Source organism: Centroberyx affinis, unplaced genomic scaffold, assembly GCF_046629955.1.
Source record: "Centroberyx affinis isolate AG114_WGS23_722 - 3 ecotype Tasmania unplaced genomic scaffold, CSIRO-AGI_Caff_v1 ptg000600l_1, whole genome shotgun sequence".
Classification (NCBI taxonomy): Eukaryota; Metazoa; Chordata; class Actinopteri; order Beryciformes; family Berycidae; genus Centroberyx; species Centroberyx affinis.
Window position 1 is genome coordinate 22,832 of NW_027279237.1, and position 69,669 is coordinate 92,500.

A 69,669-nucleotide genomic window follows, 5' to 3' on the forward strand; every position below is an offset into this window, starting at 1 on the left:
GGTGTATTAGATGATAAGCTGCTGCTGTATTGTGTCTTGTTCTCTTCATCAGATGCCTGTGAACTCACACTGGACCCAAACACAGCAAACAGAAAGCTCTTCCTGTCTGAAGACAACAGAAAGGTGACAGTGGTGGGAGAGGAGCAGCCATATCCTGATCACCCAGTGAGATTTGATTGCTGGCCTCAGATGCTCGGTAGAAATGGTCTGACTGGTCGCTGTTACTGGGAGGTCAAGAGGGAAGGAGCGGTTGATATAGGAGTGACTTACAGAGGAATCAGAAGGAGAGGAGAGGGTGAAGACTGTCTGCTTAGAGGGAATGAAAAGTCCTGGAGTCTGTTCTGCTCTGATGAGAATTACTCTGTCACAAAAACAGAAGAACAGCAATACCTTCCCTCTCTTCCTCTGACTCTAACAGAGTAGCAGTGTATCTGGACTGGCCTGCTGGCTCTCTGTCCTTCTACAGAGTTTCCTCTGACACACTGATCCACATCCACACCTTCCACTCCACATTCACTGAACCACTCCATCCTGGGTTTGAGTTCTGGTCTGGGTCGTTTGGTTCCTCAGTGTCTCTTGTCAGATAGAGGAGGGAGAGAGAAACACTCACACTGCTGACCAAAGACAGCTGCTGAGATGATAGTTCACTCTATACAGGATCACACACACACACACACACAGACACACACACACACACACACACACACACACACTTCCATCTTAATGTAAGAATATTACAGTTTGTATTTTCATGTAGATTTATGAGTTGCTTTACTGTAAAGAACACATTAATCAATCACTGTCAGCAGAATGTTTTCTATATTCAGGGAAACTGAACAGGGTTTTAACACGACTCAGGAACTGGAACATGAATATTTTACTTAGAAAATGAAATGAATGAAACCAGACAGAATCAAGTTGTTGTTTATGATGACAGGTTAAAATATCTTTCTTTTTAATCTTTTTAATTTGGTATTTTATTAATCTTATCATTCCAAGCTTAACATTTTTATGTTTTCTATAATTGTTTCCCAGAATTAAAGGTTAAACACTGTTTTAGCTTCTTTTCAAATGTGTTTTGTTATAAATTTGTTGTTTAAAAAGTATTGTCTAAAATAAACCAATATATGACTCTGTTGTTGTCTATGTTATGAATCTCATGATCAAGGAAAATATAATCTTTGTCATCGCTGATTTACTTTGCTAAACTGAAGCAAGATGTCAGAGACAACTATGACGGCTGTCCTGCTCTGTCTGTCTGTTGTCTGAGTCTCTCCTCAGGTCCCTGGTAGGCGGGGTGACCTGGCCAGTCTCCCAGGGGTATTTAAGGCCAGACCGTCCTCTCCCCAGGCAACATGTTTTGTTTTGGGTTGCCTCTGCCGTTGCGTTAACTTTTAGGTTACACCTTTTCACACTACACCTCTCACACACCCACTCACTGACGCTACTGACTGTACTGATTCACACGTCTCATGAGTTTGGTCTGGGTTTGTTGTTATTTTGTTAATAAATTTGTTAACTTTCTTCGTTAAAGCCGTGCATCTCCCTTTCTTGTCATGGCTTATGAGCTGGGTCATGACATAATCAGCTTCACATAAGCATGTCGAATTATGAAGGAAAATAATCTATAGATTCGTCATCTCGCCTACTCTGCTCACATTGTGTGTGTGTGTGTGTGTGTGTGTGTGTGTGTGTGTGTGTGTGTGACATTGACAGGAGTATGTACACTATCACCCAGCGCTTTACCCCGAGAGTAAATCAAGTGTATTTTGAGTGAGGACAGGTGGAGAAAGATCAAAAACAAGGTGACATGAGGTTTAAAGGGGGAACCATATGAAAACTATATGAAACTCACTTAAAAAATTAGAAACCCTTCCCTGTCTTGTGTGAATCCAGGATGGCTGCTCCTGGAGCTCTGTAGCGGCTGTTTAATGAAATGCTGCCCACTGCTGGTCAAAGGAGAAAATACACATTACATTTCTACTGGGACAGAGTAGGTAGTATGGGCAGAAATTAGTGCCAGCAGAGACTGAATTTGAATTGCATTAATTTGAATTTGTGATGCTTAAATTGAATCATGGTATGCAAAAAATGAATCTGAATTGCAGAAGTTGAATTTCTATCATCAAAACTGAAACTGAATGTCATGGTTTGAATTTGGTCACTGTCGCTTTCAACTCTAAACTTTTATTTCTAACTAGTTTGAGCTAAAAAATTCAACCCTCAATACAATGGCCCTCATTTACGAAACGAACGTACGACAGAAAACTGGGCGTACGGTCATTTCCACGCAAAGCTCGGCATTTATCAATTTGGACGTGAGCGGAGGCTACGATCAAATCTCACGTCAAGTCTCAACTCGTGTACGCAAGTTTTAGAGTCAGCGTGGACTTTCGGTGCAGCATAGTAAATCTGGCTGAGTCGGAGAACTGTTATTAGACCATATATTCTGACTGGCATCCAAGCATATGCAGCCACATATGCATCACTTAAAAATATGTAGCCTATGGCAAAATATTCTATTTTGTAAAGGCCTACATCGACTATGTGTCATATAGCCTATCCCTAACATAAATAGGTATTTTCAAATTGTTTGTAATTAACGGGGTTAAGAGTTTTCTGGTGTAAGATTAATTTCTCTTTCATTTTGAGATAGCCTACTTGTTTGAGGTCTGACCATTTTTTCTTCACCTAAATGTAAAGAATTGCGATACAAGCTATTATATTAGGCTACTATTATTTATATATATATGCTATATCACAGATGTATAAATTAAATATTCAAACCTCAGCTGGAGTTCAATTGTCGACGGCAACGCTGTTGACCGCAGCAGAGATTTCTTTCCATACTGCATTTTTCCGACTTCCTTTGATGCCACTTTTCAGGCTGCCAGATAGAACTAATTGGACTTGTGACGTTAGAGTTTCTATTTCGAGGTCAGAGAAGTTTCTCTTCTTGGACGTATTACGCATCTCCATGTCGTAAACTCTGGGGACGAGGCCTCTAAACCGAGAATATTTAGGGGCGTGATATTTAAATGACGATTGTTTTCAGTCGCCACATTTATCAACACCCGATCATTCTTATGCTGTGATTGGCGAGATATGAACATTTCATGAATCACACGTGAACCCTGTCGTAAGATGATTTCTGTGCTCGGATCTGCGCTGGTTTCTACGTTAGATTGATAAATGAGGGCCAATGTGTGTACCTTTGTTTCAATTGTTTTACTCATTTAAGTGTAATAAATAAAAACATGATTTGAAAACATGAAAACATGGTTTGTCAGTGCAGAACAGGAGTAAACAGGACAGGCCCTGATATCCGGACAGGACGGATCTCAGTTTCAGAGTAAAAGCCTTAGTGTTTCCGGTCTGAACCAAGTTGTTCAACAGTAAGTGAATCTTTCTTCTGCCCAAACAGAGCATGGCAGAGACGAGGGGGCGATGAAACTCGTCAGCCTGTAGGTTTGAATAAGAAACACTATGAAGGTTTTTAAGCTTCACAGCTCGCTCTCTCATGTAAACTAGCTAACGTTATCCTAGAAAGGAAACAAGCTAGTGGCCGTTACATTACGACCAGACATCAAGGCAGCAAGCCAAGAACAACAAGCTGGAATAGATTAAGATGAAGACAACAATGGCTTTGATTTGAATCATATTAACCAACACTGAATAAATTACACTGAAGCTCCATATAGTGATGTCATCATTTATAGGACATTTCAGATTAATTCCATTGTGTTGATGGTAGAGTCAATAAAAATATTTATCTTGTTTTCACTTTTCTCAGAGGAGGATGACATGAGGATGACGTGGCAAGTCACTGAGTGGAAACTACAACTGAGCAAGTCAAAGTCAGCAGGATGTTAGTTGTTTCAACAGTATTCTTGAAGCATGGATTTTACTCACAATTAAACTGATAAAATGTTTTTTTGACATATAAGTGTAGAGCTGGAGCGTATGCAGATTCAATAAATTAAAAGTCTCCGGCAAATGTACAGCATGGGATCCACATGACCTGGAAGTCTCTAATATTTCCTGTTTCCTGTTGTTGTTTTATTCATACTTCATACTTTTTATATGGCCTAGCCTGTTTGTTTTAATTTGGCTATTTGTAGCATTTCTACACGGTTCTCATTAGTTGAAAGACACTCTGTTGTCCACTTTCAGGAGAGTAGGCTGCCCTCTAGTGGTACTGGGTAAACATTACATCATATACAACTCCTAAGTGTATACAGAGTGAACGAGAATCATGTGGAGCCAACTCACTCAACTCTCGTTCATCCTTCACCAGAAGTCTTCCCTCTCTCACTCGTGCATAATGAACAAATGAATCCAAAAGAATGAGTTACTCATAAAGAACTAAATCTCATTAAAGAGCTGAACTTTGCATCACTAGTTAAGACTGGCAAACACTAAGGCTTTTACTCTGAAACTGAGGTCCTTCCTGTCTGGAAGTCAGAGCCGTCCTGTCCGCCTCCACAATGCTTCCTCCTTTTCTGTACTGAGAAACTAAAAGGAAAAAGAATTATGCTGCTCATTGATTGGTTATTACAGACTCTTACACTAATTGGCTATAGGAAACTTCAGTGTGTGGATTTCCCCCCACTTCCTACAGAAAAATCGTGCAAAAAAGATTTGTGTCTCCTTATCAGTTTGTATCCTCAGGATGAGACAAATGCACAGATGCAGCTCTGTGACTCAGTACAGGTTTTGTACTTGTGAGACACAACAGTGTGCATTTGTGGATAAACATTTACACAGGTGAATTTTGTTTGCAGTTGACAAAGCTTCAATCACAATTGTATGATTTTTTTTTTCATTTCACTTTTATTTTACTTTATTCACATTTGTGACTCTTAGAAAACAAGCCTAAATAGTATTTGCACTATTCACCGTAGACGGCTCAGCGCATGAAAGGTAGAATTTATGAAAGTAAAGTTGGCCGGGGGGACTCATGAGATATGATGAACTTATGACCCCCTTGCGACACACATATACACACACACACACACACACACACACACACACACACACACACGCATATCTCACATACACAATGTCACATGACTTGACACAACGTGGTTGGCTAAGTGAAGTCAGTCAGCACAGTTGGCCACTGGATGCTTATTGGATGAGATCAATGTGGGTAATACTGGCTCTATTGATAAGTTCTAGTAGCAGCAGCAGTATATTGCTGTAACATGATTGGCCAGCAGAGGTCGCTGTTTGTCATGTTGTGTAGTGTTGTTGATGTCCTACATCTTTATTTTTATTTTATTTATTTATTTGTTTATTTTGTCAGGGACCATGTACAAAAACATTAATCTCAGTTAATGAAAAGAGATGCTTTGCAACAGATTTAGGTTTTAACACACACACTATTACTACACACTATTATTGCAGACATGCTTTATTAAAATCTGTATTTCTTTACCCTCCATCTCTCGGCCCTGCATCTCTCTCTTCGAATGAGATTATGATTGGAATGAGCTTTCATAGTTTTTCAACTCTTTCTGCTGAACAGTGAGTATTCAGTTGCTGAGGAAGGCAAACACCATCCTCAGCTGTCATGACCATCCTCTCCTGGCTGAGTTTGAGCTCTTTCCCTCCCTTCCCTACCTGAAACTTAACAGGTCAAAGAACTCCCTTGTGCCTTATTCCATTTCCCTGCTTAACCGGCTTACAAGGCGATAAAATGTACTTCACTCACTCACTGGACTGTTTTATGAATGATAAATGATCTTATTTTAGGGATTCTGATGCTTATATGTTTTTATGTGTTTTTTATGTGTTGGCTTGTTATTTACAGTGTCCATTGCATGTTGTTCTCATCCTGGCGTGTACCTGACAGCATAACCAATTTCCCTTTGGGACAATAAAGGGAAAGTGGTTTGCTCTCTTTGGATTTGGTTTACAGAACCCAAGTCTGTGTTGTCGTTCCAGTTGGATTTGTTTTTCTCCTCTGTGGGGATTTTAAGTTGTTTCTGCATGTACTTCCTCACCATTGGAGTTCAAGTAATGCCAATTTGAGTTTAGTATTTTCATGGGTCACTGGGAAGTAGACTTTCAGATGTAGTAACATGTCACATAAACACTGAGTGTAGAAAATACCAGGACCGCCTTTCATCAAACAGACTGACGGTCCATCCAAAAAGAAGGATTTTAAGTCTAAGGAACAAATGAGACATGGACTTTGTAAAAGGAGGTTGTGTGACATGGAGAGTATCGTAGTGTTCATAAAGTGTTGTTTTGTTCACATCAAACTTCAGTCAAACTTATCCAAGCTGTCAGACCAGTTCTGAGACTTCCTCATATCTTTCCAATAACATGAGGTCTGACAACATTCTAACTTGAGGCCTGCAGTTGATTTTATCCAGCAGCACTAAAAGTAAAACATGTAAAACATTCTTAGAGCAAGCTTGGAAACCGTACAAGCAAGCTTGTCTTTATTGTGTCACACAGCACACCACAACACTTGCATGCAGCGACCACACACACACACACACACACACACATGCTGACGGTGGTCAGTGAAATTCAGTCTCTGCATTTGACCCATCCAAAGCATGTCCTTCCTCCGGGGGGCAGCCAGGAGCGGTGGGCAGCTTAGCTTAGCGCCCCGGGACCAACTTCAGTCTTCGTCATCGCTGGTCAGGCGATGACCAGGCGATGAGTGATGATGAAGGTTCAGTTTGGCCCCAAAGTCAGATAGAAATGTTGGAAATCTCAGTACAGTTAACTAATGAATATTCACACCTGTAAGCATCAAATACATAGATACAAGCATCTTGAATGATTTAATCACCATCATCATATACACAGTCATACAGTTTAACAATACAATGCAATTCCACATAGTCCTTAATCACAAGCATGTGTCAAAGGACTTTCCTGATCATCAATTAATCATTCATGAGTTAAGGACCACACCATCAATTGACTGTGAATGAGGATGATTATTTAACAGACATGAATAATGAAAGAGAAAACTGCGCTGAATGGAGGATGGAGAGGTGAAGGCAAATCATCTGCGGCGTGGGGAAGGTTTCAGCAATGGATCCGTCCTTGCTCCCAGGCACGGTTGCAGACCCCCAGGGGGCCCTGTAATGGAGGGGAGGAATAGAGAGAGAGAGAGAAAGAGAGAGAGAGAGAGAGACTGGGGCACGTAAAACAAGAATGAACAGGTATGCTGGGCAGGTAGGCATTTAAAGGGAAATGACAGGAAAGGGAGTGACTGAGGTGCTCCTGAGCCTCAGCTAATATAGCTCCAAGGAATGTTGTAACACAAACACAAGGAAGCAAAACAAACACACACAAAATCGAGTTTAATCAAAGCATAGCAAGCCGACCTATCCAAGATAGCCCAGCCTACCCAGCACCACTCTAGAAGAATGATGTGTGAATATATAATAAGCTTTTTACCATGTTTGACCCCACATTTGCCTAAAATAGCTACCATTTTTAATTTGATAAAAGTCTATTTGGTAGTGAAATGTGGTCATATTTGCCCAGCCCCATGCATTATCTTTCTGTGCTAGGACTACTCTTTATTTCACTGTAGATGATGCTGTTGGACACATTGAAGCCACACCTCCTGATCTGTGATTTCTCCTCCTCAGACTTGGTTTCTGGCTAAAGGTTAGACTGGTTTAGTGTCATACTGAGGTTTCTAGACTTTGGTAGTGAAGTTATGAGGGTGTGACAGCAGCCTCAGATCAAATGAACACAGACACCAGGACTGAAGTCTGTCAGTGTTTCCTCTACAGATGAAGGCAGAAAGTCTGTTTGACTTGATCTGGATTTGAATTCACCAGGTAAGGATCCTACCAAACTGAAAAAAAAGATTTTTTGGCCCTGTAATTATAACCTTGGGCACGTTCCATCTGAAAACGATTTGCTACGGTTTCCGGGTTGAACATCATGTTTCCTCGAAACGGTGTGAAACGGTGTGCAACGGGCTTTGAGGTACGTTGTCTCTCGTTTGGTGAGTGTGTCAGAGGTGTTAGCCAATCAGCAGCGACGTGTATATAAACCCGGCCGTATTAAAAAGCAAGGCGCACAGACATATTTGACATATAAGATATATTTGTATCTTTTGCTATTGTATGTACAATTGTGGAGTGAGACTTTCATAAACTTTTCTACTCCACTCTACTCCTCTAAATATATAATGGTAAATATTACAATATCATATCACAACAACAGTGATCAGTGATAATGATAGGCCTAATACTCATAATAAAATAATTAGCTCATATAGATGGTAACACAGTCTCGAAGGTAAGAAGTGGATTATCTTTCACCTGAAATGTTTGCCTTGTCATCCTGAAATGCAAATGAGGCAAATGTTGGATCACTATAATTAGGAACCAAAGTTTGCACAAACCCCTTCACTCCATTGGGATGTTTTCTGCTGTTCTGGACGGCAAGGGCAGCGACTGTAACATCGAACGTATTTTGTAGTATTAAACACATATTTAAAGAACGCAAAGAATGGCCTTCTCAGCTGCCGTAGTTGCAACTTGCATAACACAACAGGGTGTTCAACGCACCGCCGTTTCCGTTTAAATAAACGTTTTGCTACGTTTTGTCGGGGCTGAACGCAGGGCTTGATAATTTGTTTAAATTCTACAAGAAATTATTATTTTAGTGCTTTTACTTTAAAATGTCACCTTTTATGTTACTTGGTGTTTGTTTGTAATTATGTATCCTCATTTCAATATGTAAATTTGATCCATCACACCAAGTATATTAACTAAACTACTGTATTGACTGTACAACCTGACAAAAGCAAGTAAAATGCACTTGGGTAATAGGAGTGAACCTGGCAACCTTGTGCACACTCAACGTGAAGTCAGAAGAGAATTAGCTCAGAGACACACCAACCGCAGGACCGGTTTAAGGACGGCAGACTTTGACTGGAGGATGGTTTGGTCGCTCATTTGATGAGAAAATTCATGGATGTGGAGCCATGGGGGTAGGTTATATGCTTAATTAACTTTGTACATTCCTGTTGGCTCGTCAGCTAAGTCAGTGTTCGAGTATTGAATACTTAACATTAGCGTTAGCTGATCAGTTTAGCCTGCTAGCTAGTTATCGTGCTCTCAGTGTACAATAGCAGCAAGTTACACCAACAAAGCTATACTGGGAGGACTACTGTATTAATTGTTTTAGCAAGGTGGGTCGTCTTGATCATGTTGTTGTGTTTTTATCGTTGTTTGTTTCAGATCAAAGAAAAGGGCGGGGTTGCAGGCACGAAAATAAGAGCCATGCTGGATTCACTCAGCCAGGTAAAGTTTAAAATTCATATAATTGCAGTCATCTTATGTTGGGCTATACACTGAGAATAGAATGATGACACTTCAGTTCATTTGAACAAATTAAATATTTTTGTTGGCTTCCCCCACCATTCTCCCATCTCCTATTGTGAGAACACTTCAGACTTCAAGACACAAAATAAACATTAGTAAATGTGAGGTGTTCTCTGATAATTTGTTGGTAATATGAGCTCTGCTTAAAAGAAATGTATTCCAAAAAAGACGAAAATTCAGTCATCTAGGCTACACATCCACATGCCAGTTAAAACATGGACAGGACGGCTGCTTCAGCTGATCCTGAATTTCTCTGTCTAATATCCTACAATGTCAATTTAGACAAGCGGTTCCAGAGACAGATTCAACTAAATCCAGGGTCTTTCTAGTTCTTGCACATGGGTCAGGTCAGTGTGACCAAAACCCAAAGACAGTAGAGCATCTCTCCATGTTGACAGTGGGTTTCTTGTGGCACATCATTAAGAGATTCAAATTAAGTTACACCTTTCTGAACTCACCCTTTTAGAACACTGTTGCCAGCTTCCATTGCCAATATCTTTTTATATGCAGTTACATATTGTTCTCTGCAATAAATTCACGTCTGTCTGTTTAACAGCAACATGTTGAAGGCAGAAGAGATGTCATCATCTGCTGCTTGATGGAGTTCCTTGGAGAGTCTGGAGAGGAACTCGTCAAAGACTACCAGGTAAATTTGGAAATTTGGGATTTTCTGATGATTATTCTGACCATATTAAACTTGTCTGTTCTCCAACCTAATAATCTAACTCTAACCTTTGTATATTAATATATTTACAGGTAAGTAACTCATGCCAGTATGTGTGGGGAAAAAAAACGTTTTAATTCAGTTTAACAAATATTAGGGCATTAACTTAAATTGGCATTTAAGATACAGTACCAGTCAAAAGTTGAGACACACCTGCTTTCCCTTGAATGAGAAAGTGTGTCCCAAACATTTTACCTTATTCCATTTATTCATTTATGTCTTAATGTATTTCTCAATCATTTTTTTTATTCAGTTTTTGAATTTGTTTTGCAGTTGAATCAAAAACCCACAGCCTATCTCACATTTTCCTCTACACTGAATGCAGTATACTTAACCTGTTTTTATGTCGTGTTTGGAGCAAAGCATATCCTTGATGAACCCAGCTGCCTTCATACTCTGCAGTTGTACTTGGACGTTTGTGCCTCTCCATGTATTAGCATAATTTCGGGTCACAGAGGTAACAATCAGTTTCTGTAAAACATAATTAACTGGCGTTGTTTGAAAAACCCAGAAGGATATTTAAAAACACTTACTGTTGTTCTGACAGTATTTTCATAGTCCCCAAGACTACCCTAACCACCTGACTGAAAAAATAATACGTCCGGTGAAAATATTTTTAACCCGTTTCCCAAGTTGCACCTCGGTTTCTGAGTCAAAATAAAACAAAGTGCAGCAAAAGGATTTTTTTGTTCTTTAAGAGTCTTTGAGGATTCTGAAAATACTAAAAAAACAGAGTGTTTTTAACAACCTTCTGGGTTTTTCAAACAATGCCAGTTTATTATCTTTGAGAAAAAACGATGGTTACCTCTGTGACCCGGATGTACACTAATACATGTAAGGCACAAACTAGGGTTAACTCGGACCGAGAAATAGAAGTGAAAATAAATTCACTACATAATAACTTACCTTTAGTCTTTATCTATGTAAAAGTAAATTAATTAAAATCAATAGTTACCTAAACACTTACCCAGCATTTAACCAATGTCTTGCTCTGAGCATCTTATTTCTGTTGCATTATTGTATGTGTAGACTGTATTAAATGAGCACTTCAACCCAGTGAATCACCTCTTGCATATTCAGGAACTTTAAAGAAAATATGTGTAGTATATTGACATCTGAGCACTGATTCACATGTTTTTGACAGGATGTCAGCAAAGAAGCCATCAAAGAGGACTATGCTCATCATGTCTTGAGGATCTTTGTCGTCCATGGAAATGCAATAGAGGAAGGCCACACCCCTGCAAAGAGGTTCTTGATGACTTGTAAAAGTGTGGCAATGGCTTGCCTTCTTTATGAGGGCAAGCGTGATGTATGCTGTATCAATGCTTATCATTGAATCAATTTTAAAAATAGTTTTCAGTTTTGTCATGTACTTTGGCCTGAACCCCGTAATTGCTACTTGTAGCTGTATTAAGCTGTTAATCACCTAGCAAACATAATAAAGGTGCTGTTGTTTAAAATCATTTCATGTTTTGTATTTCTTACTGGAAAGTAAACTTTACTTGATAATTTCCAGAGTAAAAATTACAAAGAATTTCTGTGTGGAACTTGTTACCAAGCTTTTTTTTAAGTAAATGTTACTCAAATAATGCAAAAATAAAAACTAGGTCCAGCCAGTTAAAAGCTTAGAAAAACCAAATATTTTTTAAAGCAATTTGTAAGTAAATGCAGTGGTAGTCTGAGTAAAATTTACTGATGAGGAATGAGTAAAATTTACTCATGAAAACAGAAATTTGTTAGTAAACTTTACAAGTATTTCTTGGTTAAACCTAGTGCTTATTGGTATGTAGATTTTACTGAGAATACCCTCTGTTAAATTTACGAGGAATTTCTGTGTGGAAATTGTTACCAAGGTTTTTCTAAGTAAATGTCACTCATTTTTTTCAGTGTGGGGCACGAGGAATCCTGGACACAGGGAAAACACTGTTAGGGAACAGGCACGAGGAAACACAGCATTAACCTTAGGTAAACAAGATACTGAGAGGCCGAGAGAGTAGCTACCACGAACAAGGTGGAACAATCTGGCAATGAGTGGATGGCAAGCTGGGGATGATATACTGTGGGCTGATGTGATGATCGGAAGCAGGTGAACAGACTGGAGACGAGCTGATTGCAGGCAGGTGTGTAGGACGAGCTGGGAGCCAGAAGAACGAGAGGAGACCACGCCCACACACAAACAAGACATAGGGTGCATCCCAAGTCTCTTAAATTGCATCCACGTTTCCCTCACTTGCGTCTTTTCCTTGCGTCTTAGTCCCTCCCACCGAGGATGCATGGAGACAAGGAAGGAAACCATGCGAGGAGAGAGGAAACAAGGAAATATGTTTTTAGAGAAATGAGACATCCTTTCCTCTGAAGCGTCATGTGAAGCGACGTCCGTTTCTGCATGACAAAACGGGTTGTGGATGAAATAAACGTAATTTAGGTTCCCCATGTTCTTTCATTAACATTATATATCAAAAAGCATAAAATAACGGGCATTTACACTCGTACTGTTTCTCTGCCATCTCGTTCAAATTTGCCAGATATAGGGGCGGAGAATTGACGTTATGGTGTTCAGCTGAAAGTCTTCTGGGAAGGCTGCTCTCGTGTCTCCTCGCTCATAGCTCCTCAGAGATCCCTCCTCGCTCCTCGAGCCTCGCTCCTCGGAGCAGAAATAAGAGCTTTGAGACTTGGGATGCACCCAGAGAGACAGACTGTAGCTGAATCCAAATGTCCGGACTTCACCGCACTTGCAGACTCGCGGACTTTGCGGGCGCGTTCCCGGGAAGTCTGCGAGTGCTGAGGGCTCTAAATCCACAATTCATCCAGTCCACAAGGGGCCTCAAGCGGACTTTCTGCAGACTTCCAGAGAGTCCGCTTGGGGTGCAGACTTCAGCAGACTTCAGCAGACTTCACTGATTTAATTGCCCACAATTCATTGCAATACAGACATGATGTTGTAGTTTTTCCAATTGCCGAACAAAAAACAAAAAGAACTTATTATGAATGTGTAAAACAATGACTTTATTAAAACGTTACTTGAATCATGTAGACCAGAAATAATATTCAACCACATCATGACACAGAAATATGTAGAAGTATAGGCTATAGAGGAAATCAAAATGCATTTTATTATTGTAGTCTTTTAGTGATGGTAGCCTATAAAAGCTGTACAGTGTAATGCCAAATATCCAGGCTATGAAAAATGAACAAAAAAACACAAAAGAAGGTCTTCCAATGTAAGAAATACCCAATTTATTTAGCCATTATAGTCCGGTCCATATTTACAAACATTTCTGTATTTGAATGTGTGTAGCCTATATGTTGTATAGAAATGTTTGAGTATCATTTTGTTCACTCACAAAACAAGCCTAGAACAATTAGATACGCAAGTGCCGCAGCGATCACTGTGTACAAGACTGTTGCTTCGAACGTTTCCACAGCGACGAGTGAAACAGACTTGAGGTCTGTCTATCAGCGGCTGTAGCCTTGCAGTGTCGCGCCCTCGCAGACTTGACGTTAACTACTGTTAATATAGTTAAACATTGTAATGTTAATGTTAAACACTGCCTCCTTTGCTCAAGCAGATTCCACTGTAATGGTGGCAAAAAAGTTTTTGGGACATGAAAACCAGCAGGGACCGTCAAAATGCCCCAACTTTTTAAAACCCTGCACTCATGAAGTCACACCGTGAAAAAACACAGCTAGTGAGATGGAGTCCTCCTTTTTTCCTTTTTTTCCCTCATGACTAAACAGCTCAGCTGTTGCCGGCCGCCATTTTGCTGCTAGCAGCGATCATTTTACATTGCTGCTCTGCGTTTTGTTTCTACTGTGAAAGAAGAAAGTGAATGTACATGAATATAATGTTAAATGCATGTATGAGGCATGTGTGTTTACAGATTTTCTATTCCACTTTCTCAGAAAAGAGAACTGATATACTTTTAAACAACAAATGCCAGATTAATGTATTTTGAACTAATTTTGTACCACAAGACAATGTGCAAAAGGTCAAATAAAGAGAATATTTACTTATAGCAACAAGAACATGTGATTTTCAGATCAGGTGGCTCATTCCAGTTACTGGCATCACAGCGCTGGAAAGAGTTACAGCCAGGAAATAAAAGATACAAATATTAACCAGTTCACATAAATAAAAGGAATGTTAAAAAGGAAAAGGGAATCATCCTGCTCTAACCTTGTTGAAGAAATTCATACATATACAAGTACTGTGTGTTTGTACCAAAGGGTTATATATGATCAGACAATAGAACAAATATTACCAATTACATTATCAATTACCTTTTATGATCTGGCTGACAAAGTACTTTTACAAGACTTCCATATCTATAATACTTACTACTACTTAATACTAGTTTTAATGAGATGAGATGAGATTAATTTTAAATCATCATCATCATAATTGTCCTTTGAGTTGAAAATATCCTTTGAATTTACCAGGGAGCAACGATGGCGACGGATAAAGAAAGGCTCTCGAAAACTAAAAGGCTCCTTATCGAAACACTGGAGGATTTGGGAGATGAAGAGCTCAAGAACTTCCAGTGGTTCCTGCAGCAGGATGACATCCTGGAAGGTTTCCCAGCCATCAAAAAGAGCAAAGTGGAGAAGGCAAACAGGCAGGACACAGTGGATCAGATGGTGCAGACCTACCACCATCACTCTCTGGAGGTGACCAAGAAGGTTTTGATGAAGATCAACAGGAATGATCTAGAGCAGAGTTTGTCAAACAGCAGCTCGGGACCCAAAGGTAAGTCATGGGGAGATAAAAATACGAACGTGTGAAAAACAGAAATGACACAGATGACTCATAAACTTGTAATTAAACACTGGTAGCACTTTACTCAAATATCAGGTAACAAAAGGAAGATGAACAAAGTGTCACTTGTCTATTTGGTCTATCTCTACAGATTATGTAACCCTAACCCTATCTCTAACATTAACTCCAACCCTAAGATTAACCAAAGCCTCTATAGAGACTTCACACAATTATCACTTTCTCAGCCTGTTTTATCTGTTTTTTCTTTACTTCTGCTCTGCTGTTATTATGCATTCAGACAGTAGATGTGTGAGGAGAGACAGGCTGCCTTTTGAGTGTCTGTGTTTATTTTGAGTTTTATGTTATGCAGCAAAAAGGCAAGTCTGATTGTGTCGTGATTGTGTCACACTTTATTGATCCCCAGGGGTTCAGGTACAGGGTAATGCTGCTGACTTTAGCTGTTTGTATTATTTAAGAGCATGAATGGGTATAATTTGACCTTTAGAACACATTAAAAGTAGTTACTGCCATTTAGTTTTGTGGAGCAGAATTGACTCCCATTCATTCTGACTGTGACTCTGGTCCCATTTATCGAGTGCTGTAGAGACAGAGAAAAGGTTTTGAGCTCCATCAGACCCACAAGGCCTCAGATGGCAGTCAACCCAGGACCAGGATCAGCAGACCTCAGTCAAGGACGAGACAGAGAGACAGACAGCAGGTCAATGCTTCAGGTTTAATTAAACAGGAACACATGTATGGGTCTGCACAGTGGAAGACAGTTTGTGTCAAAATGAAAACTAGACATGATGAATGTTCAGTTCCTTCAGTCCTTCAGTACTTATGTAAAGAGTTGTGGGATGAATAGGAGCTGTTGGCTGGTTGGCTAGTGTTAAATTCAAGCCCTAGTAACCTCTCTCTCACTCTCTCTCTCTATCTCTCTCCCTCTCTCTTTCTCTCTCTCTCTCTCTCCCTCTCTCTCTCTCTGTCTCTAACTCTCTCTCTCTCTCTCTGGCCCTCTTTACACCTTGTATTAACATGCGTCTTGTATCCAGATTGTATCTAGATATGATTTAACCTGATTACACTTACACCTGGTATTAACATGTGTCTCCAGTGTCCACATTGAGATCTGATTGAGATCCGATCACTTGTCCAGCTCAAACAACCGAACGTCACATCCTCCTCTCGTTTGCATGGGTTACAATTACAATTTCACATTTGGCAGACGCTTTTATCCAAAGCGACTTACACATGAGATTTGCATACAACACAAGCAAGTTTCTAGATAGGAGAGAACAACGAGAGTAAGTGCTATAGAGCTAAGTTCTGGTCCAACAGGACAAAGGTGCTACGAGACAGTGCAACAAGCTAAGTTCTGGTCCAACAGGACATAGGTGCTACGAGGGAGTGCTACAAGGCAGTGCTATGAGGTAATGCATAGAGTGCATCAATTTTTTTATTTTTTTTTTATTTTTTATTTTTTATGAAAGGAGGTATTCGCTAAAGAGCTGGGTCTTTAGCCTTTTCTTAAGGATAGAGAGGGATTCTGCAGATCGAATGGAGTTTGGCAACTCGTTCCACCACCGGGGAACCACAGAAGAGAAGAGTCTGGCTAGAGACTTAGGGCCTTGCTGAGGTGGCAGCACCAGGCGCCGCTCCATGGCAGAGCGTAGTGAGCGGGAGGGAGCGTAGACCTGAATGAGGGAGTTCAGGTAGGTCGGAGCCGTTTTGGTTATTGTTTTGTAGGCGAGCATCAAGGACTTGAACTTGATGCGGGCAGCAACTGGGAGCCAGTGGAGGGATATGAATAGCGGAGTGACATGTGCTCTTTTGGGCTGGTTGAAGACCAGACGCGCCGCCGCGTTCTGGATCATCTGCAGAGGTTTGAAAGTACAGGCCGGGAGCCCTGCCAGTAAGGAGTTGCAGTAGTCAAATCGGCATGACCGAGCAACAGAAGTCACATGCTCCTTGAAGGTTAGCTGGTCATCAATCATGACACCCAAGTTTCTGGCAGACTTTGTGGGTATGAGCTCAGTTGATTCGAGCTGGATACTGATTTGTTGTTGTATAGAGGGACTGGCTGGGATGACAAGGAGCTCAGTCTTTGACAAGTTAAGCTGAAGGTGGCGTTCCTTCATCCAAGCCGAGATGTCGGCGAGGCATGCCGATATCCGCGCCGAGACTGTGGGGTCGTCTGGCGGGAACGACAGGAGGAGCTGGGTATCGTCAGCATATGAATGATAAGAGAAGCCATGTGAGCGGATCACTGCACCCAATGAGGTGGTGTATAATGAAAAGAGAAGGGGTCCAAGCACTGACCCTTGAGGTACCCCTGTGAACAAGTAGTGGGATTTAGACACTTCCCCTCTCCAAGACACTCTGAAGGATCTCCCTGAGAGGTAGGACTCAAACCAGCAGAGGGTAGATCCTGAGAAGCCGAGCTCAGCGAGTGTGGAGAGGAGGATTTGGTGGTTCACCGTGTCAAAGGCGGCCGATAGGTCAAGTAGCAGTAGGACAGAGGACTGACCGGCAGCTCTAGCTGATCGCAGTGTTTCTTCTACAGACAAGAGCGCAGTCTCGGTAGAGTGTCCGCGTTTGAAGCCAGACTGGTTGGGATCATACAGGCGGTTCTCAGAAAGGAATTCAGAGACTTGATTAAAGACCGCCCGCTCAAGTGTTTTGGAAAGAAAGGTGAGTAGTGAAACCGGCCTGTAATTATCAACCTGAGATGGGTTGAGTGTAGGTTTCTTTAGTAGCGGGGTAACCCGGGCTTGCTTAAAAGCAGTGGGGAACACACCCGCTGAGAGTGAGGAGTTGATGATGTGCGTGACTGCAGGGATAGGTGTGGGAGAGATGGCCTGCAGGAGGTTGGAGGGTATGGGGTCCAACGGACAGGTAGTGGGGCGAGAGTCAAGTAGTAGTTTGGAGACTTGCTCTTCAGTGAGATGGGAAAAGGACAGGAGTGAGGTCCTGTTAGCTGGTGGCAGCAGACTGAGTTGGTCAGGCTCAGAGAACTGATTACTGATGGTAGATACCTTATCAGTAAAGAAGGATGCAAAGAGGTCAGCCGTGAGCAAACTTGAGGGTGGAGGTGGTGGAGGTTTGAGGAGTGAGTTAAAAGCTGAAAATAATTTGCGAGCGTCCTTGGCGCTGCTGATTTTATCCTGATAGTAAGTGGTCTTGGCATTTTTTAGATGGGAGGAGAATGCCGATAAGAGAGTTTGATAGTCAGTGAGGTCAGTGGGATCACTGGATTTGCGCCATTTTCTCTCCGCTGCTCTGAGCCCCGCCCGTTGCTCTTTGATGACACCGGTGAGCCATGGGCTAGTGGGGGTTTTACGAGCAGGTTTAGATGAGAGTGGGCAGAGATTGTCTAGAGAGACAGCTAGTGAGGAGCAGAGTGTGTCTGTAGCCTCATTGGCATGGAGTGAGGAGAACTCATTATGAGGGGGCATGGTAGCCGTGACCTCATCGGAGAGCCAAGCCGGTGTGAGGGACCGGAGGTTCCGTCTGAAGGAGACCATTTGCCAAAAAAAAAGATGATACCCATCTGTGAAGCCGCGCTATGGACTATGGTTTCTGCGGTGTGCCTGGTGTTCGCGGTGCAGAGGGTCTGTGCGGTGAGTGCGGAGCTCCGCAGGGGGTCTGTGGAGGGTCCGCACCGAGCTCCGCGCTCCTCTCAAAAAATGAAACTCTGCGGAGGCCTCGCAAACGCCGCAATCAGTTCAGAGGCTATGATTGGTTAATGGTTGCTATGTTAGTTGGTTACCAGGGAAGTAAGTGTAATCGAGTGACAGCCAAGTGACAGCTGACAACCGGCAAAAATTGACAATAGGAGGAGATTCTGCGCTCTCCGTGAACACTGCGCTGCTACCGCATTTACCATGAAATGCTGTGGCTCTGCGGAGAGAGCAGTCTTGCCGTGAACACCGCGAACACCGGGCACAGAAACCATAAATTTGCATGCTTGCTTTTGGAAGTGGGGTAAGAAGCTGTCTTCAACAACTGAAAAGCCGAAGACGAAAGTCGGCGCGATTACGTATTTCCGCCCACGTAGTTGTTGTATGTGGATTGAAAACGCAATTGCATTTACAATTGTGTTCAGTGTGGTCACAATGCGTCCCTGACCACCTCTGGAGGTGGTTTGGCCGATTGGATCACAATCCGTTCTCAATGCGTCTTGGGTGCATTTACACCTGTACTTTCATGTGGTCAAGCACCATACGATTGCAATCCGATCACCCAAAACGCATGTTAATGCAAGGTGTAAAGAGGGCCTTTGTCTCTCCCTCTCTCTCTCCCTCTCTCTCTCTCTCTCTCTCTCTCTCTCTCTCTCTCAGCGGATGTTGGTGATGTCGGGGAGACTTCAGAGCTCTGTTCTCTGATCTTCCTCCATTCAACCACAGTCTGCTCCTCTTCCTCACCTTCCCACTGTCAGCAGTCAGACTGAAGGTAAAGCGATTCTCTGGCTCGTCCTGGCTGCCATGTTGTTAAATTGATGAAGGATTTAGTTAATATGTTTCTTTTACTTGATGTCACAGCTCCTGGAGCCGTATTCACAAACATTGTGAGAATCATCTCAGAGTCTTAACTTTGCCTAAAACTTCCTAGCAAGGAGTTCTAGCTTAGGTGTGATTTAGGAAAGTTCTCAGAGCGACTGTGAGCAAGGAATGGACAAGAACTTTTATCTTAGTGAGGAGGTGTGGTCCACTCTCTTGCTAGGTATGGTGCTCTCTTTTAGACGCTGCCATTGGTCCATCAGGACAAATCTCAACACGCCTCTTTTCGTCATTCAGAATGCACACAAGGAATCACATGTGATAATCACACAATTTAGTCTACAGTAAATAAAAGTGTAGTTTACTTATACTGTCAACAATGAAAATCCCTGTTTAATCAATAATTAGAGTGTCTGTCCCATCAGTGACCCCGACAACACCGGGGTAACACAGCATTCTTGTTAGCCCAGGGCTTACATGTCTGAATATTCTGTGGGAATAAAAACACTTGGCCCTAGGAATGCCATGCAACGTTGCTTAGCAACGTTGTGAAGGTTTGATTTAATTGGACAACACCAAGTGACGCAAAAGTGTTCTAACCCCAGACATCTCACCCTAGAAAAACTGATTTCAGGGAGGTGTGTGACTGACCTGATAATATGCGGTGAGTGCAGGGTTAGTGTTGCCTGGTGTCCAGCCTCCATCAATCGCAGTCTTTAGCACGTTTTGCTATGCCATGCAATTCATGGGGGTTGGATGGGGTCAGTGGTTCAAGGCAGTCTTTCATCTCAAGTCTGTCTAGTTCTTGCTCTTATCTCTATGCTCTGTACAGTCTGCTGCTCTTGTTATCTCTGATAAATGCTTTAGGTGCTTCATTAGGTTCATTTATTTCTGCTCTTCTCATAAAGTATGCTCTGTTTTTCCCTCTGTAAATGGTACAGGATTGTACCTCATTTTAATAATGAACCACTTAAAATTGATAGGCAACAAAGCTGAATAAGTTAGGATATTATCACTTGACACAATCATTTATTTTCTTTATCTCTTCAGGTATGTTAGGCCTTCTTTCATGTTAAAGGAATTTAATCTAACTTGGCCGTACCCCTCCCAATCCACCAGATATTGAAACCCGCAGCCCCGGCGGTGCATGTCCAGAAGCCGCCAGTCGGTGTAGGCAGGGTGGTCGTCGATCAGCCGAGGCAGTGGAGGAGCCGCTGCTGGGGGGGACAAGGGACTGGAACGGACAGGTTTAATCTGGGAGACGTGGAAGGTTGGGTGGATACGGAGGGAAGCAGGGAGTTTCAACCAGACAACAGAGGGGTTAAACACACAGTCAATCACAAAGGGTCCGATGAACCAAGGGGAAAGTTTCCTGGACTCCACCCTCAAAGGGATGTCGTGAGATGAGAGCCATACCTTCTGATCAAGGGCGTAGGCAGGGGCCGGGGCACCGCAACTTCCATCTCCTGGGCGGGGAACGGGGGGCTGATAACCCAGACAACATTTGAAGGGTGACATACCTGATGAGGCATTGGTCAGGGAATTGTGGGCGTAATCCACCCATGGCAACTGGGAACTCCAGTGGGACGGGTTAGCAGTGGTCACACAATGCAGTGCTGCTTCCAACTCCTGGTTGACCCGCTCAGTCTGGCCATTAGACTGTGGGTGGAATCCAAACGAAAGACTGACAGTAGAACCAACAGCAGAGCAGAAAGCTTTCCATACCTGGGATATGAACTGAGGGCCTCGGTCTGACACAATATCCACAGGGATGCCATGTAACCAGAATACGTGAGTTACCAGAAGGTCAGCAGTCTCCCTGGAGGATGGAAGTTTAGGTAGAGGCACAAAATGAACTGATTTTGAAAACCTGTCAACGATAGTAAGGATGACAGTGTTACTGTTGGAAGGAGGGAGTCCAGTGACAAAATCCAACGTGAAGTGAGACCACAGGTGGCTAGATACTGGTAGGGGGCGAAGCAGACTGGAAGAAGGCTTGGTGGACGTCTTGCTTCGGGCACAGACCGAGCAAGCGGTGTCAAAATCCCTGGTATCCTTCTCCATGGTGGGCCACCAGAAGCACTGACAGAGAAAGGCGAGGGTCTGATTCACTCCAGGATGACAGGTAAGTCTGGTCAAGTGGCCCCATTGGAGGACATCGGAGTGGACGGAGTCAGGAACGAACAGAGAGTTAGGCGGACCGTTACCTGGATCAGGCTGTTTCTGCTGGACTTGGCGGACACTGGACTTAATCTCGCAGGTCACGGTAGCAACGATGCAGGATGGAGGCAAAATGGACTAGGGCTCAGAACTGGTATCAGCAGTGAACTGACGGGAGAGGGCGTCAGGCTTGATGTTCCTAGAACCAGGGTGATAAGTTAGGGTGAAATCAAATCTCCCGAAGTACAAGGCCCACCTGACTTGCCGAGAGTTCAACCACTTAGCTGTTTGGATGTAAGCCAGGTTCTTATGGTCAGTCCACATGATGAAGGGATGTTTGGCGCCTTCCAGCCAGTGGCGCCACTCCTCGAGGGCCAGCTTAACTGCCAACAGTTCACGGTTGCCGTATGTCGTAGTTTCTTTCTGCAGGCGAGAGCTTGCTAGAGAAGAAAGCACAAGGATGAAGTTTCTGATCGATAGGAGACCGTTGGGAGAGAACAGCACCTACCCAGGTGTCAGAAGCATCCACCTCCACAATGAACTGAAGCTCTGGATCAGGTTGAGTGAGAACTGGAGCGGAAGTGAAACAGCGCTTAAGTTCCTGGAATGCCGTAGCAGCTTCAGGGGTCCAACGGAACGGGGTGGAGGTAGAAGTGAGGGCAGAGAGAGGAGCTGCCAAGCGACTGTAATTTCGGATGAAACGGCGGTAGAAGTTGGCAAACCCCAAGAAAGACTGCAGCTTCTTCAGGTTGGTGGGTGCTGGCCACTTGGTGATGGCCGTTACCTTGGCGGGGTACATCTGCATCTGACCTTCTGCGATGACATACCCCAAGAAAGACACGGTGGAGACATAGAATTCACACTTCTCAGCCTTAACGAAAAGCTTGTAGGCGTTGAAGTACCTGAAGAACGTGCTGCTGGTGAGCGTCGAGGTCCCGGGAGTAGATCAGGATGTCATCCAGATAAACGAACACAAAACGTCCGATCATATCCCTCAGCACGTCGTTTACAAGAGCCTGGAAGACAGCAGGGGTGTTAGTAAGGCCGAATGGCATGACCAGGTACTCAAAGTGGCTGAGAGAGGTGTTGAAAGCAGTCTTCCACTCATCCCCCTCCCTGATGCGGACAAGGTGGTAGGCATTTCGTAGGTCAAGCTTGGAAAAGACCTTGGCACCATGGAGAGGGGAGAAAGCAGAGCTGATGAGTGGCAGAGGATATTTATTTTTCACTGTAATGTTGTTTACGCCCCAGAAATCAATACATGGTCTGAGGGTGCCATCCTTTTTCCCCACAAAGAAGAACCCCGCACCCAACGGAGAGGACAAGGACCTGATGATGCCTGCAGCCAAGGAGTCCCAGATATAATTCTCCATAGCCTCCTGTTCCGGACGAGAGAGATTGTACAGCCTGCTACTGGGAAGAGTCATTCCAGGCTTGAAGTCGATGGCACAATCATAGGGCCGGTGAGGCGGCAATGACAGGGCTTGATGTTTGCTGAATACAGGGGCTAGGTTGTGATACACCGGGGGCACTGATGACAGATCTGGTGGTTCAGGAACAGACAGAGGCACAGAGGAGGCAGGAGTCAGGGCAGAGTGCAGACAGCATGGCAAAAAGAACTCCAAGAGGTTACCTTCCCAGCGGTCCAGTCAATTTGTGGGTTGTGTAGAGCTAACCAGGGATGGCCAAGAACCAGAGGAGAACCGGGACAGTCAATAACATGGAAACTGATCTTCTCCTGATGATTGCCGGAGATACTCAAGATGACAGGCTTAGTCTTCTCCATGACACGGGCGAGGAGCTGACCATTGAGAGCGTTGGCTTTGCGGGGCAAGGCGAGCACGGTGTCCAGGGCCAACTGAGCGACGACATTGTGGTCCAAAAAGCTCTCGTCAGCCCCCGAGTCAATGAGAGCAGGTAGGGAGATAGACTGGTTCTTCCACAAGAGGGAGGCATCGAACTGTGACCTGGGGGGAGATGAGCAGTCAATCTGGCCCAGTAGTGTCTGGCCCAGTAGTATCTCTCCCACTACTGCTACACTACAACCCTTTTACTGGACGCAGGGGACAGGCAGAGAGGAAATGACCGGCCTGGCCGCAATACAGACAGCTCCTGGTGGTGATCCGCCGTTGTGTCTCCCCCGGGGTGAGTTTGGCTCGGCCGAGCTGCATGGGCTCCGGTTCAAGAAGGGGCTGAGAGACAGAGGCAGATGGAGAAGAAAAACGAGGCAAGGTAGAAGGAGATTTTATGGCGGAGGTTACCTTACCTGCCTTCTCCCTCCGACGCTCACGGAGGCGGTTGTCCAAGTGGATGGCCAAGGCGATGAGCTCATCGAGTCCGTCAGGCTCGTTCCAGGAGACCAGCTCGTCCTTGATTGCTTCACTGAGTGCATTCTAGAACGCTCCCTGGAGGGCTTCATCATTCCACCCACACTCAGCAGCCAGACAGCGAAACTCGATAGCCACTTCGGCTACAGAGCGAGAACCTTGACGGATGGATAGCAATCTTTTAGCGGCGTCCTTACCGCGGACAGGGTGGTCAAAGACCTTCTTCCTCTCCTTTATAAAGTCGGCGTACATGAAACAAATGGGAGATTGACTCTCCCACACCGCCGTAGCCCAGCTGCACGCAGATCCACGGAGACAACCCATCAGGTAAGCGATTTTAGCTCTATCCGTGGAATATGTGCGGGGCTGCTGGTCGAAAACTAACAAACACTGCATTAAAAAGTCTTTGCATACCCCGAGGTTGCCGTCGTATGGCTCAGGAGGCGGAACCTAAGGCTCACGGAGCGGAGGAGAGGGGCTGCGGGCTGGCTGTGCACTCTGGGCGGTAAGTTGGTCTTGTACGCTGGCCAGGGTCTGGGACATCACTGCTACCTGAGCTGACAGATCTTGTAGGACTTGGTTATGCTGTCCAAGCAGGGCGCCATGTCCGACGAGGGCTTGGTGGAAGGGACTTGGATCTGCGTCCGCTGGGTCCATATTAGCTGGCCAGATCGTACTGTCACGTGGCAACTAAAACTGGTGAATCCAAGCGCGGACACAGACAAGTCGGAGACAGGGATCAGGCAAACAGGCAGTTTATTGCTAACTAGTAGAATCAGAGTGAGGTGGTCCAAGGCCAAGGAACTGGGCTGACGAGGCGGAGAGCTGGAGACAAGGCTGGAGCAGAGTAGCTGAGCTGACGGGGCGCAGTGCTGGAGACGGGGCTGGAGCAGAGCAGACGGAACGGCAGGAACAGGAGGAACAGGATCAGGCAGAGAAAACGGGCAACAAGCAAATGTGCAAGAGAGTCGCTAGACATAGATTGACTGAGCAGGTACTACGATCTGGCAAGGTGGATGTGGCAGAGCTGAGTCTTTGTAGAGGTCTTGACTGCAGGATAGGATGCAGCTGGTGGTGCTCCGCTCTGACTCCAGCACACCTGACTCCACTAAACAATCATACAGACACAGGGAGAGAGCAACTGGGGGCGTGGTAGCAGGTTAGGACACAGAATGGGAAGTGGAAGGAGTGTCAGCAGAGGCAGATGTAACACCTGCAGGATTCAGGAGTGAAGCGGCTCTCTGCTGGACTGGAGAGTCCACACTGTAGACTGGAAACTCTCAGGTCAGGATTCCTGAATGTGCAATGTTAAGCACTGAAAGTTTTTCAAGTCAAGTCTGATTTATTTCTACAGGCGTTTCATCACATAGCGTGTCTCAAGAGACTTTACAGAGAACGAGCCTCCATAGATCTAACTACTGAACAATCAATCACAAAACAAAATGATGCAATACAGTATGCAACAAAATAAAACACATGGAAACAAAACAAAGCACAGGACACAAAACAGCATGTTGGAGAAACAGAACAGGTCGAACTAACCTATGTAACAATGGAAGGGCCAATACCAAACAGACAGAGAGTGTAATGATGCAGACAGACCAACAGGCAGCGCTACACTGGGTTCCCAATGTTCGGTTCCTATATTAATGATGTCTGAACTAAAGTAAGAGAATAATACTGTGTCGGTCCTGAACTGGACTGGCTGGGGTTGGCTGAATGGCAGTAAGAACAGAGAGGTTTTGTGTTTGGGTTTGAATACTTCCAAAGAATTAGCTTAGTTGATTCCAGAGATGAGGTGTTCGGTAGGAAAACTCTCTGCTGCCTGCCGATCTCTTCTTGATTCTCAGGACAGTAAGGTAACCAGCGTCTTGCAATCAGAGAGAATGAGGGGAACATGAGGGACGATGAGGTCGGATAAATATGACGGCATAAGTAGGGTTGTCATGATACTAGAATTTCTAACTTCGATAAAATACCCAGGAAAATATCGATATGCGATACCATTTTCGATACCACAGGGGAAAAAAATTATTTTCCATCTTTTTTTTTAAAATATTGTTTTCATGTTAAAATATAATTTTAACATGAAAACAGGCGCTCTGCGGCTGCGGCTCGGCTCATGTAGAGATTTGGTGTGTCGCCTATTTTTTCTGTGTGACACGCGTGCTTCTCAGCAAAAATAGACAGTGAAAATGATCTGTTATTCATATTGACATCATACCAGCAACATTACACTTTTCAGTACAGTTTCAATGTCTATATCTGTAGAATATGTCACAGACAAGGAATATGTCACACACACCTGGAACTCAACACGATTTTCTATCTTCTATAATTTTGCACGCCTGTGGTGTCACACTGACAGCGTTGCTGCTGCGGCACTGCCTTCCAGCCCTATCTTTCTACATTGAGTTTGTTTCTACGTGGTTTTTGTTTACCCTCGTTCAGAGAGAGAGAGAGAGAGAGAGAGAGAGAGAGAGAGAGAGAGAGAGAGAGAGAGAGAGAGAGAGAGAGCAAGCACTGGAAAAATACTGCCCTTCACCTGATGTTCTTTTAACTTATTAACATAATATAATTATAGCCTACATGGGGTTATTTCCTAGTGAACTAATGTACTTTATTGTTAAGTAATTATATATGTTGTGTGACTTCACATAGGTATTTATTTGTGTTGTATTTCTATTTTCTTTATTTGGAACAAGCCACTACTGTTGCCTATAGATATCTAATGTTCAGAGTTCATTAGGTTATTCATAGGAATAAGGAATAATATCTGCTTCCTTATTATTGTCACTGACATTAATTAAGTACAAGAAAAAGGGGAAAATAACTATTCTGTTTTGTTATCACTGTGATTATCTCAAACACTCAAAATCACAGAATTAATGCTGCTCTTGATTGAGTGCAGTCGGGGAATAAAAGACCCACAAAAGAATTTTGCTCTGTGTCCGGTTACATCATTCATTACCAGGCCACATATAGATTAAAGAAATAGTATTTTACACCCGCAAGTGGCTTTGCATGTGCAAAAAGTCTCAGTATATGATAGGCTGATAAAACCTGAGCATTCCTACATAAGAATCTTGCCTAGTGCAGCTTTAAAGTTCCCAAATGCATGCAAGGGAGACATCTGTGAGTGTAACACTTGATGAATCAAAAAGAAGTAAACATTTTATGTAGACATATCAAGGACCTTCCTTATACTCTGAACAGGTCGGCATGTTGCAGACATCATGCCTCTCCCCCCTTACAAAAAAGTGTATTCAAGTTTATTCAAGTGTGCTATTAGTATACTTCTTTTAAACTAAAAAATAAGAGAGTATGCTTTCAGTTTACTTTTTATGTACTTATCAGAGATATACTTAACAAAAGTATACTTGAGTATACTTGGCTTATACTGAAAAGTATACAGAAAAGTTTAAGTATACTTGGCTTATACTGAAAAGTATACAGAAAAGTGTAAGTATATTTGGCTTATACTTGTACTTAATCTTTTGATCAAGATATACTTAAGAAAAGTATAATTAAGTATTCTTGCCTTATACAGAAAGTTTAAGTATACTTGGCTTGTAGGTTGTGCTTACTCTTTTGATAACAGCCTATTAAATACTTTTTTCACACATATTGGCTTCTTTGAGGTAGTACTCCAGCATATCTTTTACATACTATCTTATAAACTTACATGTTCAAGTTTACAAGTCAGCTTTGGGGTGGAATAGCTTAGAGTAAATAGTACATGGGTGGAACTGAACCTGATCTTTTATGTACACAGTGTTATTAACCCACACAGAAACAGATAAACATTTGGCTGATTTTATTGACAATTCTATGAAGGTGTGAGAGTAACAGATTGATTCATACTGGCTGCATTTATAAGCCATTACCAGAATATGTACAGTATATATATATATATATATACACATGAAGTCTGTTACTCTCACACCTTGGAAGAATTGTCTATAAAATCAGCCAAATGTTTATCTGTTTATCTGTTTCAAATTCTAATATCAACCTACCCTAAAGACTGTGTTCATACTGTGTGTTTGTTGTTATGAAAGTATACTTTTAAGTATACTGCAAGTAAACTTATATATATACTGCTAGTTTACTAGTTATGTAATACTAGTCCACTTTTTAGTTTATGAAAGTATACTTTTAAGTACACTTTAAGTGTAAGAGTAATAAACTTAGTAGCAAAACAAGTACACCACTAGTTTATATCTATGTTTTATTTTGTACTGCAGCTGTACTATGAACTATACTACAAGTGAACTTATAGGTACTGTTAGTGTACTAGTTATATACTTACTTCAATACTTCTTGGGACTAAATTGGCCCACTTTTTAGTTTATAAAAATATACTTTTAAGTACACATTAAGTGTAAGAGTAGTTATTTTTTTTTTATTATTTTATAACTATATAACTTATTTTTTTTATATAAACTAACTAAAATACACCCTGGGCTACACCCTCCCCCTTCTATTTTTTTTTTCCTTTTTCTTTTTCTTATTTAGTACTTTTCCCAGGAAGTACGCAATTATATCTGAGTTATTACCAACCTAAAACGGCCACAGCTACACAGTTGAGTTGATGGGTAATAGTGGAGGTTTTTCTTAGTATTTCAGCTGTAGTTTCTCTGTATTTACCTTCTTATTTACAGTGGTAATTACCCAATAATATACTATAATTTACCATATATTTACCAGGTAAATACTTAGTAATTAGGGGACTGTAAAAGGAAGGGTTAGTAGTTTACTAAGTGTATACTTAAAAGTGTACTTTCATAAACTAAAAAGTGGACTAGAAGTATATAACTAGTAACACTAACAGTATACCTATAAGTTCACTTGTAGTATAGTTCACAGTATAGTTGCAGTACAAAATAAAACTTAGATGTAAACTAGTGGTGTACTCAAAGTTTACTACTCTTACACTTAAAGTGTACTTAAAAGTATACTTTCATAAACTAAAAAGTGGGCCAATTTAGTCCCAAGAAGTATTGAATAGTACACTTACAAGTATACTACTAGTACATTGATATTAGTATACTAAGTGGACTAATATTGCATAACAAGTAAACTAGCAGTATGTATATAAGTTTACTTGCAGTATACTTAAAAGTATACTTCCATAAACTAGAAAGTGGGCTAGAAGTATATAACTAGTATGTATATTGAAGTAGTACATTTACAAGTATACTACTAGTACATTGATATTAGTATACTTACTACATAAAGTATACTTGGGAAATATACTTGAACTTATACTTAAGTTTACTTAATAAAATTAACTTGAAGTATACTTCTTTTTTGTAAGGGCCCCTCGAAGTGATTGGGGCTTCGGTTGCAGAGGCAGCAGCTGGAGTCGGTGATGAAGTTGCTCAACTGTTTCCAACACATCGGCAGTGCGCCATTTTGATCACCAATGGTTGTTCTCACCACACCCTGTGTAACCCCAGGTAACTGTATATATTTTTTCCAAGCATTTTCTCTCTTAAATTAAAGTGAATCGTCACCAAATATAAACTGTAACTACCATGCGCAACTCAAACAAAAGTATAAAATTGGAACCTGAGTGCAGGGACAAGTAGATATCCAAAAACTGAAGAGTAGCTCCAGCACTCACAGTAGATCAGTGATGCTGATGATGGCTTACTGCTGAAATGTGTTCCTCCCATGCTGCTGCCGTGTTTCAAGAATAAATAAGACTGATCTACTGTGACTGCTGGTACTACTCTTCTATTTTTGTCCCCAATTATCCTCAGTTCATTAAAGGAATATTTACCTAAAAATGAAAATTCAGTCATTATCTACTCACCCCCATGCCAGCTGAAACTCGGGTAAAGTTTGTCCATATGAGTGCTCACTTATTGAATTTGATGATTAAATATAAAGCAATTGGTTTAAAACAGTATTTCTACCTATTTAAAATCTCACACTTATATTTTGAAGGCTAAACGCCCAAGCCGGAAGTCTTGTTTACTGTTTACTTGTTTAGTCCCCAGCAACTTCAGTTGTTTTGGAGGAGGCCGTTACGCAGTTCCGTTGTGAAGCTCACGCACTGTTGTCTGGACTAACAAACTTTACCCGAGTTTCAGCTGGCATGGGGGCGAGTAGATAATGACTGAATTTTAATTTTTCGGTGAATTATTCTTTTAAGATTCTCCTACTGTTTCTGTGACCAGGATGTTCATCAACAGAGGGCGCTGCTCTGTTCCTCTGTCACCAACTGTTTACCCTTCCACATCTGAGAGTGCGCTCTTCACCAAGACTCCTTACACAGCAAGGGGATCTGTTGGCGTCTTCACTTACAATCTCCTGAATAATCATACGAAGCGGGCTACTGAGAAAATGGCCGTCATGTTCAATGTGCCCTACGACTTTAACCTTTACACAAACTGTTATGCAGTGGGAATCTTTGACATGAGCAAAATCTGTGATTATAATCTTTATCTTGACATGCATAAGAAACATGTGAATGGGTTTGTCAGAGGTGACCCAAAATTTGACTGCAGTCTCACTTATAGAAGCCATGATGTGACCATCAGGGTCACAATGTCAGATACTTACCAACCTGTCATGAAGGTGCAAGTGAGTGACGAGGAGTGAGTCAGAATTGCTGAAATGTAGAGAATCTATCAGTTTGTATTTCCAACATGATTCTGCTTTCTTTTTACAGTATTTGTAGGAGATTGTGGGCTAATAGTCTGGGCTGATAGAATATGCTGTCAGAGCACCACAGTGATCTGTGAAAACCCCAAACATTGTTCTTAAACATGTTCACAAGCTGTGGCTGTCAATACAAATTCTCACAGCTTTTTCTTCTGACCACCAAGAATCAGGCATATACCTTATAGATGTCTGTCTGCTTTACTCTGCTTTATGCTTCGATGAATTCCCACTTTTTGTAGAAACTGTAGCATGAGAGCACAAGAGGATCCTCCACAGAAATTGTAAAATATGTGTTGATGTGACACATGATGATGTACCTTACCAGACATGAGTCTGATACTTGTAATGTGTAATATTACTTGTAATGTAATCTGTGATACTGTATGGTTTTATTTAGATGATGTAAAGTCTCAATGAGAGCGTCAACCTGATTATCTGGGTGATATGGATGCATTTTCTGGTTTGGAAATCCTATCAGTTCTATCCTTTGAACATAATTAGTGTAAAATCTCAAACACTCAATAAATCTGCAAACTCAGTCAATGTGTGTGTGTGTATGTGTGTGTGTGTGTGTGTGTGTTGGGGGTGGTGTAAAGCGTTTTTTTTCTGGAGGGAGGGCCCTTATGGGAACAGGTTCTGCCTCCAGCTGTCAGTGTGCAGTGATGGTATGGCAAGTCTTGTCTCAGGTCCAAATCAAAACATGTTATGTGACATGTTCAGTCCTCAGTGCAGGTGAAAAGTGACAAGGTTTCATGTTTAAGAGGACTGTTTGTCTGTCTGTCTGTTTCTACAATGAAAACAAATGATAATTCAAAAAGTGGTAATAAAAACAAAACAAAAATATAGCCGCAAGCGGCAATGAACGGGGTCCAAGCACAATGTGCTAAATTGTACAACGATGAGAAACCTTAGCTTGCAGAGAATAGTGCCCTCATGTGACCAAGTGTCTCAGGACTTGGCAAGTTACACAGTGACGTTCATTTTACAGAAAAAAACACACTCATTAGCACTAATACAGTCACAATTTAACTATTGGTTATTTGACCACCTCAGGTACAATGGAAATGAATTACATCAGTAGCTTTGTTGCCCACCTGGGGTTTGAACTCACAACTCTTAGCTCTAAAGGCAGTTGATATATACACAGTGAGCCACTGAGTCAATTACAATTACAATTTCACATTTGGCAGACGCTTTTATCCAAAGCGACTTACACATGAGATTTTCATACAACACAAGCAAGGTTCTAGTCAGGAGAGAACAACGAGAGTAAGTGCTATAAAGCTAAGTTCTGGTCCAACAGGACATAGGTGCTACGAGGCAGTGCTACAAGGCAGTGCTATGAGGCAATGCATAGAGTGCATAGAGGCAAAAAGCCTCTAGCCTTTTCTTAAGGATTGAGAAAAGGCTAAAGACCCAGCGGAGTCTTGTGTCTTGTGTCTTTATTAGCATCCCCATTAGCACCAGCATAAGCATTGGCTATTGTTCCTGGGGTCCACCACACATACAGTCATACACACTTATACACACTATAACCACATAAACACAACAAACAAAACAGCTCATCTATGGGTTCAAATCAGGGCCAATATGTTTGAGTTGAAAAAGAAAAAGTTGTAAATGAAACAAAAATTATTGTAACCAAAAAGTAGTTATTGTAAGTTAAAATCAAGAACCAAAACCATGATGAACAAAATAATTATGAGTTGAGAGCAAAACAATCAGTTCTAAACCTGTAAAATATTAAGTTAATTAAAAATACTGTTGACCAAATACATAATGCATAAATATTTTTTTAAAATCAAAACTAAGTTGTGGTTTTAAAAAATAGTCTTTTTGACTTTCAAAATGTTCTAGCTTTAAGTACAATCTTCCTCTTTGCTTTCTCTTTGTTTCAGTCATTCACAAATCTTTTTTTTTGCTTTCTCAAGTTCAGTTTTCTCTCGGGTAATTTTGGCCCTGTCTTGACGTGGAGAGGGGGGTCACAGGGGGGTCTCTGAGGGGGGAGCAGTTCAGGCTTGTCGCTGCTGCCTGTACTGTACAGCTAGTACAGACTGGTCGGCGCGTTGGCTGCAAATTGTGAGCCACAAGTAAGTTATTTTTTCAATTTTTTTGTAAGAGATTGCTGAAGATTTGATGCAGGTGGCAGATAATGTTGTAGAAAAATCCATATGACATGTGGGTAGCTAGTCCTTGCTTCTTGGTCTACTGCTGCTTGTTAGCTAGCATGTTAGATAGGTTGAACAAATCCTTTAAAAAAATCGGAGACAGATTTTGCTATGTCTGACAAGCTTCCAACTACCATAGACGCTACAATCCGAGTCGGTGGTTCCCCAAAAAAAAACATTTTTTACCGTGTTATGTTCTTGTCAGAGTCAAACCGCTGCAACAAAAGCCGTACTTTTGTACTTCTGAGCCAAACTCTCAGTGCGTGTCGGAGGCTCTGTTGGAAGTGTCGGAGCAACATGTCGGAGGAAGTAGACGGACGCTAAGCACGGATTGGTGGATCGGTATGTCAATCATTATTTTGCAAATAGTCATGAGTTGACATGATGAGTGACAGTTAATTATGCTTCTGAAAAGCCTTAGAAAATTGTACTCATGTCACCACCAGTCATGCTTTTCCAGTCTGTGTAAAATGGATGAGACGTGACAGGAAGCACCCAAGTACATTTAATGTGCAGGAATCATTTCTTTTGGTGACACTGGTTCAGGGATGTACCGACAATTACGAATTAACACAAGTGCATGCCGACGCACAACAAGACCTCACATACAGCACAAGGGGATGATGCAAGTCATACCATAAACAGTAGATGCAGCTGTTTTGAGCTGTTTTCTGGTTCCATAACAGTAAGGTCTAGAATATTTTTACATTTTTTATTATTTTCATGGTGTTTTTTGTGGTGTGATCATGTCAATCTCAATCTGCAGTTTGAAAGTTTACCTATACCTTTTTATTAAAACCACTACATCACTGAATAAATGGATCACAGGTATTATTAGCAGTAGTGCAATTGTCGTCAGGCCTTTTAAATCATGGTCTTCTACAGTAAATGCTATTAAAGGACAATTTCAGCTTTAATGTTACTTCTGGATTCATACTGGGACTAACTTGTAATATTTGGACAGCTTTTATTTCAGTTTTTTTCATTTATTGACTTTGAAACAATCCAGACAAGGGGAACATCGCAAATATATCTGTCGATCTACCACCGTCATGAAAAACATTAAGGGAATGCAGGAAATGAGCAAAACTTCTGATCACGATGAAATTGTCCTTTAAAGTAAACATACAGTATATCCTGGTATTAGATCAAACACACAATGGAAAGCTCCCATAAATAGTACACACACACACACATACACACCCAAGCTCCCATAAAGAGTACACACACTTAAAGGATGATATCACAAGGCAAAACTCATTTTATTTAAAATCTGCACAGATTCCATCCTCATATTACTCCGGTAATATTTCAAAATTATATCATTAAATACATGTAGTTGTAGATTTCACTCCTTGTTTGAAGGTTTACATTCCAAAATGCTGTGTATCCATTTAGAAAATAAAATCTTCCCTGAGGTTCATTGTTTAATATTTCAAAACTAGAATTGGGGAGGTGTGGCATTTCTCAGATGGTTGATGTAATTTGGAATTTTGCGAGGAAACTCTTCATTTGACCCGATCAGCCACTTTCCCAGGTCAAGCTTTGCAGCCAGCAGCCAGTCCAAACCCGAGGCAGATCCATTCATTGGTGTACTCAATGAAACCAGGGGCACTGCTGAGCCCACTCCCTGTGGTGGCAGGAAAGAGAAATTAATAATAATAAAGTAATAAAGTAATACTCTGTGTGTGTGGCTGTTTTTGCAAATCAAAGAAGGTATGTGGTCCTGTGTATGCTTAATAGATGGAGTCAAAGAACTGGTATGGATAGAACAGTCATTCCCATTCAAATCAATGTTCCAGGACGGTTGGAGCAGCGGCCATTTTCATGTGAACCGTTGGGCTAGCTTCTGTATAAACTGACTTACAGCAAGTCGAGGTTTTACAGCAAGAACCAAAGCAGCTTCTCTGTCTCCTTGAAGTCAAGTTTAGCACTCGTGCAACAGACACATCTGCACAGTTCTCAAGCAAATAGACATGACAGCCTTAATGCCCAGACTTGTGTCGTTACCATAGAAACTAACCCTTAAAATGCCATAATTGCCATTTTATGCTGTACTAGCCAAATTACCATGGCAAACAGTGGAAGGGCCGTTCCATCCATTCAGGTTTGGTGGAGTATTGCAGAGTCAGGGGTTAGACTCCCACTTGAACCACCCATAGCTTGTATATATTATGTATGTGTGATTTTTTATTTTTTTTTATTTCACTTTACTTTTTTTTTTTTTATTTCAAGACTGCCAGAGAAAGTGCGTCTAGTGTTTCTCAAACTAGGATGTGAGTGAAAACTTACCTTGAACCACGTTGTAGAGGTTGCAGTAGTTGGTGCCGTTGTCCAGCCGACTGAACAAGAATTGAGATGTGGACGATCCCTGAAAAACAGGAAAACAAATACCAAAAGTATTCATCGGATTGTTGAGGGAAGTTATTTACTGACAACAACCCCTGCCATTTTTTTTTTTTTTTGTCAGTGGGCTGCGTCACGATTCAGTGACACCGAAGACAGACCTTTGATTTGCTTTGCTATAGTTCAAGCAGTATTTGTGGTGGCGATTTATTTTGATGGTGAAAGTCACTCTTTCTGGTGGTTCTTTTAAAGAGGCCCCTAAGATTAGGAGGCACTGAATGTCAACAGCTACAGTCAAAGTGCTCTTGAACAAGGCATTTAAAACTAATGCACAACTGCAACAATGTAAGTGCAAAGCAGACCAAGACTTATTACATTGTTTAATTAAAACATGTTTGACTCACACCAACACGGCAACCCGCGGCTTCCACTGTGGCCATCATGGTGAAGTTGAGATTTTCGACCTGAAGGCCATCAAGGGAAGTGTGGTTCCCTTCAATGGAAACTGGGGTAACTGCTCCAAGCTGAGGAGAGGGAAAAGATTAAGCTCCGAGTTTCAAGTTGAGTGGAGTTTGCAGTGCATTTTTCCCAAAAGAGAGTTACCCTGCTGATGCAGGCAACCATCCAAAAACATTCCTCTGGGTGATGTGCCAAGCCATTACCATAACTGCTGATAAGAAGGATGTTATTACTTTACTTTTCTTGATTAATGTTTTTGTTTTCATAGCACTCTGAATTATCTGGCTACTTAATCTGTTAATGCTTCACTAATTTTACTGTTGTAATTGAAAAAAACAAAAACATTATTTAATTCAAAAATGAGATGTCCACCATCTGCTCTTACAAAATGGTTGATAGTGCAAAATTGAAACAAAATATGTTACTTTGTATATGTTACTTTGTATACACTGGAGATTGGAGAGAGATTGGATAAGATTGGAACTAGCTTCAATTGAAATTCAATGATAGACTTCAGACCTTTTTCTCCCCCAAAATGGATAGGCTATGTAGCAATTTGGAAAACAACGACTCTCCACTGAATAATTGCAACTCATCTGTCCTGGAACAAAGAAATCTCCAGGCTGCAAGTGTCATACCTGGTACTGGTCCAGCGCCTTCATCTGTGACACTATGGCCATGCTCACTTCAGTGCAGGGGACTCCCATCAGCCTGGGGACAGAAAGACGGAAACATTTTGTAGTAGAAACTTCTTGTAAAACATTGCCAAAAAGACTGAAGCACAAATGTGAATTCCTCAGGCTGGAAAAGCTATGGATGAGGCCTCACCAGACAACCTTGCAGAAAGCTTTGAACGGAGGCGGCGTTGCGGTGGGTTTTGCAGTTGAAATCACCCACATTCCTGCGAGGAGCGCAGCGGCCAGGAGCAGAGGCTTGACGGACATGATGGTGGCGTTGAAGCGTGGAGCGTGAGAATGAAGACAACCACCGGACACCGAGAGCTTAAATAGGAGACCGCAGTAAGGCAGACAGTGTATCGATCATGTGTTTTGTTAACGACAGCGACACATAATCGATTAGAGTGACTTCCCTCATGTGAATGGGACTGAAGCCGAGCTGAATGCAGGGTGTTAATCAAATCTCGCTTGCTCATTTGACTCCATTCATCAGCGTGTTCAGCGGTCAGTGGTTGGAGAGACCGTCCTTTCAAGTGATGTGTAGCCTAACTTTGGCAGTGGCTTGGGTTGTGTCTCTATGAACCAGTACTAACCCCAATCGTACCCTAACCCTTTAAATAACCTTACATTTACATTAATTCACTCCTTAATTCATGCAAAATCCCCTTAACACTAATTAAGGGAGTTATGGAGGAACCCCCCCCCCCCAAACCATGCACAAAAGGCATTAAAAAAAATCCCTTAATTTCTAGTGTCTCCACAAACCAACCCAAGAATAAATCCCTTAAAAACCCATAATACTAACCTCTGTTTTTGCTATGTTATATTTAATAGATAATTAATGTTTATGTAATGAGAAATTAAGGACATTTCAGGGATAAAATTAAGAAGTTTGGTTTTGTAATGTGTATCTTCCCCCATGATAAAACCCCAAAATCGGTGATTCTCTGTTATCTGTTGCTCCAGTAGAGGAGATTGGAGAATTGTGTTGTATTTCTTTCTCCATTCACTGCCATTGTATGGAGGAACAGTTTGAAAATCACACTACTAGAATGCAAATTTACCAATAATTGTAAATAGGCGAAACAAAGGGAGAGACTCGTTTTTTTTATATATCGGCAGAATCTGCTTTGTCAAAGTCCCGTCTCCCACCTTTTTTTTCCCACCTATTTACAATTATTGATGAACATACAGGTACCTGCTGCTTCAAAAATACAAGGAGGGAGCAACATAACATAAAAGGTTCAACACATTTATCAATAAAGAATCATTAGAATCATTAGAATCATTAGAATTTATGACTAGAGGTCTTGTGTTTTTTTTTTTATCCTGGCTTGCTTCATCAGGATGCTGCTCAGCTACTTGTCATAACAGCACGTCATCACTGTGCTGCGACCAAAACAAAGTGGACAAAATCTGAATTTGAAAGTTCCTTAGAAATCTATTCTAAAAAAGTACTGTCTTTTGAGTACTTTGAAATACAGCACTTACTGACTTTATTGTCCCCGTGGGGAAAATTTCTTTGCAGTGAGAAACACTCGTTGGCGTGGCAACAGGGAAACAGCAGTCTCAAAAGAGCACAGTGAAGTGAAAGCGTGGAAGTGAAGGTGAACGATACACAAAATGTACACTACAGTATCTAAAAACACACACCACAATATCACATAATCGGAGCAGACACAGCCGAGTCTATGATGGTTATAGAGAGCATGTACTAGAAAGTATCTTGACACTGTTATTCTTTTAACTCCGGTCAAATACAAATGACAAAATACACAAAAGTTTAGCAATTAGCTTTTAAAATACATTAATTAAAACACTTCCCATCTCTGTCTGAGACCATTATCCAGCAACTTACAATGAATAACAAGAAGAGTAGAAGACAATAGTAGAACAGTTCTTAATTTAACAACAACACATGCATCCAAAGGTAAGGAGATACAAGATCCCTGTCGTCCTAGAATGATCAGATAAGAGAGACGTGTATGGAAGTGGCAATAACCTGTACGTTTTTTTTTTTAAATCTCTGTCTTTCATTCACATTTCATTATATCTAAATGTCATTCACTTCAATAAATCCCTAGAAGCAGTGATGTTGTGGAAAAAAAAAAAAAAAAAAAGGCGTGATCAGTATAAGGGTAACATTAAGGCTACCAATATCAACAAAATTAAATAATATTTTCAGAAAAGCATGAATTTATGTTTTTTCCCCCCCTATAAAATAGTCTATCCTCAATCTTCCTCAATCCTCTATCCTCTATCCTCTATCCTTACATCAGTTTGATACTACTTACTCTGATGTATTTACATTTTAAAGATTAATAGCCTATGTCGGTAAATTATATTCTAAAATGTATATAAGTTTAGGTGGATTTACCCTCCACTACATCCCTGTGTGTTAATGAAAAAGTTAAAATTCTCTGACTCATTTCCAGCCAGCAGAGATGCAGCTGCTCATGAAATCTGTCAGGCTTTTTGTATCATGTGTGTCTTGGAGGAACACATGCACAACAGATGACCGTTCGGTTAATGAGGCTTAACAATGCAGTTTAGTAGTTCAGTTCCTGACCCCCCTGGTCTGAGACACACACACACACACACACACACACACACACACACACACACACATAGCACTAATCAATAGTTACGGTTGTGTCATTCTTCTGTGTTTCTTTTGTTGTTGGGTTACTGTTCAAAAGGAAAGATAGAAGTTCTGTCTCTTCTGGTCATGAGTCTGCCTGATGGACACTTTTGACAGAAGATGCTGTGAAACCAGACTCGAGTCACATGACTGGGCCATGACTGGGCCTCCAGTCAGACTTGAGTCATAATTTCAACTGCTTGACACTTGACTTGGGTTCTGGTGACTTGGGACTTGACTCTGACTTGTACTCTGATGACTTGAAAAGGTTTCTAAAGTCTCGACATGAGATTTTGTGTTTGTGTAAATGACTTAGATTGAAAGTGATGAGATTTGTTCCAGCAGACGACTGAATTTAAATTCTGTTGTCTGAATTTGTATGGAATGATTTAATTTATTGAAGTTGAAACTGATTATAGAAATCAAACTCATGATGCTCTTACCAAGTTTTTATCCTATTAAAACCATATTGCATTGAAAAGTCCTAGATATTTAGTTTTCTTTAAGATATTAAACTGATACTGCACTCTTGATTTGTTCTGACTTGACTTGATGTTCTACATTTAGACTTGAGACTTGACTTGAGACTTGTGCCTCAACACTTACTAAGTTGACTTGGTCACACCTCTGTGTGAAGCTGACAGATCTTGTGAGTCTCTTATTATTTGTATCCATATTTTCACAGTATTAATGTAGGGTTAGGGTCATATTCTGCTTGTGGATGTGTACAGTGTGTCAGAGACTCATGTAGGAGGAAGCAACTTTCTCAATGTTGTTGGAATTCCCCCTGGTTGCTGATAAGAGGTCTGAACGTCATTCAGCTCTGGGAAAAATGAAAAGGCCACATCAGAAATGTCAGTTTCAGTTTACGGGTATGTGTCTGTGTAAAATCAAATTTCAAAATTTTAAAATTCAAATAAAAAGGTGTATACATTTAATTTAGTTAATTTAGTTACTGAGGTATTGATTAGGATCAATAACTCATTAAGTTCAATCAGGTGTGCTGGTGGTGGAATTTAGCAAATACATGGAATAACTGGGCTTCCTTGAAAGAGAGGTTTGGGAACCATTGCCATAGAAAAATACAGATATTATATATAGTTTTGCATTGTTATTTAATTTGGGAGAGCGTATAGTGGCCATGTGAAGGCCCTCATCATAGACTGGTAGCTTTTGGCACTGTCATTGTTATTATCATAGTTTGGTGAATAGAAAGGTGGGTAATGACCTTCATTTGACTATTATAAACAAAAAATATACTTTCAGCAAATCATTAATGTTTTTCCCCCTCAAAAGACCCTGTATGATTTATTCAGTTTGATAGTACTTTCTAGCCCCCTGCCAAAGACACCCGTTCCCCATAATCTACAGGCTACAGCTCTCTCCTCTGAGCAGCTGAAATATAACATTTTCCCTGCAGTAATTCTGATTTGCAGTTTTTTTTTTTTTACTTTGATTTTATTTTTAAATTGGTGCCCATGTTGTTCAGTGTGTCTTCCCATCACACGACCAGAGTGACGACTCAAATCAAACTGATGTCTAAAATACAGAAGCACCAACCAAAACAAACCAATCTGCCATAAAACCAGGTATCAATAACAGAAATATCGCCTCAGATAACTTTTTTCTGGATGCAGTGTGTCCTGGTGGCTCAGCGGTCAAAGGATCGTACCATGTAACTGTGTCGTCCTGTCTCTCTCAACTTTGAACTATCTAATTAAGGCAAAAATGGCCCAAAAAACAATGTAGGGGGAGAAAATTCAGTTAGACTCCAGCTGGATGTGACAACTAACAGCTCAATAAAATAGCAACTTTTCCAGCTGGTTTACATGTTAGTTTTTAGTTTTGTGGGAATTTTCCAACTTCTAGCACACTGAAAGCAAACGTGCTCATTAGCACCCCGGGGTGGTAACCGATAAACGGCCAAAACCACGGAAACCACGGGTGAATTTTGAAGCCAATACTGAAGTGGCGGCAGGCAGCAGTTCCACCGCCCAACTCCATGCAAGGCAATGGAACCACAACCCAACTTTTCACTCAAAATAGAAAATCAATACATTTCGACAAGAGCCTCAATAGCTAATTTCACTTCTTCTAATATGTGTCCTAATGGCGATTTTCAAAATAATTGTGTCATTAACAGGATAAAACAGATATAAAAAGGGGTTGTTTTCCTAGTGATCGACAAAATCAAATGCAGCTAAAGACGTTACTTAGTGAGTTAGTGGTGGTTGTAATTTAGCTTAGTAGACAGATGTACTCAGTCGAGGGACTGCTTCCATAGATAACTTTTTCTTGGTGCGGAGACCCCAGGAAATCCACAAAATGCTATATGCACGGGCCGCACTCAGGACGATTCAGTTGAAAAACTTCAATATTTATTTACGTCTCAAGATGAGTAACAGGAAATAACAGCCAGACGATTTGGCTCTGCTGCCTTTTTTTCAACTGAATTGTTGTAATTTAGCTAAAATATATAGCCAATGTCAAGATTTTACGCAGTGTGAAGGTTTTACTCATAAATCTTCATGTAGGATTCATGTTTGTCCAGTAAAAGGCCATATAACTTCAGTTACAACGTAAGTTTAAGTTTAAGTTCAAGTTTATTTATTCATAGCACCATTGATACAACTCAAATTGCTTTACATAAAATACATTGATTAAAACAGTAAATGGATTAAAAACAGTTTGCCAAATGGCAATGGGAAACATAACTATGTAACAATTTCACCTCTGATTAGGAACAGTTCAAACAGAAAAGAAAAGAACAAAAAAAGCTTTTGAACAATGGACACCCTCACTGTCAACAATCAGTTATCATCAGGTAAATGCAGTCCAGGTCTCTCTATTACAACACATACTTGTTCTTTCAATCTACCTAAATAAGTGTTTCTTTCTGCTTAGTCCGGCTTCTTTGTGTCTGTTCCACTGACCTGTTTCACCATGGTGACGTTAAAGAGGCCGTGTTGCAACCAGCACTTTGTACTTCTAGAGAAAAGGCAGCAAAATGACACCAAAAGTGGAACTTGGCTTGACCATTCCTATCAATGAAACTTTCTTAATTTCTCTCGGGGACAGCACAAGCCAAAGTGCTTGCTTTTGTGCCCAGGATTAGTCTGGAGTTGTGATGTCAGTGCCAGACCGGGCTGTGATTGGCCCATTTGTGTTTGAGGCGGGTCTTCAGGGCCAGAAGGTCAATATAGAGGATCTGATTGAGGACGGCCGAGGCACACAGCATTCCGCCGTGCAGCGCCCCAGCCATGCCGTTACAGAAGACGTCCTGACCTACACACGCACGCACGCACGCACACACACACACACACACACACACACACACACACACACACACACACACACACACACACACACAAACATTGGGCAAATTACAAATCTGAGCTGTAGGAATCAACTGGATATATTTCTCATGTAACACAAATTTCAGTTTGACTGATGTGGCTTTTTCAAGGCCAATACCAATGCCATTGTTTTTTAGATTTAAAACTGCCAGTGGCAGATCTTTGGTGGCCATACTGTATGTTCTGTATGTTTAAATTTGACAATTGTCATGCCAAAAGAAAAAGTATTCAGTGTTTCCTCCAGAATGTTATTCTTTAATTAAATTCTCAGGTTGGTTAGCAGCTCCTTTAGGCCGAGTGAGGCAGATTTCATTCCAGGTTTTACACACTAACGCCCCTAAAGCTGTTGGGTAAAATCATCAAATCACCTGCATCGTATTGGAGGTGGGCAACACTGACGGGTCGCTTTCCGATTTTTATTGAAAGGTCAGTATAGGGCCAGATATATGGGCAAACAAATATATCAGACTAGCTCAAGTAGCCAGGCGTGTCAGCGCCTGTTGCCATAGCGACCAGACCAGGAGACTGTCAGTCTGTCAGTCAGGTTACCTGTCAGGTAGAGTCCGTCGACGGGCGTCTGCGGCCGTGTCCTAGCAACCGTCTCCGGGGCGAAGCGGTCCAGGTTGTGTTCAGCGCCGTACATCTCACCTCTCGGAGCGCCCAGGTAGTGGACATTCGTTAGAGGGGTGGCAGCATCCACCATCACCACCTGAACACACACACACACACACACACACACACACACACACACACACACACACACACACACACACACACACACACACATTTCATACAGTATATGTATAGACAAAAACATATCCAAGATAGGTTACTGTTGTACGAGTTGTAGCTTGACAAGAGTCAGCTCAGTTAAGCTGACCACAGGACAGTGATGTTAACCAGACTCTGGTTAGCTAGCTAAAAAGCTGAAGTTATCTAAACACAAAATTGATCAGATATAACAATGATGAATTAAGCGGGTCACAGTCAAAAACATAAATGAATTAAAAACTAACCATATCTATTCAATTCTGTTGAGACAGAGAAGTTGTACGTTTAGAAAATCAATCAGCTGTTCAGTCATTTTTGCCCGAGAGCTGAGGACCTCCAATATGGCCGCCAGAGGCCATATTGGAGTGACATCACATGTTATTTGGAGCAGGGCTTTTAACTTTTCTGTTGGTGTCTTGTGATACTGGCAGTCTAGGAGTGTGAGTTTAATCTACTGTTGCACTAATTTGCCTTGGACAGGTGCGCCACCTAAATGGCAAGAATGTAAATGTAACTGTACGCAAACGTCTGTGTACACACACACACACACACACACACACACACACACACACACACACACACACACACCTTGTCTCGCAGCTGGGGGAAGACGGTTAGAGCCCAGTCCAGCAGCTCTTGGGCCATGCTGTTTTTCAGATCCAGGTAGTCCTGTCCCCTCTTGCCCAGCTTCGTCCCCTCCCATTCCTCGAACCACTCATACCGAGCCATGGTTAGCAGCGTCATACAGGATTTACCTAGAGAGAGAGAGAGAGAGAGAGAGAGAGAGAGAGAGAGAGAGAGAGAGAGAGAGAGAAAGGGGTTGTATATTGAAAGAGAAACACACTGAGGTACAAACATGAAAAGTTGTTGTTTTAAGGGTCAGGTGTGTGCGTCCGGTCTGGGTTAGCCTAAATATTATTTCCAATTACATTGTTTGGTTTTGGTCTGCCTAGTTAGCTGCCAGGTGACTGGGCTTCCCAGGGCAAAAGGACAAAACAATACCAGGAGCTTTACACAACTACCGGAAAGTATTTAAAAGTCAGTTGAGCCACCCTGAAACCCCACCCATCTGGCACTCCAAGCTGGTTAAAACAAACGCTAACAAATTTGAACTACTGTTTCTCTTGTGTATGTGTGGTATATACTGTGTGTGTGTATGTGTGTGTGTATGTGTGTGTGTGTGTGTGTGTGTGTGTGTGTTACCAGGTTGTCTGATGGTGGCTGTGGGGTCTTTGGCTGATGGGAAGGTGATAAACATCATGGGAATGTTCCCCAACACCTGCTCTTTGCTCAGAGAAGAGTAGCGCTCCATTCTAACACACACACACACACACACACACACACACACACACACACACACACACACACACACAGTAACACTCAATACTTACTCAGGAAAATGTAGAAGTAAATTCTTAATAAAAAACAACAACAACAATTAGAAGCAAAGTAAGGGTAAGAGGCTTGAGAGAGAAAGAGTGGAGTAGTGCGATCTCACAGGTTAACAACATAGGGAGAGAGAGGGATGCCTGAAAGAGTTAAAGCTCACAATCAGCACTATACTATCAAGGTGTATATACTTTGTTTGTGTATATGCTTTCTATAACTCTTAACCCCTTGTACCCTGAGTTTACGGTTAAATTTCCCCTTAAGTAGCTTCAAAGTTAAGAAAAAAAACATTCCTAACTGTACAACAACATCACATCCATATTCTGTATCTGCTGTTCCAACTCTGTCTTGAAGCTCTGGCTGCTTATATTGAATGAAATATTCAAATAAATGTTTTTGTGGCTGCACCATTACATCAAATGGAAAAAAAAAATCATTGTGCATCATTTTATACACATTTCCCTGTAATTCAGCATGACACATTTGGTGTCTTTGGAAAACGTGTTATCTTGACTAGAACTGAAAATAAAGTCCTGTGTGTTTGAACAAAGCTTGGCTGTGCCAACCTGCGTTTATAATGATGGACCCAGTGGCAGGTCGGCAGGGAAGAACAGGTTTTAATTTATAGAGGTAGGGATTTGACAGCCTGGAAACTCCCAAATCAGATCAAATAAACACATGGCAGTGACAGTCCAAGCCTCTTTTATTGCAGCAGATGGAGGGAGGGACAGAGACATGGAAGGATGAAAAGAAAAGACACAGTGTAATAGGAAAACAAAGCATGAAGCAGCATGACACCCAGCGGCCAAAGTCGGAGGCAGTGGAGAGAGAGAGAGAGGAGTGGGAGGAGAGAGGGAGAGAGGGAGGGAGAGAGGGAGGGAGCAGCTTACAGTGAGTCCAGGTCGCTGTCTTTATACATCCAGAAGTTGGTGGAAACGATGCCCAGCTCCTCTTTGGTTCCATCCAGACCCACAAACACCAGGAAGGAACCCATACCGTGACGCACCATGCCCAGCAGGGACTGGATCTCTGCACACACACACACACGCAAGCGCACACACACACACACACACACACACACACACACACAGTTAGGGAAAAGGTGAAATGACAGAGGGAAGTTAAATATATGAAAAGGACCAAAGGACCAAAAAAAGTACAATAGCTGTACTTGGAGCTAGTTTTTACCTGCTGGTCTATTCCAAAATATTGTAACCCTGGAATTAGGTTCCATCTCTGTCCAGAGAAGTTTTGAGAAAGTCTTCACAAGATAGCCTTTATTTAAATTCGAAATGTTTACGCAATTAAATAACCATTTACCAAGCCATCTACCAAATGAGCCATAAAAATCTAATTTCAACGGGACATTCTGAAAGGTTTAATGTGAAAACAGCTTAACGAGGCAAAAAAAAAATTAATGATGAAAAAAAAAGAATTTCCAGGTATACAGCAACACAAGAACTAGTAATGTTGAAAAGAAAAAGAAAATTTACATTAATTTGATTTTTTTAATTAATTGACATAGTGAAAAAATCCATCATGTATGATGTTGTATTGACTTTTTAAAGTTGATTTTCTTGTTGTAAAGCACTTTGTTACTCGGTTTTGAATAAAGTTTATTATTATCTTATTATCACATTATTATAGTCCATGCTACCTGGCTTGTCCTGTATCTGCTGAGGCAGAAACTTCTGGAAGGTGTTGAAGATTCCAGCGTTCGAGATCACAACAGGGGCGTGGACCTCGATCTCCTCCTGTCCTTTACACACCGTCACACCTGAGACACACACACACACACACACACACACACACACACACACACACACACACACACAGAGATACATTATGCATGTAAACACATTTTCGTGTCACACCTGACACGCACACACACACACACACACACACACACACTTTTCTAGGACTCTAAATCCCTTCTAAAAACACACTTTTACAGGCAGGCTTTTATGTGAATAGCTCCTTATGCTTGGATCTCCATTTCATTACCTCCGCCAAGGAGGTTATGTATTCGGTGCTGTTTGTTTGTTTGTTTGTTTGTCTGTTTGTCTGTTAGCAGGATTACAGAAAAACTACTGGCCCGATTTCCATTAAACTTCGTGGAAGGGTGTAGCATGGGCCAAGGAAGAACCCATTAAAGTGCCCTTCTAGTTTTTCATTTTGTAATTGTGTTTCTCGTATTATTACTTTGTTTTTTTTTTACTTATTTTTTTACTTATTATGTAGTTATTTATTTCTGTCTGTTTAGGGGACAACTTGTATTGTCTGGGCATTCATGTGGTTCGGCACACACTTCTATGTAAAGTTCCATCTGTTTGTTTTCTAGTTGTATCTGTTTATCTCTTGTATTACCTTCTATTCCTATTTTTATTCATTTATTCTTTTTTATTCAACTTTATTTAATTGTTTTACATCTCTCTCTCTCTCTGGGTTTAATTGTGTGTAAGGCACTATGTAAAAACAAATTTGTCTGCTTCCTGCAAGGCATCAGAGTAGATTTTGGCTTTCTGGGTAACAAGTCAGTCACTGGGGGGGTCAAAGGTCATCTCACTGCAGACTTCCATGACTAGAAGCAGCCATGCACACACACACACATGAAAAATCCCCAGCCCTTTCTCACCGTAGGCCTTTCCTTGCTGGTTGAGCAGGATGCGTTGCACCGGCGCCCTGACCAGCACGGCGCCGCCGGCCTGCTGAATGACCGGGGCGATGTGGAAGGCAAACTCACTGGCGCCCCCCCGTGGGTAGTAGGCGCCACGCTTGTAGTGGTGCAGGAGCAGGGCGTTGATGAGGAAGCTGGACTCTTTAGGAGGGACGCCTAAAATAAAAAGACATGATACAGGGCATTGGAAAGGGTATGTGTGTGTGTATTCATGTACACTACCAGTCAAAAGTTTGGACACACATTTTTCTTCAGTTTTACTATTTTACAAATTTTTGATTAATAGTAAATACATCAAAACTATGAAATGACACAAATGGAATTATGCAGTGACTAAAAAAAGTGTTAAATCAAAACTTATTATCTTATATTTTAGATTCTTTAAAGTAGCCGCCCTTTGCCTTGATGGAAAGGCAAAGGCTTTGGAAAGAAATTCAAACATAGGATCAACTTCACTATTATATTTGTCTAAGAAACATATTTCAGGCATTTAAGCAGAAGCCTTTAGATCAAAATGGCTTGAAGAGAATGAAAAACATAGAACATTCAATCAGCTGTGTCCAAACGTTTGACTGGTAGTGCATGTGCTGTTGAGTGTGGTGTTGTGTCAAAATGTGTTTTCCCCTAAAAAAAATGTGTTTACCCTGGCAGTTTGTCTCCACCTTGATTTCACACCATGGAAGAAAATACAATGATTTCAATTGTTGTGCATTGATTTCTTTTCAAAAAGTAAAACAGTATTTCAAAAACATTTCACAGGATTACAAAGAATGAAAGTCATCAACTGAAAGTAACCTAGATTCCTCATAATGAACAGAGATTACGATGTTTTTGATCTTATTTTCTCAAACCACAAGCGTTCATTGATTCTCCAAGGCTACACATTAATCTACTTGTCATTTATTAAGTACATTTTCCCCTACAATAATTTCTTTGTGCAATTGCAAAACAACAACACAGACTGAGGACAAAATTAGGACAAATCACCAGGGGAAACACATTTTTTTATGGATCCACATCTTGGCACAACGTGTGTGTGTGTGTGTGTGTGTGTGTGTGTGCACATGTGTCCCAGGCAGACACTTGCATAAGCCTGACTAAAACCATGAACCTTCTGCTCAGCAGTACCATGTGTTCACTAAATTGAGCATGCACTTTTGTGCAATCCTCCACTGGAATAAAATCCATCTCAACTGTATGTGTGTAAATGCAGATGTGTGTGTGTGTGTGTGTGTGTGTGTGTGTGTGTGTGTGTGTGTCCAGCACCGTAGAACAGGTAGGCAGACAGTGCCTGGAGGTCCTTGTTCTGTGTGAGGCGGGACATCATTTCTGAATGGTTGGTTGTTGCTAGGCGGAACACTGAGGACACACAATTTAATAGGCCAGTCCGAACCAGGACTTTAACTAGCCAATAGGGGATCATCTTCAGGATGGCGATGAGCGGCGTCCGCCGTGCGGCGAGCTGCAGGCAGGAGACACACAAACACATTTACAACCACAATCACACAAACATACAGATAGGAGAAGTAATTCTGGTTGACAATTATTGTGTTATCTTAATTATTCCAAGCTTGTGTTACTTTTAACCAATTTTTTTTTTACATGTAAACAAGACAACTTTGCTCAAGTCCCAAGTCAGTCTCAAACTCAAGTCAAGTCCCAAGTCTAAATGTAGATCACCAAGTCAAGTCCAAGTCATGTCCATGTCATTAATGTTGAGTTTCAAGTCTAAACACCAAGTCAAGTCAGAACAAATCAAGAGTCCAATTTAATATCTTAAAGAAAGCTAAATATCTAGGACATTGCAATGCAATATGTTTTAAATGTCCCATATTTTATCTTTCCAGTGTTTTATTTTGTGTCTTGAGGTCCATTCAAAGCTGTGTGTGTGGTGTCATATACCAAAAATACTCTCAATCCATTTTTCCACGTTCATTTTCCAGCATCTCTCTGAGCCTTACCAAGAACAGGCTGTTTCTGTCGCCGTGTCTTTAAGGCTTATTAATATTAACGACCCCTCTGTTCCGATTGGCTAACCGTTTCAAGAGTGAAATGTGAGACGCCGCGGCCCAGCGGCTACAGGTAGGGAAAACTCTCCGGTTAATAAACAATGACAACCGCTCAACCGCTTTGAAAAAAACACTTTGTTAGTCTATTATTTCTCACAAAAATGATAATGAGCGAACCTTTGTGACGCCACAAAGTTACGGAAGTCCAAACGGCTCGTTTAGAGGCTCACTTTTCTAATATGGATTGTGTGGATTTAGTTGGTGACCGTGTGTTTTGATACTTTCACCGTGTTTAGATAGACCATCCAACTCCTTTATAATCAAAGAGGCAAGGGGAGTCCTGTTTTCCTATAGGATTCAGAAGGTTCAAAACTTATACGAGCATCATGAGTTTGATTTCTATAATCAGTTTCAACTTCAATAAATTCAATCATTCCATACAAATTCAGAAAACAGAATTGAAATTCAGTCGTCTGCTGGAACAAATCTCATCACTTTCAATCCAAGTCATTTACACAAACACAAGATCTCAAGTCAAGACTTTAGAAACCTTTTCAAGTCATCAGAGTACAAGTCAGAGTCAAGTCAAGTCTCAAGCAATTAAAACTGTGACTCGAGACCATCTCATGTGACTCGAGTCCCTCTCTGCCAACTCTCTCAGACAATCTCACAAACTTGATGATTTATTAAACCGACCACCCTTCATCCCTCCATCCCTTTCTCTGTTCATCAGTTCTCTCACTCCACCCATACTTCCCTCGCTATTTCTCCCCGTCTCTACCTTCATCAGTCTCATGAACTCGTCGATGGCCTTCTCCTCTCCTGGGAACTGTCTCTTCAGGCTGGCCGCCATCTCTGTCTTCCCCGCATGGATATGATACTCTCTGAGCACGACAGAGGAGCGAGGTGAGATGGGTTAGAGACACTGGGAAATATTACTTAGACACACGTGGTCTGGGTGTGTTTGTTTATTATCAGATTTATAGCTTCTTCGCTCATTATTCCCTATAGAGTGAGTTCACAACACAATGTAGACCAATGAAGGCGGAGGTGGAGAAAGAAAAAAAGAAAGAAAGACAGAAAGGGAGGACGTGACCAAGTGAAAGAAATAAGAAGAAAGGGAAAAACAAAGGATGAAGGAAACTGAGCAGAAATCAAGGAGGGTGGAAAGGAAGGAAAAAAAAAGGGGAAGGACAGAATGAGGGAAGGCAGAAAGAAAGAAAGAAAGAAAGAAAGAAAGAAAGAAAGAAAGAAAGAAAGAAAGAAAAAAACGAAAGAACGAAAGAAAGAACAACTATTAATTTTTGAGGCAGGTGGTGAGAAAACAGTTTGTGCTGTTTGGAAGTATCTTGGGAAAATCTATTTCACCTATTTTACCTTGTATGCGTATATACCTTTTTAAAATTATTATTATTATATATATTATGATAATTATAGTTATTCCGCTGATCTTTTAGTTCCTTTTAATGTTGTTGTACTTTGTCTTGTCCACGTGTCCAAATGTGCTCTTTTATGGATTCAGTGTTTTTAAGTAAAATTCTGCTCTGTTACTTTACTGCAAGCATGAATGAATAAAAGTCAAATAAAGAAAGACCTTAAAATACCATGAGATAAGAGGCGGTGCTTTACCCCTACCTGCGCTGGTCGGCCTGACCCAGGATCAGCGTATCAAAGTGCTGCTCCAGCCGTGTGAACTGCAGCTGTCCCTCTGTGATCTGATCCAGAGCCACCCTCAGCAGGCTGTTGTCATGGAGCTGGCCCAGGTAATGGATACCTGTGGGGGGGGGGCAGGGTCAAGGGACTTTAAAGGACTTTGAAACTCAGGATCAGTCTTGAGACCACAGTCTTAATAATAATAATACATTTTTTTTAATGGTGCTTTTCATGGCACTCAAGGTCCCCTTACATCATATAAGATCAGTAATAGAACATACAATAAACAACAAAGCACCAGTAATAAAACATCAGTACAATCAACAGTAAGACATGTAATAAGCAACAGAGTCGATACTACAATCAATATTGTAGTATAAAATTGGATGCAGTTGATGTAGTTAAAGTGAGTAAGCTAGTTTAAAAAGATGGGTTTTAAGAGCAGTTTTGAATTCTTGTCTCGAACAGCAAAGACTCGTAAATGTATTTCAAGTCCGACTTAGTTTTACGTATTATGAGTATTTACACCAGTACTCCTGCACACAAGTTGTCAGACTGTGTCATAATTTCCCCGTTCATGGCTGCTGTGACAATTCGGCAATTAAATAATCGCTAGCGGTAGTAATAACAGCAGTAGTATTATTTTTGTCAGGGAGTGTCAAAGGTAGTATTATTATTAGCGTTTCTTTTCTTTTTAAGATGTATTTATTTATTTATTTATTTATTTAGTTGGTTGATTAATTGATTAATTAATTAATTATCTATTTATTTTTGTATTATTACTTATTATTAATCTATCTCCCATCCACCTTATAGACCTCTTCCTAGTCCGACAATGTGGGACACAGGCAGGCAGGCACACGCGCGCGCACACACACACACACACACACACACACACACACACACACACACACACACACACACACACACACACCAGATCAACACAATACCCATCAACTAATGTCACTTTGCTCTTTTGTTTTCTGGCTAGACTTTTATTAATTGTTCTGTCCTGTATTTATTGTTTTGTTTTTCCCGTGTTGTCCTGTCAATGTTCTGTCTTGCAATAAAAAAAAAAAAAAAATAATCACTAGCAGCATTAAAGCAGCAATAAAGTGTTTGACACAGTTCTGCTTCGTTCTATGAAGAGAGGGAGAACAGGGGAAAACTTTTCATACTAAGAACTAAGAGGCACAAGGGCTGAAACATGCATGTAAACATTTGTACTAGGAGTTTTAAAACACTGCGAACAGCAGCGATACACATTTTATAAAAGCAATTTACAAATCACACACATCATGGAAAAGTCTTAGGCACCCTAGATTTTTTTTGTCTTAGATGTTTATTTATTTGTTTTCTCCATTAGTGTGTCAGTAGACTGCTCTTTATAGTATTTTTTTATATTTAGAAACTTTTAATTTGATTATTTTTGAAAGCATCTTCGCTTCACAGAATTTTTCACACCCAATCAACATCAACTACTCCTACAGCTGTTGAAATACCTCACATTCACTTGTTTAGCCTTTCATTTCTCATTTTATGTATTAATTCTAGATGAGGAAATAGTCAAAGCAAATGGCATTACGTCTAAACAAGCACAACTTTAATGACTGTGAATTCGATCGTTGTTGGTGTGACTGGCATTACTAATACAGTAAATTAAATTATGTGAAATGTTGGGGAAGTGGTGGGGACAGTATGGGATGCCTCTGGTGTGACATCTCTGCATACAACCCTGCCACTGTCTTCCAAGAGAGCCACTGCAGTCGGGCCTCGTTATGCACGGATATAAAACTCCACAACGACGTGATTGTTTGATTTTCTATCCTTGGCCCTGCAAGGAATAAGACTACACAAAAAAATTGAATGAGAGGTTGAAAGCAAAGTTATCAGAACGACTGGACTGTTCCTCATATCATGTACATGTCGGTTATTTGACAGTCTGGGTTTATAAGGAAACTGGCCAAGGCATATAATTATGTTTTCATTCAGCTTTATTGTGGTTTCTATTTTGAATATGAAATAAATATCAAACATCATAAAATATACTCGTTCAACCAATGAAGCATAGGAGGACTAATACTGTATAACTGCATTTCCATGCCTAATATTATAATCATGGATTTTTATTTGAACATGTGGTAATGATTTCTCCCTAGTATACCAAAATGAAAAGAAAGGCTCATGCCTGCATTTTACATTATCTTAGCATTATCACAGCATTATCTTAGCATTATCATAGCATTATATTAGCATTATCTGTACAAATCTCCTTCAAAACGCCCAAATGGTGTAGAATATGTGTCCAGGTATTCACACTGTCACTCCATTATTCATTTCAATAAATTTTTAATTTTGTGTGGACATTTTTGAAACATGTTGCCACTTAATTCAGTTGACATTTCAGCCAACTGAATGTTTCTATCCTCTGCACGGGTCTTCAGATGACTCATAACTTTAATAGTAACCCATGATGTGCTTTCTTTTAATGCCAGCAATCATTTTATCTGAGTAGGTATCAATTTTGTCAAATGGCAGGGGATAGGGCGATGGGGGAGAAGAAGAAATAAAGTGTGTGTGGATGTTTGTCTGTATCTTACCCACGTCAAACTCGAATCCCTTATTCTGGAAGGTGTGTGTGCAGCCTCCGGCCTGATCGTGTTGCTCCAGCACCACAACTCTCTTCCCGGCTTTGGACAGGAGCGCGGCCGCCGTCAGGCCTCCCACACCGCTGCCGATCACCACGGCGTCCAGAGCCGGGGGAACGCGGTCCGCGCGAAACCCTGCAGGGCGCCACAGACATGGAGGAGGAAGGGGGAAGGTGGGGGTTGTTTGTAACTTTTATTTATCCCATGGAGGGTTTCAGGGCTGTAGAATGTAGGCCCAATACACTTTTCTGACGTCCTGGACTTGGTCTCTGTCTCATGTCTATTTCGACTTGGACTTATATTGGTCTTGGCCACTATAGAGGTTCTGCAGTGTCACAAATCTCCAAACTACCACCATCATGGAGGTCTAGTGGAGAATTGGCTGTGCACAAATAATGGATTCATATATACAGTATATAACAGCTAGGCTACAAAAACAAATACTGTTGGTGCGGATGTAGGTCAATTCAGTAAAAGTGAATAGTGTGATAAGGTGGATTTGTTTCCAAATGTAGGTTACTGTGACACAGTAAAATGTCTTGTCTTTAGCCCTAGTCTCTACTCCAAAACACTCTGAGTTGTAGCTTGAGAAGAGTCAGCTCAGTTAACCTGAACAAACTGTTAGCTAGCTAACTAGCCAGCAAACGCACTGATGTTAGTGTGAACATGAGACTACTAGCCACTACTTATGCTACATAGATAGCTTCTACTAGATAAGTTAGCTAGTGTGTAAATCTGTCTTAACAAGACAGGGATGGTTAGCTGACTAGACACTATAATTAGTTAACTAGCGAGCTGACAAAACACACATCAATGTGCTGTAGGCTATCACTGATGAAATGATCAGTTCCCAGTCCCACAGAAATTAACCATGTCTACTGAATCCTGTTGAGACGACCGAATTGCACATTTAGAAATGCAATCAGCTGTTCTCAGCCACTGTTGCCCAAGAGCTGAGACTCCAATATGGCCACCAGAGGGTGTGTTGTGTCAGCTACAAGCCCTCTATTGGATGCCGATTCGACTTTTTCCCGCCAATCTACAAATTTTCAAAGATAAAATGGTCATCATTGATTAGTCAAAATCCTATGCATTAATTAGTTGGATGTTGAAGGATAGTACACAGCTTCTGTAGGTAGATGTTCATACAGTATCTGTTCATCCTTAAGAAACGCCTTTTTTTTTTGGAAAAACATTTACACTGTTTATTGGCTATGTTGGTCATATAGGACTTGATTTGCTGTGGACCTGGTCTTGACTTGGACTCGATTAAGGTGGTCTTGACTACAGCCCTGGTGGAAAGTTGACCCAGCACAACCATAAGAGGGTAGAGTGCTGCTCAGTCACTTTCCCCACCCTCAGCGTCTAAGGATTCAAACAGGCGGCTTTCATGTCACAAGACTAGAACAGAATTTTTAATTAGCCCCAAGGAGAATTTGCCTTGCACATAAAGAAACCCAGCACATGCATTGTGCTGTATTTACAGGGAATAATGAACAATGGCAACCCCCTTAGTACAAATTATGAAAAGTATCCTACTAACTACAGATTTTATAGGAAATTGAGGGCGTTTCTAATGCTCTACTGAGTGTGCAAGGCTGCAGGCAGGACTAGTCTGCTACAGATCAAGACATTTTGAAGTTTCCAAGGCTTCAGAGGACGCTACATTAATTCATATCAATCTTTTTTTTTTTTCTGTTAGGACCTGCTCTCTAACCAGTAAGATCTATTCCCATCACTTAAAACTCAAATTGTCACCTTTCCTTTCTCAGTTATATATATAATCATCTTTAACAAAGCAAACGTTCCCATGGCCTCACCTCTCTTTAGCCTCTCATCCCTCTGCTTGGTGTCGGTGACCAAGGGTCCCGGTGGTCTCAAACACTTCTGGCTGAAGACCTTGTAGCGCTGCCCGGTGGTCAGGAAGAAGATGACGACCACCGCCAGCAGCACGCAGCCGAGTACACCTAGCAGCCACCACATAGCAGAAGAGAGCTGGGTGTCCACTGTATAGCAACTGAACTGGCTATCGGAGACAGCAGGAGAGACAAGGGAGGGGAGATGGGAGGAGAGGAAGGAACAGTAGAGTGGGACAAGATGGGAGAAGAATACAGTAGAGTAAAGCAGAGGAGAGAGGGAAACAACAGAGCTGAGTAGAGAGGAAAGAAGATGAAAGAAGAAAAGAGGAGAGAAGAGGATGGGGAGAACAGAAGAAAAAACAAGAGAAGAAGAGAGCTACAGATCTTTCCCCTCAAAAAGAGCACCAGACTGCTGCTGGAGAGGATGAAGAGCAGGTCGAGATGGACAGATAGCAGAGGAGGAGGAGGAAGCAAGGGGTGGAGTGATGGAAAGGGAGGGTAGAGGGATGCAAGGAAGACAAATAAAAGGCCCAATTAATATGAAGTGTCTGAGAGAAGGGAGGCGGAAGAGAGGAGGCGGAGGAGGAGGAGCCAAAACAAAATCTCGGGCAAGAGCATGTGCAAAATCTGCAAAATGGCCCTAATCCCCTTCTGTACATGGCAGCGTGGTCCAGAACAGACCAGGCGTCAGAGTATATGAATGATACTAAGAAAGCCTCGTGTTTTAAATGTAAATGCAAAGACAAAAAGCCACAGTATGGATGAACAGATGCGGTTACTCATCGGCACACATGACACATTTGGAATTCTGACTCCAGAAAGAGGAGGAGGACGGAAACACATTCTCCACGCCAAGGACATGAGACTGCCAGAGAAGAGAGAGGTGGTTGTTTATCACTCCATCAGAGTGGAGTCGATTGGTTTTCACTGCCAACTCTGAGTTAGTGCGCTTTAATGTTTTTGCCCTGGGATGGATTTTTTTTTTCCCAAAACATCTTACTGTCTTACTAAAATCCTCTTAGTTCCACAGGATGCTTGTGAACAAAGATGCTTTCAGAGCGAAGGTGCTTTACCGAATCCAGGCAACAGACTGAGTAGGCTAGTTTATACGTTTTTCTTGATGAATGGGTTGAGGTGCAGACTGGTTTTAAAAAACAGAAAAAACAACCATAAAAACACCATACTTACTCACTGTACCATCATGAAAATATCAGTGCCATGACAACTAAAAAACAGACGTTCTACAGCTGTAAATCAAGCCTTTGAGGAACCATGGGAATAAGTATTTATTTTAGAGAAAAAAAGTAAAAAGAAACAAAACATTATTTTGATCAGGTTGTAAACTCATTGAATATTTATTCACATAGTAACATTATTATCTGATTCTAGGAGAGCTGGCCTGGGTCACACAGCTCCAAATCTCGATTCTGCTCCCTCCAGTCAGTGAAACTGTTCCCAGGAACACTAACAACAGGGCTGTTTCACCAAACGTGAACTTGTTTCCATCTAACCACCAAGATCAAATTGAATTATTATGGAAAAGCAGCGATCATCACACCAAAACGTTTGGGTGAAACTTGTGATCATTACTGCAAAACTGAAAGGCTGTTGAAAAGAGGGATGAATTGTTCCACCATCATACAAAAAATTGTCTTTTTTTTTTTCTTTTTTTTTCCATCACACAATATCACTCATGATATTTCTAAGACACGGTGGTTGGGAACATGATAAACGAATGACTCGGATGAACTACAGTGATCTTTTCTATGCATGAATGAAACACAAAATGTAATATCTTTACAAATTGTCCTCAAAATGTGTCACAAATTGGACATTGAAGCTCCATTTTGAAATCTTAATTTGAAATCTCCTTTTCTTACGCGTCTACATAAGGAGAGAGACTCCTTCAGCACAGACAAACACAATCACAAATTATTTTCATCTGTTTGCAAATCAATAATTTATTCAGTACAGACAGTAGCATCGGTAATGTCTGATTCTACAACCTACCATTCCTACAACAAAATGACAAGGTTAGGGTCAATTCACTGTCAGTTTTAGAGCCACACGTCAGCTGGTTGAGATTTGGTGGGGAAATTGTCTTAGTGCAAAGTGTTGTACCCCGTTCATAGCTGCCAAGCAAATGCAAATTAATTTTAACACTGTAGGAACTTATAATAACTTCAACTCTAACTGCTGAAAACTTTATAATGCCATGAAGAAAGGCTGGTAACACGTGCCCTCTGTCTAACTGGCAAGGAAGTTAAAAATGTTACTCAGAAAAAAAACAAGAACATTCAACAATCTCAGTCAACTTTCCCGTCGATCAACTTTTGTCACTGTTTAAATTAAAGAGTTTCATTCCAAAATAAGATATCTACCTCTTCTACTGTTCTGTTCTAATCTGTGTTTCTGAAATACTGCATAATGAATTTAAGGTAGCACAGCATTTTGGAATTAAACCCTTCAATTGTACATATTCAGTACGTATACACAGTGTATATACAATCCATAAATTCAGTGAATTGACCCCGCCCCAGGTAGGCTACATAATCTATGTCTTCATGACCAGGTTTCACCATCAAATTAGTTACAATGCCATTTATTCAAAGAGCAAATCGTCAGTGTCCGGCAGTAACTTTGTACCATGCACAAGTCAGTTTTTTAGGAACTGAGGAAAAATTGGAAAAATGTCCTGCCTCATTAGATAAAGATATAGCGACAAACATGGTTTTATTGCAATCATGATATTTCACAGAAAAAAGACACAGAGGGGTTTTGGAATGTCCGAGAGAGCTAGAGCAACACGTGTGACGAGTTTTAACACCAAACCCTCCAAATGATACAGACCCAAATATAGCTGCCAGACAATTATCTGTTATTTTCGAACCATTTCTTAAAAAGTACAGCTTAAAAATGTAATTTTATAAAGATTGAGCCACTAAAAATGTCTCTTAAGTTACCAAGGGTTGTAATCAGATATGGCTGAAAGCAACTGGTCTGAGTGTCAGTTGCTTGGCAGGATACATTTGACACAAACACCAATGTTCATTTCTCATTTTAGCGCTGAACAATTCATTGTGCATCACAACAAGTATAGCTGCCACAAAAAAGAGAAGTACAATATTTCAATACAAAACAAACAAGTTGCTGAAAGAGCTTTCTGCATTTGGCACCATGGACAATGTCACATGTCTTAGTCTGAAAGGTCTCACTGAAGAGTCACATAAATATACAGTTTCTCATATCTAGCATATCAGTGTCTACTATATTGATGTGTATCTACATGCTATCTACAAACTGTTTTTCAACTGAGTTAATAAATATGACAAAGAGTTTTTTTTTAATTATAAATACTACAAAATAAAGAGCACAAAAGTCAGGAATGATGCAGTATCTCAAATGGAATGATCGTTACAAAATAGAATGTTGTAATAAAATAGAAGGCCTGTACAACCTTTTGTGGTGTGTGTGTGTGTGTGTGTGTGTGTGTGTGTTTGCTTGCTTCTTTGCCTGTGTGCATATAGAGGGCTTTCAAGCGATGTAATACACCCTCTGGCAGCCATGTTGGAGGTCCTCAGCTCTTGAACAGCTGATTGCGTTTCTAAATGCACAATTTGGCCGTCTCAACAGAATTCAATTCTGTGCTGTTTTTGACCGGCGACTGATCAATTCACCACTGATAAATCTGATTGATTTTGTGCTTAGATGTCAGCTTGTTAGCTAGCTAACCATAGCATCTAGTCAGCTAACCATCACTGTTGTCATTATCTTAACACATTTGATATGCACATAAGGTAAGGTAAAGGGAGGTAGGGGGGGCGGAGGAGCTAAACTAAGACGCTATGAAACATCCAATGATCACCTACTTTGTTTTTCAACTCCTGGAAAAATAGATTTGCACCTAAACCATCATCAGTTAACATTTCCAAAACATGTTTTAGTGTTTCTGACCCCTTTAACACATCTGATTTGCACATCAGTTGATGTATAGTCGGAGGTTGCGCTGTATGTAACGATTAACATTGATTACTTTGCTGAATTAGCCTGCTGGCTAGTAAGCTAGCTAGCCAGCCATGCCAAAAACCTACTTTTTGTTTAGTTTAAGAGAGATGAGCTGGGGCTAAGGACAATAAAGACAATAAAGTTTCCTGTGTCAAACTGACAGCAACCTAAATTTCGAAACATATCTACCTCCTCAGACCATTCACTTTTATTTACATTACTGAATGGATCTACAGCGACACCACAACAACCTTTTTTTAGATATCTCTATTTCTTGTTATATATTTAGCCATTATTTGTGCACAGCCAATTCTCCAATGGACCTCCATGATGGCACCAGACATGGATGCTTGGACATTTGTGACGCAGCTGGAAAGCCCCTGTTTATATCCTTTTTGGGGAATTTCCCTTGCAAATTAAACTCTTGAAACACATGGTGACTTTTTGGCAGCCAGCAGTGCCCAAGGAGTCAACTAAACATTGCTGCTTCAGTCACATACAGACATCTTGTTGCCAGCAACCATTTCAATAGATTTTTACCATGTTGCTCATCTACATTTGTACCAAAAAGGACAATGACATCACCAGCCTCAGAGGCAGACTGGTACACATAGATGGCAGGAGAAAATATATAATATACTGAGGAGCTTTTCCTTGAATGACATCCAAATTTGGCTTTTCATTACATGTATACAATTGGCCTTTTGTTTGGTCTAAAGTTGGTTGTGTGTTCTTGGAGTTTTTTATGCCCTCTAACTGTGTGAAATCCACCCTTTTAGTTGTTACTGTAGCATCAAATCATTTCAGGGAAAACTATACTGTGTGTGTGTGTGTGTGTGTGTGTGTGTGTGTGACTACATTAAACACCACAAGACTAGAAAGGCGGTCTACCCTCGTGACACTGGCACAGATGAACTGCGAGGTTTGCTTGTCGATGTCAGCACTCGATCACACTTAACACGTCAGATGCATCACTCTCCAATTAAAGCCCAGTCATTTGAAACGAGAGAATCCGCCACATCATTGTGTTGCGGACACACTGTGATTCCGTCCACTGGATTTATTCTAATTTTGTTCTACAGTTTTTGCTTATCAGTTTCATCTCAGCAAATTTAAGACGCACAGTTTGCAGATTAAGTGTGATCGCGGCGTCAAACTAATCCTTCTAATGATATGTAAACAACAACGATGAAATCTGCTGATGATCATCACCGATATGGCACAAACAGATGCTTCAGAAACATACTGAAGTCTCTAAAATCCATGCACAAAGAGCTACACACACACATGCACACACACACACACACACACACACACACACACACACACACACGTACAGATAGTCCTTGATGTGTCAGATTTAAATTAGAGTATGTCCAAGTAAGATCTGGGAACTCCTGACATTCAGCACCGCCTTCCTCCCTCTTTCCTCCTTTCCATACAGCTCTCCCTTGTTTTTTCTACTCGCTCCTTGTCTCTCTTCCCTCCCTCCTTTTCTCCTCTCTTCACTGGGAAATATACTCCTGTATAAATAATGGATAAGTTTTAAGTATCATACCTCATTTTCAATTTTAAGCACATGCAATACAATATCCTCATACTAGTCGACGATTACTTTATCAGGGAAACTATTTTCTGATGTTGGAGCAACTGCTGAGGAGACAGTTTTGTGTTTCGCTGTCAAGTTTTGATTCATCGGTTCCTGTGTGCCGAGAAGATTTCCCGCCAGTGTCCAAACATGGCACCAGAATTTGATTTGGGCCATCTACAGCGTCTCAATTAGTGGGGACAGCACTTTCTTCTCTGTTGTAGCTCCACTTTGTGAGTTAAGCAGATAAGGATGGGCGTATTTTTACATAAAAATCTGGCCTAGCTCAGCTTTAATTGTACTGTATAAAAGCCGTAATACACAAGAGGGCGCTCGTCCCTGGGTTTACGGGGACTTTGCCGCTGTCGACAGTACTCGGCTTGGATGTTGTGTTTTTTTCGCTGTGGAAAGCGTTTCGCTGCCACACAAAGTTTACAACGGACCAGAAAGTTCTTTCCACTTTCGACTGTGATAAATTCAAAGTAATGGGAAAACTTCTAGCTGCTGTCAGTCTGCGTCTCTCCCTCACCCTCCATCTTTTGTTTTGCTTTTTTAGCTAACAGCCGACGTAAAGCTGCTGCATGTCCTTGAGATACATGTGAGGAAAAAACAAACAGGGATTTGAAAAAAAAAAAACTTCAAAGGAGAGAAAAGAAAAGGTTGAAGGGGGTTCAGGTTTAAGTACCGGAGTACCGAAGTTAATGCTTAAGCATTGACTAACCCTTAATTAACATTGAACTAATGTGTCTGGTAATCATTTACTAATGGTGTTCATGTTAACTAAGGTATTAATTTATACATTATTTAATAGTCATCTTTTAAATCTATCATCTATTAAATAATGTATAAATTAATACCTTAGTTAACATGAACACCATTAGTAAATTACACATTAGTTAAATGTTAATTAAGGGTTAGTTAATGCTTATTAAGCATTAACTAACCCTTAACTTAGTGACCCTTATTGTAAAGCGTTACCGAAATTGTAATCCCTTACACTAGCCTTTACTGAAAAAAGTAATCACATTACTGTTGTCTGCCCAATACTGATCACCGTCATATCCATAACACGCACAGTAATCATCTTCTCAGGTCTCATTTCTATGAAACATCTCTCACACTCTTTGACACAGGAAACTTTGAAATTTGTGTAAAAGTCTGTATACAGATACCCACTATTTATACAGCAGTATCTTCCTTCCTTCCCTCTTTCCCTCCTTCTTTCCTTCTCTCCTTTCCTCACCCCCTTCCCTAAAACACCCAGGTGACAGGGACCCACTGGGGGTTCTTAGCAACCGTCTCCAGGGCGGCCTTGAGGGTGCGGTAGGTCTCGTCCAGGTTGTCGTTGATGATGGTGAGGTCAAAGTAGTGACCGTAGGCCGCCTGGATACGGGCGCTCTCGTCGCACGTCCTCTGGATCTCCCCATCCTGACGGGGGGGGGGGGGAGAGAGAGAGAGAGAGAGAGAGAGAGAGAGAGAGTAAACAGAGTGTAGACAGTTATGAGTGTAGATCAGGACAGTCCCTTACAGCCCCTCTCTCATCTCAAATTACAACTACAATATCTGCCAAAATATAACACACACACACACACACACACACGCACACACACACACACAGAGATAGGCAGGGAGGGGGGTGTTAAGCTATTTGGTTGCAATTTTTATGCTTGCTGATGTGGTGGAGAGACTGTAGGATTTTCATTAGGTCCTTGTTGAACTCTGCATGTCTAAAATGCCTGTGGTAGTAACATTTGGAGTAACCTTTAAGTTACTGCTTCCACTGCTGCTAGTTTTCAGTGCCGTTGCGTTGAAATATTGCATTTTCCTTTTCACATTGCTCTACAATTCAGATTGCTTGCGGAAGCATTTTGCTAGTGAGAGGAATTAAATTCAAGCTCCCTTCCAGTTAAGTCGAGTCATTTTACCTCACACTGTTTGAGTTACGTTTTACATATTCTTTGTTGGACTTTTTCTTTTCTAAGTGCGCTTATTCCTTTGTTGAGGATGTAATGTTAGCATAGCAGGCCTTGCTAAGTATACAGTTAACAGTGATGGTTGCTTTTCAAAACTTGGTGTATGGTTTTCACTTGTTTTTTCAGTTTATATTGAATTCTGCTGGACAGCTGGTTCCTCAACTGGTTGAACTGAAATCATGTTATGTTAGCTTTCGATATGTGCATGTGTGTGTGCGTGTGTGTGTGTGTGTATGTGTGTGTGTGTCTCTTACCGTCACGGTGTTTGTCACCACCCCTGCCTCCACAGCTGAGTCACTCATGGCCTTGAGCACCTCGAAGTCCGGAGCCTGGAGGAACACCACATAGGGCAGGAACTCTGAGGTCCTCAGCACCTTGAGAGACTGGAATGGCCACACACACACACACACACACACACACACACACACACACACACAAACAGATGTACATGCACATGCACATTAGAATTAGCTCTATATTGAAATAATGTGAAGTCTAGAAGCTCCGATATCTGCAGTCTTCATGGGGAAGTGGTAGCTTTGAGTTTAGAGAAGCGGGTTCAAATACCCGATCTGAAATTCTGTACCGTGAACTGCTGGAGTGGAGCTGGTCAGAGGCCAGCAGTATAAGATATGTGAAGGTATGTAACTGAGTGTGAAGCGGGGCATGGCTGGAAAAGAGCATAGGTGCTCAGTTGGCTTTCCTTAGATAAATAAAGGCATATGCAAGAAATTGATTTTGCACCCAGTTTCTCTGCCTACTGTACGATTTTGAAAAATGCAAGAACATGTGCAGGGAGAGGAAAGGGGTTTGGGACCGAGTTGGTGAGAAGAAGAACAGGGTGGAGCTGGGGTGGCAACATACAGTATAAGAACTGTCCTAAGAAACGACATTTGGTAAAAAAAAACAAAACATATATATATGTATGGAAAACGGCTGCATCTCCAACTGAACACCAGCTGCAGGGGCGTAACCATAATTTCAGAAGTGAGTGGGACAGATTGTTCAGGAGTAAGATGATTTTTATTGAATGATTTATTGAAAGATCCTCTCCCATTCGATTTTCACAAACATAAATCAACAGATTTCAAATAAGTCACAGTACTATAGGCCTATTCATCATAACAGCCCGTCTTATTTGTTGAGCATAATATTCATGGCCATGATCTAGCCTAAGTGAAGCACCCAAACGTGTTTCTGCGCCTCGCAAGTCGTTTAAACCCTGCGATCTAATGACTACATTATGCTGTGTAGATGACTGTCACTTTGATCTTAGACCGGTTCCAGAGACAGTTCCAGCAGAGCTATCCTATGCGCAAAATGATAAGACATGCTTGTACTAGGTCTTAAATTCCGTGTGCAATCAGCAGGAGGCGGCCACCGCCACTTGATAAATCACGTCCACTACCAATTTCCATAAATCCCTCCCTTTATTTTGTGCCTCAGCCTTGGAACACCCACAAATGCATAAGCGATTAGACCAAACCGCAAAAAACGGCCGTCTTAGTAGATCAGAAAACAAGGTTTTAGCACCCGCAATGCGATTTGCAGTGGCGCAAACCTTTAGTAGATCCGGGCCTAAAGCAGTTACTATAGGACTATAGGACTGAGTTATTATAGAAATACTGTAAGCGCACTTATTATTGGAAATGACTGAATGATGTTAGAAACGGCAGCAGAGTGTGATTTGTAATAAAAACAGAGGGGGAAAGGAGGAATAAAATTGACAAATACAAGTGCAAACCGCTATCATACAAGTATTATTGTTTCCCTTAAGAATTCTATGAGAGAGAGAGAGAGAGAGATGATTCTGAGTAGGAGAATGCCGTGGGAATGTGCCTACCGCCACCGTGAATTTTGGAATAAAGTGCGGGGGACAGAGGGGACAGATACGGGAACTGCGTGGGACGTGTCCCCCGCGTACCCCGTGTCCACTACGCCCTTGACCAGCTGCTCATTTTAACCACTGTAATGTTAATATTAAAGCTAAGAATGTTAATGCTTAACTGTCATGTATTGTGGCACATTAGTGAGGATGATGGAGGTAATAAAACAAGATGATGGTGATGTTGGCACTGACTGCTTCTACAATTATAATGTTTGCTCATATTGTTGATGCATGCTCTGTTCTGTTGATGATGCACTTTGATTTACCCTCTTTTTTATATGCATGCATGTTATTATGGATGCTTTTTATCTGCTGGCTGCAAGATAAATAATAATAACAAAGATTTCTCTACTCTACTGGAGGGTGAACTGAGCCAGGTTTGCTGACATAAATACAGCACCGGTACATCTGTGCTCAAATATTGACAGTGTGACTGGCCTTGTTGTATTTCATACTACTACAGTACTAAATACCAGTTTACAACTCAAAAAAGTGTTCTGTTCCATACCATATATGTGTGTGTGTGTGTGTGTGTGTACCTGAGGGTTGGCGTCCAGTATGCAGATGCGTCCCGCCTCCACCACCTCGTGTATGGAGTCGATCTTGGTTCCGTACAGGCTGCCGTCGTACTCTCCGTGTTCCAGATAGCGGCCGTTCTTTATGTCTGCATCCATCTTACTGCGACTGGTGAAGGCATACATCCGATTCTCACGCTCCCCCGATTTGGGCTTTCTGGAGGTGTCTGGAGGACACACACACACACACACACACACACACACACACACACACACACCCATAAACACAAGCATACACAACCAATACTAAGTTATTGTCTGTAAATTCAAATCAATTTCCTCTGGGACTATAAATAAGACTTGTATTAAGACACTGAACAACAGTGATTTGACTCACAAAACACACAGAACACATAATATTACAATTGATACTTATATAGGTGAAGATGTAATAGTTACTTAGTTAATTACATTGTCAATCTTGCCTGTTTCTATACTGTTTTAGTACTGCAGGATGTGCAAACAATTCATCCTTGCCACATATGTTGTGCATATGGTGTATGGTGCTGGAAATGTTTCATTGAATAGTTAATTAGTTAGGAAGGTAGATAGACAACTAACAAAGTGCTGTAGAGGTTAGCTAGTAGCACATAGTTTGGTAGCAATTTAGTGCTGTAGAGGTTGGTTTGAGTTAGTTATTTGATGACATTAATGTGTTTAGGTAGTTGAGTTGTTGTGAGTTAAACAATAATAATAATAATAATAATAATAATAATAATAATAATAATAAATTAATAATAATAATATGTTTAATAGAAATAATGTCTGTTTCACTACTCTCTATCGCCAATTCCTCTAACTCAACAGTGATCCAACCTATATCCAGTTCATAAAGCTTCACCACTGTCTGTTCTAAACAAAAAAAAAAAAAGGGAATAATCCTCTGGTAAATAGGAAGTGATGCGTTTTACGTTTCCAGTTTGTTTGGAATCAACAGAAGAAGAAGGACTGGGTAGTTAGCATGAGCAGCGATAGCCACCATGGCTGAACAGACAGAGAAAAGAGAAACTCAAACTGCATCAACAGAAAATCCAAGCTCCGCCCACACTGTGTGATTGACAGGTGATCTGTGGGAAGTGCAGTGCAAAAACACCACAGTGATGACGCTGAGCAACAAAGATGTAAAAATAAATAAATAAATATTAAAAAGACATTGTGAATCTCACAGTTTACCACTTAATACATATGTATTTCATACATGGAATGGTGGTGCCAAAGTGTTGTGGATCCCTCAGCAGAAGCTTGTTCTTCAGTCTCCGCCTCCCCACGCCCTGGGCACCAATCAGAACCAGAGTCTTCCTCTTGAAAGGCGGGACTTTGGCCACCTCCTCGTAGATCAACAACTCGTGTCTGTCAAAGTCTGAGAGGAAGGAAGGAAGGAAGGAAGGAGGAAGAGAAAGAAGGAAGGATGGAGAAGGAAAGAAGGGAAAAGGGAAGATTGGGAAAACAAAGAAAGAATTATTACTACCTACTATTAGGAAAAAAGGCTATAATACAAATAGTATCCAGGCTTTTGTTACCTGCATTCTTGGTGGTCAGATACATCATTTTCTTCTTCTTCTTCCCTCCAACACCAGTGCACAAATTTCCTGTAACAGACGCACAGATATCAACAATAATTTGGGCATGAAAGTTGAAAATGTAAAGTAGTCAGTTGTAATTAAACAATGCAATTGACAGAGAGAGACCTTTCAGTGACCTGGGCATTGTTCTTAAAAAACAAACTGGTATTCTTGGTGGAAATGGTGGTAATTATTATTGGTATTATTTGTATGATCAATGGGGAAATTACATTGTCTCGTTCCAAGTCCTGGGCTTGGCTGTCATCCCATTGTAATTCTTTAGTATCTTCAAATATCACATGGTCCTGCAGCTTGTTTTCTAGCCCTCAGTATTCAGCAGTGGTGGAAGAAGTACTGAGATATTTTACTTAAAAGTAGCAATACAACAATGTAAAGATACTCCATTACAAGTAAAAGTCCTGCATTCAAAATCTTACTTAAGTAAAAGTACATAAGTATTGGCAGCAAAATGTACTTAGAGTATCAAAGTAAACATACTCATTATGCAAACTGTCCCCATTTAGAGAGTTATATTTTTCATAAATTATTGGAATATTAATACTGATTTATTGACATACATGTACATGTAAGCAGCATTTTAAAGTTGTCAACATGAAGCTAATCTTAACAATTTAGCTATACTTTTGGGTAGTCTAATCTATAACAATGATATTTTATAGTTATTTTATAAAGATGATCAAGTGTTTTAAATATAAAATACTGATCTGAAAAGTAACTAGTAACTATGGCTGTAAAATAAATGTAATGGAGTAAAAAGTACAATATGTCCCTCTAAAATGTAGTGGAGTAGAAGTACAAAGTAGCATAAAATGGAAACATTCAAGTAAAGTACAAGTACCTCAAAATTGTACTTAAGTACAGTAGCCTACTTGAGTAAATGTACTTAGTTACCTTCCACCACTGGTATTCAGTCAGCTTATGTCGCACTAGCCTGTGCCTTCATATTCACAATCACAAGTTCCCTGGTTCACCACAAATATTTCGGGTACCAAATGAAGCAAATATTTCTTTTCAGGGCTGTTCTGGAGTTTCTTTCACTCTCACAGTTCTTTCTTTCTCTCCGTCTACCTGCGGGCGCCAGCTCCACGTCTCTCTTGACAAAAGCTTTCCTCTTCTCCTCCAGCAGCTGACTGGGGATCAGCCCCGCACTGCCGCCCTCCACGTGATGGGCCTGGACAGCACACACCAGGCAGAAAGAAAATCTGAATTTGAACTGCTTTCTGCCTATTAGGAAAAGACTCAGCAGAGCAAAACAAAGACAAGTGAGAAAGAGTTTGATGATTGAAAACACAGGCAGCACCCACCGTCAACCCATCACCGCCAAAAATACATACACACACACGGACACACACTCTTTCTCTACTCTACCTGCCACCAGTTGAGGTCGTCCTGGTTGACTATCTGCAGGATGTCTCCTGTCTCAAACCTTAACCCCGCCTCCTTGCAGGGAATCAGGTTGTCATTGGCCGGGTCGTAGTCATAGTGACACTTAAAGAACACCTGGAGACAGAGGAGCACAGATTATAGACAGCGGGTCTTTCTCAATATGCCTACTTTTCCGTCCTCCGTGGCGCGTTTCACATAATATGCTTTTATCAATAGCGATTTTTATATCCAAAAAAATACAAAACAACACATACATCATAAAGACACACACACACACGCACACAAACACTTACAAATATGCTACTTCTACATGTACATTTATACACATATATACTATCTCTCAATACACTGACTACATTGAAATAGAAAATTAAGTTTGAGTTTGTAATTTTCCAACCAAGTTTCAGTATGGAACTTCCCCTCAATTACCATTATGCATTATGTGTGTGTGTGTGTGTGTGTGTGTGTGTGTGTGTGACCTGTCTGGGTGGTATGGCTTCATGGTAGCTGGGCAGTATCTTCAGAACCACACTGCCGCTGGCCGCCTGCAGCTCCTCCTGCAGCACCCTGGGGTCCCGGCCCACCTCACGTCCGTTCACCTGCCACCACAGTGGAAAACAGTTTTTCAAAACGTTTTTCAATTGACATTTAACTTTCTTCTCTAACTTTTTTTTTGTCTTGTGCTGAGCATGTAGCAGCTAAGAACTGAGCCAGTCTGGATATCTACTGATGTGTTTTATGGAAAGTGAGGAAATCAACCTTGACACAAACAGTATATGGACAAATTACTGGTGTATTGATAGTAAATCATTTCTGCCGGCTATTAAAGTTGCAATAAGTAACATTTTTACTGCCCCATAACACAAAATGACCATAATAATCTGCGTGGGGATTGATGGAGTTGTTGATAATTAACATTTACTCAACGATTAGGCTACTTGGCTCGCTGAGATCTCGGACTTTCAAAACTCACTTTCTGGCCCGTACTGTTTTGGAACAAAAACTCGCCACCCACTGGAATTTCAAGGCGCTCCCAATCCCACCGTAATGTATTGACTTCCTATTGGCCACCAATAGAGGTCAACGAAGATCATTGATTACTTTATGGTAAGTAATCGATGCTGCGTCTACCTTACCTCTTTGATGATATCTCCGACGTGCAGCAGTCCCTGCTGGTCTATCATCCCTCCATGCAGGATGCGGGCTATCACCAGCTCTCCACCCTCCACCCGGAACGTCACACCCTGAAACACACACACACACACACACACATTCACTGACCGCAGGGATGAATTACATATTGTTCATATCGCTGAAGATGGAAGAGTCAGTGAAGGTTACCCAAACTCACATGGCTGTAGATATGTAACACACCTCCCTAGCTTTGGGATGGATTACACACTAGACCATATTTCCATGGTGGTCATTTTGAATTTATGTTAAATTGAGGGTGGGAAACTAAAGCCCAGCTACATGTCCTAATGTTGTGTACCAACATCA

General features: G+C 41.2%; 3 protein-coding genes across 9 annotated transcripts in view; 1 reads left to right on the forward strand and 2 right to left on the reverse strand.

The window, feature by feature from the left end:
* The first annotated feature begins 7,654 nt into the window (after positions 1 to 7,654).
* On the forward strand, positions 7,655 to 31,056 carry LOC139643419 (DELTA-thalatoxin-Avl1b-like). Of its 5 annotated transcripts, none has more exons than XR_011695078.1 (4): positions 7,655 to 7,820; positions 9,234 to 9,296; positions 9,934 to 10,023; positions 11,246 to 11,564. XR_011695078.1 is itself a non-coding variant. In XM_071518560.1 (4 exons), exons 2-4 carry the CDS (start codon positions 14,551 to 14,553, stop codon positions 30,453 to 30,455), a joined length of 864 nt encoding a protein of 287 aa, XP_071374661.1. In that variant the 5' UTR covers positions 7,655 to 7,820; positions 14,542 to 14,550; the 3' UTR covers positions 30,456 to 31,056. The 5 variants fall into 5 exon arrangements, 4 of the variants coding, with proteins under 4 accessions (XP_071374661.1, XP_071374665.1, XP_071374663.1 ...); XM_071518560.1 differs by lacking the exons at positions 9,234 to 9,296; positions 9,934 to 10,023; positions 11,246 to 11,564 and adding exons at positions 14,542 to 14,848; positions 29,164 to 29,305; positions 30,032 to 31,056; XM_071518564.1 differs by lacking the exons at positions 9,234 to 9,296; positions 9,934 to 10,023; positions 11,246 to 11,564 and adding exons at positions 14,542 to 14,848; positions 29,164 to 29,305; positions 30,007 to 30,149.
* An 870-nt stretch (positions 31,057 to 31,926) lies between these two features.
* LOC139643421 (all-trans-retinol 13,14-reductase-like) lies at positions 31,927 to 55,295 on the reverse strand. The gene is made up of 17 exons (XM_071518565.1): positions 55,133 to 55,295; positions 53,265 to 53,447; positions 50,647 to 50,785; positions 49,793 to 49,895; positions 48,269 to 48,464; positions 46,961 to 47,158; positions 45,983 to 46,102; positions 45,216 to 45,354; positions 44,140 to 44,249; positions 43,525 to 43,691; positions 42,715 to 42,874; positions 41,952 to 42,094; positions 36,320 to 36,492; positions 36,130 to 36,202; positions 35,437 to 35,556; positions 34,979 to 35,057; positions 31,927 to 32,006 (listed from the first exon to the last, which is right to left on the reverse strand). The coding sequence occupies exons 1-17, from the start codon at positions 55,293 to 55,295 to the stop codon at positions 31,927 to 31,929; spliced, it is 2,346 nt and encodes a 781-aa protein (XP_071374666.1).
* A 6,720-nt stretch (positions 55,296 to 62,015) lies between these two features.
* Positions 62,016 to 69,669, reverse strand: part of LOC139643417 (MAGUK p55 subfamily member 2-like) — an 11,052-nt gene continuing 3,398 nt past the window's right edge. For all 3 annotated transcript variants that reach the window (XM_071518559.1, XM_071518558.1, XM_071518557.1), the window contains 9 exons: positions 69,306 to 69,413; positions 68,649 to 68,768; positions 68,152 to 68,283; positions 67,852 to 67,954; positions 66,721 to 66,789; positions 66,399 to 66,560; positions 65,165 to 65,367; positions 62,992 to 63,120; positions 62,016 to 62,192 (listed from right to left, as the gene is read on the reverse strand). In XM_071518559.1, the coding sequence (XP_071374660.1) occupies positions 62,016 to 62,192; positions 62,992 to 63,120; positions 65,165 to 65,367; positions 66,399 to 66,560; positions 66,721 to 66,789; positions 67,852 to 67,954; positions 68,152 to 68,283; positions 68,649 to 68,768; positions 69,306 to 69,413 (1,203 nt within the window). The remainder of the gene's footprint in view (positions 62,193 to 62,991; positions 63,121 to 65,164; positions 65,368 to 66,398; positions 66,561 to 66,720; positions 66,790 to 67,851; positions 67,955 to 68,151; positions 68,284 to 68,648; positions 68,769 to 69,305; positions 69,414 to 69,669) is intronic.

Excerpts from the sequence above, each read along its gene's own strand:
- LOC139643419 (XM_071518560.1), top strand. The coding sequence starts at position 14,551 with ATGGCGACGGATAAAGAAAGGCTCTCGAAAACTAAAAGGCTCCTTATC. Across the intron at positions 14,849-29,163 it reads CAGCAGCTCGGGACCCAAAG|GGCCCCTCGAAGTGATTGGG; the intron begins GTAAGTCATGGG and ends CTTTTTTGTAAG. Across the intron at positions 29,306-30,031 it reads CACACCCTGTGTAACCCCAG|GATGTTCATCAACAGAGGGC; the intron begins GTAACTGTATAT and ends TTCTGTGACCAG.
- LOC139643421 (XM_071518565.1), bottom strand. The coding sequence starts at position 55,295 with ATGTGGTGGCTGCTAGGTGTACTCGGCTGCGTGCTGCTGGCGGTGGTC. Across the intron at positions 47,159-48,268 it reads GTCTGCCTACCTGTTCTACG|GCGTCCCTCCTAAAGAGTCC; the intron begins GTGCTGGACACA and ends TTTTTATTTTAG. Across the intron at positions 36,493-41,951 it reads AATGGGCCAATCACAGCCCG|CTCTCGGTGTCCGGTGGTTG; the intron begins GTCTGGCACTGA and ends CTCCTATTTAAG.